A 72,089-nucleotide genomic window follows, 5' to 3' on the forward strand; every position below is an offset into this window, starting at 1 on the left:
CATCGGCCCTCCATATTTGTCGGCTAGCAGTGCAATATGGGGGCAACAACTCTAGGACATCGCTGTAGGGCTCCCAGACAACCTGCAAAAATGGTCAACAAAAAAACAAGTGAAATACGAACTTATTTGTGTCAATCCTCAATGTGAGCACACATGTATAAGACCATTGAAGAACCACTTCACTAAAAATCGTAAGACATTCTTGACCTATTTCCCCCTCTTATTCTATTTCCCCCTCTTATTGGATTTGACATGGTAAGATGCACCCGGATACTACTGGTTGCACTAGCTAAAACCGAGGAAGAAAATTTAAGCGTACACAGCTAAATATATGCGGAATCAAATTAGTGTAAAATTACTAATGAAGGTACTTTATAGTGATTGCCCACCTTTTTCCGGAATTCGTAACTAATGCCTTGTATATCTATGGTCTAATCGACCAAAGTTACATTATTAACTATACACATGCAGTAGTTGACAACCCTAGAAAGTCAAAACCAAAATAAAATAGAGAATTATGTCCTTGTGACATGAAGCGGTAGAATACCTGGTGTGCCCGTATACTCGACAGTGACGCACGATACGCAGCTAGCACATGTGTCGCATGCTCTGTCGTGCTCTTCGGCCCCTTCCATCTAGTAAACATATAATTTCAGACAATGCTCATTAGTTATCATGCAAATAATAGAATCCAAATAATTATCATGCAAATTTTCATGCCACTGTAGTACATTTTCAGTGTACTTGGGTTGGCTATTCTTTAATAAAAAGTTCTAACGTTATATATCAAAAAAAATATATATATATCATACTAAATTTGGAACTTTTCTTCTCTAGAATGAAAGATAGAAAAAGAGTGGCTCCTCTATTAGTACAAGCATTCTTAATATCTTTTTTTTTTTTTCAATCTTGGATTCCCATTGGGTGCACCTATAACTTACCAATTTAAAAAAAAAAAAAAATCAAAATCAATGAGGGACTTATTGTTTTGTAAGAAAGACTTATTGAAAGTCCTAGATTGAAATGAAAGGGGATACTATACTTCCTCCTCAATAAATACCTCTCAATCAAGAATTTCAAACATGAATACATTGTTTAATTTTTGCAAGGGCCTGACATTCTTTAGTTTTTAATGTTGGGCTAGCTTATGTGTAAACCTAACATATAAGGGTTATTTATATATATATATATATATATATATATTAGATTGTTACTTATCAAAAAAATAATATACAAGGTTTTCTTTTGTAAGAGAAGAAAAAAATTTAGTAATTAAAAAAGGGGCCAAAACTGATCAAACTGCTCAAAACCAGGAAGCGATTTGACTGGTTTTGAGCCCTTCCAATTTTTTCCTGGTTTTTTAATGTGGACCATACCAGTCTAGGTCCCAGTTCACTGTTCAACTCGTCAGACTGGCCGCTCTGGTCTGCTTTAAAAATTTAAGCTCCTTCAACTTTGCATTGTTGGATAAGTGAATATGGTGCTTTACTTAGGGAAATGACCAATTGTGGAGATGCCTTCTGAGAATTAAATATGAGCAAGATTCCCAGTGGACTACATATGGAGTAGAATTTCCACATGGAGTGGGGCTGTGGAAAGGAATAAGAGCAGGTTTTGGGAGTCCTATAAATTTATTAGATTTAAAATTGGGGATGGCATGAGGGTGAGGGTATATGGCTTGATGCATGGTGTGGGAACAAGTCTTTTAATTGGTTAGTTTACGTTAGTTTATGATCCTTTCCAAATTGCAGCTAACAAACATGCTAGGGTTAGTGATTATTTGGATGTTAGGGGTAAAGTAGTGCATTAGTACCCTATCTATGTTAGGCAATTGCAGGATTGGGAATTATTGTCTCCCTGCCCTGTTTGATTTACTGTATTCTCAATGGGTTCAGCTTTGGACAGAAGACAGCATATTGGAAACTAGATAGAAATGGTGACTAACTCCATGTGTATGCTTGCTAGCCTGCTGTGAGGATACAGAAGGAAACCAAGTCCCTTTAGAAGTCTTCAAAAACAAACATCTTCAATATTAATATTATACTTAAATACGATCAGATTATATACTATTTACCAATATTTTGTACAACCTATTTTTAGAAATTGTCGCCGAGTACATATTAAGTACTAAATGATGTGTGTGACTGTGATTCCCATTGCACTAATAGATGCAACTAGTGTTATGTATTAGCATTATCTATTAAAAAAAAGTATATTGTATTTGTAATTTTCTTCTGCACTCATAACAGTGTATATTGGCATGCTATATCTTGTTAAGTAATCCATTAAATTAATGTCAATTGGACTTTTGGTTTGAAACAAGGTTTACTTCTCGACAGCAGTGTCCTTAGTGAATGTATTACAAGTGGGATAAACTATAGACACATGCACGGTGAATGACAAATGGCATGACAATTGTATCAAACTAATCAAATAACATACCGATTGGCAAGGGGACCTACCTCCACTGGCGGTAGTGGCAACCTCATAACAGGGCATATCAGTGGGAACCTCGAATACGCCCACAGCTGCACCAACATCACTGCTCCTCCAATCTGCATCGCCTTCAACTCCGATGCCTTGCATAAGTGCCTGTATAGCAAGGCTAATGCCCCACTACCCCAACTGTACCTCTTCGCGTTGCTGATTGGGTTTAGGAACTGTAGAGGCAGCACCGACACCCGGTCTGCCGACTTATCCATAAACAAAATCGTCCCCAACCGATCGAGTATGTGATAGCGCGCATGTTACTGCACTACCTCATCAGTAGCATCCGCAGCTAGGGGACCACTAAATTGTGCATCCAGCCAGGTGAATCTGAGCCTCGCCCCAGCAAGGATAGAGGTGTTCTCATGGGGATGCGGTATCGGGTCTGGTGGACGATGGCCCAATAACTGAAGACACAACGTAGGCCAATCCATCTTCACAACCCCAGTAATTGGCAACCCATCAACACGAACCCCTAGCATCACCTCAATATCTTGTAAGGTGATGCTCATCTCTCTATGCGGTAGGTGGAATGTGTGCGTCTCTGGACGCCAACGCTCAACTAGTGCTGTGATCAACGCATGATCCACTTCCAAGTTTGGAACCTTGAATAACCCTTCAAAACCCACCTCAGTTATGTACCGAGCAATCCGTGGGTCAAGCCTATGTTCGGGTAACTTGCAACTTTGGCGTCTGCACTTTAGCACGCCTGGCACTACCTACACACGAAAGAACATTGTCTTAGGATAGTGCACACAAAATAACTATAAGAATGCTACATAATAATAATATGCAAGAAACAGTAGGCTAACTAGTTAGTTTCGAACATTATGCAAAACGTTAGTTACAATGTTAATTGCTTATTCGCTCTACCTCAATAACAGATAGGATCAATTCAACATCAATGACATTGTTTAAAATTAGCACTAAGGTGGTGGGCATCATGTTTTGAAATGAATGAACAAAGTGCCTCACTATGTCAAATGGAGCAGGGAATTAGGAATCAAGGTCGTTAGTTGTCTTATGTGTAGCCACGCGTAATTGTGTGCGCATGTTTGGAAAAAAGAATAGTAGCGGATTCAATTTTTTATTGATTACTATAGCTTCTAAATGAGATCTACTGACTTTGAACATTTCTGCTCCATACAATGTTCTTGATTATATATGCTTCATGCCATTTTCTCTTTGGATTAAATACAATTCTGCCTTGAAAGTTCAAAAACGTGTATAAACACCCTTGAACGTTTAGACCCCCAAATTACAACTTAACCAATTCAAGCAATATGTCAAACAACAAGTGTGCGGAAACTTAACATAAGCTATAATATGGAATTGGTTAAAAACTATCTAAGCCAAAACAGAATACAATCCACAGCAGATAATAAAAAGGCAAAGATAGAGAGGAAGGAAGATGCAAACACAAAGACAACACGCGATGTGTTATCGAAGAGGAAACCGAAGCCCTCGGCGTAAAACCTCTCCGCCGCCCTCCAAGCGGTAATCAATCCACTAGAAAATACAGTTGGGATACATGGACAGCAATAGACCCTCCAAGCCATCTACCCAGTGGCACCTAAGCCCTCCAAGCTTCTTGCTCCAACGAGGTTCGCGCCGAACCCTTTTTCTTTTCTAGCTTCCCGGATTCCGCTACTAGAGCTGTAGCAATCAAAACCAATGAAAGATTGGTTCCTTCCTAACTGCTTCCCAGAAATCCAAACAGTTGTCCTCACAGTGATGATTGGTGGTGAGAACCAGGTTTTGGTATAATGCCTCTCAAGGGATTTAACAAATGGAGAGGAAGAAGAGTTGAGAATTTGAAGAGACTCTATGTATAGATTGTAGGTGAATCAATCTTGTTTTCTCTAGGGTTTCTCTCCTTCAAAATTCTCTTCTGGAAGCTCTCTCACAATCGTGGGTAACAAGGGGTATTTAATACTGGAGTGGGAGAGGAATGTGAAACGTCAGGTTTTACAAAACAGGGATGGCTCGCGGCTTGACCAAGTCGCGAGATCCAGTCGCGAGATAACCGTATGGCCAGTTGTCCTGTTTTGTCCTGTAGTGCTCCAGCTAGCATGACTGTTCATCTTCCAGCATGCTTGGCACGTGTGCTGTGTCTGGCGGCTTGCAGTCGCGAGTCACCCGCGAGTCCCAGCCGCGAGTCTCTGTTTTCTTGCACACTCTTGAGCAATCTTCACTCTCTCTCACTCACTACCCTTACATCAAACCCACCTAAATACAGGGTTACTAAAGCTGAATTACAAGCAAATTTGGCACGGAATAAAGCCAATTAGATGGTTGAATAAATTCAACCTTACAATCTCCCCCTTTGGCTATTCCGTGACAAAACCCTAAAACAGACTCTAGACTTAACTTGTGAGTTGGGAACAGTTGAACAAACTCACTCACACCTAACTCTAGAAGCTGTGAAGCACTTGAATCATATGTACATAATACTCCTCAAACACAACAATACACCATGATCATTGTAAGCAGAAAATCATAAAATGCATATGAAACAGGTAATATGTGATCAAGCAAAGATGGAGTTTAGAAACAAACAATGGCTTGATCAACCAAGTGAACACCACAAGGTAGTGATCACAGTGTTCATTCACACTTGGAATGAACACAAGGACATACAAGTTAACAAGCACAAGGCAAGACACTTGTATGTTCAACACTCAACCAATGCATAGTACACAAGGTATATGCATCTAGGAACAATCCTACAAGGGCACAAGAGTGACAGTACATAAATCAAAATGCAAGACATTTAGATTAAAGTACTGATTTCAACATAGCATAAAGGCTGCATTAAGCAAGGTACATACCATAAAGCCTACAAACTATGCATAAAACATTAACCCTAAAAGCTTACAAAAGCACATGGGTACAAACACAAAACTTCCTGAATAACATCATCAAAATATATTAAAGTTTAAACCAAGAGTATAGGTTAAGAGTTAAAAACAACTATACACCAAAAACACAGTGTATCAAACCCAAAAATACATTAAATACCCAAAACATAAGCATATATAAACAAAGTCTCTGATTTTGACAACTTTGACAACTCCCCCTCAACACATTACTCCCCCTTAAGAGTTGCTTTTCTGCTTCTCATCATCAATGTCATCTCCCCCTTTTTGACCGGAATGGCCAAAGGGTCACTGTTCATGCTGAGTGGTGAAGCTGTCAAGTTTTGCAGACAAAACATCAATCTGGTCCTGCATGGCTCTCATCCTCTCAGAGTGCTCAGTCTGGACTTCTCTGATCCCATCAAGTCGTTCCAGAATGATTTGGAAAGCATCTGGAGGTGTATCTGAAGAAGTTGATGCTCTAGACCTTTTGCCACTCCTCCTGGGTGTTGAGGTTGATGCATGCCCTGCTGCCTCTGCTTCAGTCTCCATTGGGACACCCTCTCCTTCATCACCTTCATCTTCTTCTCCTGGAAGCCTAACACTTATCCTTTTGCAGGTAAGCTTGTTAATTGCAGAGGGTGTGGACATGGGACTGATGTCTTGAGGGATTGGAACACCCTTCCTTCTAAAAATCCTCATTAGCAAACTAGGAAAGATCAATTTTGGCCTAGAGGTTGTTCTTGTCTCATCCACAATGGTGTCATATATGTGGGAACTTATGTCTATGAAATTCTTTTCTTTGAGATCCATCAGAAAAATTGCTCTAGCACAGTTGATTGTAGTCAACTTCTTAATGGGATAGAGGTTAAACATCATGATTATTGTTAGACACCTCATGTCCACTGGAAAGGCAGTGGTATTCAAACATTTTCCTTCTCTCTGCCCACCTATCCTTTGTTGAACTGTTTCAATAGAAACACTCCTATCCTTGTAATTGATAAATTCCTGATCTTCTAATCCTTCAAGCCTAACACATCATCAATGACATGTGCATCCAAAATGAATTCTTTACCTCTAACCCAGCAACTTAACTCATTCTCTTTTATCACAGCATTTGAATAAAATTCCCTAATCAGGGGTTCACACACTACAGGGAAATCACTCAGAAGCTTTTCCCATCCTCTTCCTTCAAAACAGCTAGGGATAAAGGTTTGTCTTAAGTCCTCCAAATCTACAAATCTTTCTTGAATAATTCCTGCTTTCAAGAAGTTATCCTTGTATCTCTCAAAGTGTTGAACTGACCGAAACAGTTTAGAATCCATTTTCAATCTTTTGTTAGCCTTCTTTGCAGGAGTTTTCTTCTTCGGAGGTGAGGGAGCCATCTGTGAACAATCAAAAGAGGCCACAACAGCAAAGAACAATATATGTGTAGACCTAGTCAGTACCATGTAATTAACAAAGAGATTACAGCCACACAGATGAACTTAAACACTTAAACAATAAGCTACTTAGATCAACCACATGGACAAACAAGCCTAAAATAGGAAACACAATAACAACATGGAGAATGCAGGGGAGAACAAAATCAGTAGATATAGAAACTATCCTAAAGGCAGATATATGTCATTGAGACATATAATGGAAAAATGACATGACTCACAATCAGCAATTTGAAACTAACAGATGCTCCCAACAGATTAACACAATAGAAAATGCACATTCAGCACATTAAAACACACATCATCAAACGGAATATTTTGAAACAACTCAAGAGCTCAAGATCAGATAAAATAAAAGACACACTTAGCTAAGCATAGGATGAAGACCAAAAAGGAAACAACCAAGATCAACACAAACTTTAGCAACAGCATCCACAAGATAAGCAAGAACAAAGAGCAATAGCCGAAACACAAACCCATTTCTAAATCATAAACATATGCAAAAGATCAAGGGGAAAAACACAAAATCAAGTAGAAATGAGTTCAAAACTAAAAACCCATACCTGTGACTTGAAGAATTTGAGCAGAAAGTATGCAACAATGGAGATTGGAAATGGGAGCACGGAGTGTTTGGGAGGGAGATAGTTCAGAGAGAAGATGAACAGTCACAAATGTTCGAGGGAAAACTGAAAAAGATTTAAAAACTGCTCCTATTTCTGCCAAACACGCGTTTTTCGCAACTTGATTAAGTCGCCACAAAGTCGCCAGTTCAAGCCGCCAAAACACTCAAGGACAAAAATTTGAAAAATTTTTCTAAGTGTTTTTCGCGACTGGAAGGTCTACCCGCGAGTGAGTCGTGAGCTTAGCCGCGAAAATCTCTGAGTAACCCTCGCGACTGGACCTTCCACTCGCGAACAAGTCGCCAAAAATGACCCGCGAAGACGCGACTGAGGTTCGCTACTTGACATACCCGCGACTGAGTCGCCAAAACAGGGCAAAATTGGATTTTTGAAATTTTCAGATTTTTCAAACAAAATACTTTCCAAAAACACCTAAAACACTCAAAAATATTTTTGTGCTTGAATTAACAAAGATTGAGCATGTGAAAACACATTTCATCAAGTACAATCACACAAATGAATATGGCATTTATTGAACATAAACTTGTGTGTTGTGTGTGGATATCAACAATGAGATAGTCCTTAGTCTAATGTGAAGCTTCAATGATCAATTCAACCAAGACATACACAATTAGCACTAGATCATGTGACCCATCTCAATTATAGAAATATGTATATATGACCTCCCACACAACTTGGAGCTTAACATTTGACTCCACTTTCAATCATAACATTTGATCTTTTTGATCTTTTGAAGCAATCATCTCTCATTGTGAGAGTGATATATGACATTTCACTTTAAAAAAAAACAAGCCTTTGGCTTTTTGAATAAACATTCACTTTAATATAAGGTCGCTTACCCTTTTTCCTAGTCGAATACTAGAATGTGTGACAGGCTTTTGCAGCTCAATATCTCTTTTCATTTGGAGATTTACATTTGGTGAGCTCTTTTTAGCAAAACAAAAAATAAAGAGTGGGAAGATATATAGACACAAGTCTATGCATGTCTCAAGATCAACAAAACCATTCACTAATCATTCATGACAAGTTTGAAGATCTATTTACAACAATCACAAAGATTTCAAAATTTCTCCCACGGAGATATGAGTGCAAAGAAACAAACAATGCTCGAAAATGCACAAAGGTACAAGGCAAAACAAGTTTTGAGACAAAAACTCAACAACGTCAATCAAGCTTTTTGATTTTCTATTTTTTATGTGATTTTTGGATTTTTGACACTAAAAGCAAAAAGATTGATAAAACAAAATTAAAAAAATATGCACAAGAAGACAAGCAAACAACCAACAGCAAAAACAACAAGCAAACAAACAAACATCGTCACAAAGCATAATTACTACCATCAAAATATGGAGGTGCATTTAGGGATTGAGACCGATCCATCTCAAAAGGGAGTCAAGGATCACACAATGGTAATGAAACCAATATCAGTGTACCTGCTCTGATACCAAATGAAAGTTCAAAAACGTGTATAAACACCCTTGAACGTTTAGACCCCCAAATTACAACTTAACCAATTCAAGCAATATGTCAAACAACAAGTGTGCGGAAACTTAACATAAGCTATAATATGGAATTGGTTAAAAACTATCTAAGCCAAAACAGAATACAATCCACAGCAGATAATAAAAAGGTAAAGATAGAGAGGAAGGAAGATGCAAACACAAAGACAACATGCGATGTGTTATCGAAGAGGAAACTGAAGCCCTCGGCGTAAAACCTCTCCGCCGCCCTCCAAGCGGTAATCAATCCACTAGAAAATACAGTTGGGATACATGGACAGCAATAGACCCTCCAAGCCTAATCTACCCAGTGCACCTAAGCCCTCCAAGCTTCTTGCTCCAACGAGGTTGCGCCAAACCTTTTTCTTTTCTAGCTTCCCGGATTCCGCTACTAGACTGTAGCATCAACCAATGAAGATTGGTTCCTTCCTAACTGCTTCCCAGAAATCCAAACAGCTGTCTCACAGTGATGATGGTGGTGAGAACCAGGTTTGGTATAATGCCTCTCAAGGATTTGACAATGGAGAGGAAGAGAGTTGAGGAATTTGAAGAGACTCTAATGTATAGATTGTGGGTGAATCAATCTTGTTTTTCTCTAGGGTTTCTCTCTCAAAATTCTTTCTGGAAGCTCTCTCACAATCGTGGGTAAAAGGGGTATTTATACTGGAGTGGTAGAGGAATGTGAAACGTCAGGTTTTACAAAACAGGGGTGGCTCGCGGCTTGACTAAGTCGCGAGATCCAGTCGCGAGATAACCGTATGGCCAGTTGTCCTGTTTTGTCCTGTAGTGCTCCAGCTTGCATGACTGTTCACCTTCCAGCATGCTTGGCACGTGTGCTGCGTCTGGCGGCTTGCAGCCGCGAGTCACCCGCGAGGCCCAGCCGTGAGTCTCTGTTTTCTTGCACACTCTTGAGCAATCTTCACTCTCTCTCACTCACTACCCTTACATCAAACCCACCTAAATACAGGGTTACTAAATGCTGAATTACAAGCAAATTTGGCACGGAATAAAGACAATTAGATGGTTGAATAAATTCAACCTTACATGCCTAAACCAAAACATTCTACCATGTCTAACGTCTATTTGCAAAGAATCAAAGAACCCTACAGAAATAAAATTAAATGATTTCGACATGTCCAAAGTTCAGTACAACTACACACCTGACCGGCTGGCGTCTCCCAAAGCAGTGTGGATTGATGAACCGGCTGCCACGTCAACTGTGTACCAACCGTCGGTCCAGGATCCACATTTCCCACTTGCTGCATATTTGACACGCATGCAATCATGTTAGACACGTAGCTCTATGTTTAATAGTGAAGAAAAGCTTGGTTTTTGCAAGTAAACACAGGCAAGTAATTGAATGTTCTACAACAAACTCACAGAAACAAATACAGAGAGACAGAGTGAAAGAGAGATTTGACAGAAAATTGAAAACATATAATTGCTAAACTGAATTATACATCATGCATCTATATACACTGATTTTCAATCGATTTAATCATATCAAGGAAGAGTTAAAGTAAAACACTAAAATATAAACAACCTAACGTTCATAGCTGCAAGGCATAAACATAAAAGACACATAGTTGCAAATTGTATAAGCAACCTAACCAACCAACCAAGGTGAGATTCAATGTCTAAATCAAACAAAGTAAACCAACAAATGAACACAGCATAATGCAAACCAAACAATCAATTAAGCACCACAAAAAACACCATTCTAAAACACTAAAACATAGCTCTAAAATTAAAAGGTACCCAATTACCAATTACCCCTAAACAAGCCCTGTCACCCATCAATACTAGAATTTCCCTTCTTTAATCAAAGTGTAAAGTTCTTTCCTTTTGCTTTTGCTTGTTCCCGTACTTGACATCACACTCTAAAAGAAATTTTATTTAATAAAGCAAGAACTGAAAAGGGTTCATTGTAACTTAGTGGCTACTGAGGTGTGTTTTCAACAAAAAAAAGGGGGAGACAAACATGGAAATAGGTAAAGGTTCCATTAGAGACTCTACTGCAATGGACATCTCACTCACAAGCACAGCTTTGGAGGCAACTAATAATAGTCAAATTAGTATTTAGCTTTATTAAATGGATTAAACAGCTGTGAGACCTATACCATCAAATGATGGTGTGTGCATAGTTATGTGTCAAATGAACACTGAATTGGTGACCATAACAGTCCAAGACCTTTGCTTTCTTCTCTTTTGGGTTTTTTTCCTTCATTTTTTTTTTTATGAAGTCGATTATTTTTTCTCTTAGAAGTCAATTATATTTTTATTGGTCAAGTCTTGGTCGTAAATTAGGTTATTAGTAATTCATTTCTTTTCTTCAAATCAAGCAGATTTTTTAAAATCAATAGTTGGCTTTCCTAAGTCAACTAGAAATAGGGTCAAGGTAGTTAAAGGTGAAAGGCAACCTTAAGGTGCCAAGGCCTTATATGGCCCGACGCCCTAAGGTGTGAGGCGACAAGGCCTTTGGTGCAGCCAAGGCCAGCCCATTCTAGAAGACCTAGAATTTACCAAATTGTCTTCATTCTGGGAGAACTTAATTAAAAGCAATCCAACAGTGAAAAACAAAAACAAACAATCAAATAAGTGTCAAGCCAATTCAACTTTAGATCGACCAACGAAGGTCCCAAGATAACTCTTTATTATCTAAAATTCCCAAATTAAAAGGTCTTTAAAGAAAATTGCAATCAAATAACAGTACATTCAAGTTTAGACTAAGGAAGGTCCCAATAGAACTCTTCATCATCTGAAACATCCCAATAGACTAAGCCAATTACATTCCCATCACTGACTCGTACGTTTTTAATTTTTTATCATTTTTCATCTTTGTTTCTTTATTGCAATTTTCCATTTGCATCAAAAGCCTAGTGGCAATTCATATTCCATTCTTTTCCATTAATTAAATTACATATCAAACCCCATTCAAAAGCCTACACTTTATAGAGTCAAAAATTAATTTCGACACACAGAAATCAATACCTCCACCAATACCCTTGGGAAATAAGTATAGTAGGCCAAACCACCAAAAAAAATAAATAAATAAACAAAGCCCTAGGTCCGTCAGAAGCACCCTAGAGGATGTACTATTTCCATTCCCAAAAGCCACCACAAATCTCAATGCTCCCTAACCTAACCCAACCTATTATGAAAGGATTGGGTGACCCTAAAAGGCCACTAAGGCCACTAAGTTGCCTTTTCAACCCCAAATGTAATAGATGATAATAATAATAATTCGATGTACTTAGTCAACAAACATAACCCACAGAAGCTGCTAATCTGACACAAGACAGGAGCTTGAACGGGCTTTAATACCAAATTTGATGTAGCCTTTTTAGGAATTTCAACACTAAAATAGATTCTTGATAACATATTGATTGTGTTGATGGCTGTTTGGTATTTAAACAATAAAAAGAACATCAAATAAACAAAGATAAAACATTGGGCAATCACACCTAGGCTTTCCTAAGCACTCACATTTAGGTATGAGATAGCAATTGCGATTGAAAAAAGTTGGAATGTTCATTATATAGGCTACTTCTAAATCCTTTCTTAGAAAGGCTAGGAATACTAATAACCAAAAAAAAAAAAAAGTACTTTAAGAACTTCTAAGACAATTCTAGTCTCTTAAGACAATCAATTATGCATCTGTACACAAAATGTAAGTGACTTTCAACTGATGTGGTAAGTAAGTTTATATGTTCCCATATGATATTACAAGGATAATGACATGAAAAAAAAAAAAATACAAACCAAAACTTAGATGTTGAATAAAAACAATATGGCACAGTTAGAGCCCTAAGCAGAGTAAATGGCAGCAAAGGTTTTAGGATGTCCATGGTCTGTGTGTAGATATATGCATGCATATCCATTATACACACATTATATCTATTATAATAATAACTAAACAGAGTGGAAGCTTGTAAAAGCCAGTAACTTTGAAGCTTGTAAAACCAATAGCTTCTCAATTCAACATCATTCAGCATTGAATTAAAAAGAAATTTTCCCTAATTCAAAATCATGACATAACTTGTGACATAATTTCTGGAAAAAATAGAGATTGATTTGATACACTTTCAAACTATATGAATTACAAAGCAATTTCCCCTAACAATGAACACCGTTGTCATGCTAACTGTATTTTACACGAATTTCTGCCCTAGATGTGCGTCAAAAGACACTTCAAAACCAAACCCACTTCAAAACCAAACCCAACAAAGCTAAAACAGCAACAATAATTATGAATACAAATAGAGAAAAATCTAACAGCGAAAAACTTAAGAAGCCACACTCAAATCAGATTACATGCAAAGGGAAAAAATTAAAATTTGAACTCAGCATTTACAAATTACCTTAATACGTTTCTAATCCTTTAACTCCGAAGACAGATTGGGTTGAGCTTCGGCTGTGGTGAGATTGAAAAAGTGTGGGTATGGGTATGGGTTTCGATTCAACTTCGGAAAGGGTCTACTGAATGGTTTGGTTTGGGTGCGGGTAGAAATAGGAAAACTTGACGGTGGCTACTAACGGTGGCTACTGAACAGACTGGCGGTGGCTACTGATCGGACTGAGGAAGGGAGAGAGACTGTAAACTGTAGAGGAAGGAAGACAAACAGTTTTAGAGACGTTACATTTAAAAACTGGTTCTTATTCTGCATATAACTCGTTTTCCCCATTGACGAGTTACAAACAGTAACGCGGGAATATTTTATTGCCCAAAAGCCAAGCTGGAACACCAGCGTGGCAAGCACCTGCCCACAACTCGGTTTCTTCATAGTCGAGATATTTATGTAACTCGCCTTTACGGTGATCGAGTATTTAAACAGGGGCACGCCCCTATATAGTTTCGAAACAGGGGCATTATGCCAAATATTTTTCCCAGAAAGGGCAAAAGGCCAGAATCCTCCAGGATAACCTATATATATATATATATATATATATGAAAACATTCAATTTATCGGATAAGATTTTATTTCTTATATTTAACTGTGTATATAAGGTTTAGATATATCTTATATTTATAATATTTAATATAAATCTTGATCATTAGGATCCTTAATTCAAAAAGTATTCTCCTGATGAGTACAAGTGACAGTAGAAGTACATGCTTCAAACACATATGATGATATGAAAAGTGAAATTCACTCACTAAAGAAAAAGGAGCAGTCGCAATTATAAAAGCTGCTAAAATAACAATTTTTTAGGCCAAAATTGGCTTTTACCCATTTGTCACAAATATTTTAGCAAAATGCCCCATGTTTGATACTAATTAGGGAAATGCCCCTGTTTTAAAACTCGATTTTCTAAAAATTGAGTTTTAAATGTAAAATTCGATTTTTGGAACATCGAGTTATAGCCAACGTGGACTTAGAAAAAAAAAAAAATTTTGGAACTCGAGTTCCAGAATTTTTTTTTTTTTTTAGATTTTCAATTCGCTATAACTCGATTGTCCAAAAATCGAGTATTAAATTGAAACTCGATTTTTAGAAAATCGAATTTTAAAACAAGGGGATTTCCTTAAATAGTTTCAGATATGGGGGCATTTTGCTAAAAAGTTTTAGCAAAAGGGGCAAATACCCATTTTCTCCCAATTTTTTATCTCACCAAATTATGGAATATTGTGGAAGATTTTATAGCCATATATAGTTGAATGGAAAAGTTAAATATATAGTGAGAAGCAAAACTAATGACCACCAAACCAAATAACTGACCAAGAATTCCAGTGTAATAGGAAAGTGGTACATCTGTATGGTGAATTTTGGTAAGGTTAGGTTCCTCGACTAGGCTGTACTCTTCCCATACAGCTGGTCCCCAAACAAAGTCACCTTCTTTGTAGTCTAGATGCCTGGAGTCCAAAACCTTAGCCACTCCGTGCCATGATAATGCCTGCATGTTTGCACCAATTCACAATCGCTAGCTCAAAACTCAACTTATTACCAATCAATTTGCATTAATAGTCATATCTACATCCTAATACAAAATCATCAAAATATATATAACCTAGAGAGTCACAAATCATTTCACAAAAAATAATTCACAACTGTCGATGAGTCAAATTGTGATAGGCCCTAGTAAGAACGAATAAAAATTTACTAATTCAACTGTTATAAAAATTGTTGTGTATTACTGTATATGTGTACACGAAGTTAGAGACTTACCGAGCTAGGGTTATAGGAAGTGAAGATCAAATCTTCAGCTCTATTCATGCGAATTCGCATAACAGGATCGCATGATAAGTAGAGGTTCTTCAACAAAAACTGCTTTTGATCCATTTGGGATCTCCAATTTGATAGTACTAGTTTAGTAGTTTTCACGTACATGTCTGATTCTTTGGGAGAACTAGTGACATAGTCCCTCAATATCAGCTGCTTGTAGCTCACTTCCTTTCCAACACTAGCCATTGCCTCTATCTCTATGTGTGTGTTTTGATATGTTTTTTTCTCTGAAATGGTTGTGTAATGGTGGTGAAAGACTGCAATTTGTGAACAGAGTTCCTATTTGTAGTAGACATATTCTTAATGTTTTATATTCTGTAAGTACATTTTTTAATTAACACTAAATGTTTATGTTATTGTGTCACATAATTACAAGTCATTGTCTCATTGGTGGTTTGAAAGAAAAAAAAAATGAAAAACGCCATTGATGATGGTTGGCGCTATACTTTTTGTGATATTTTAGTGTTTAGACGACATTGTTTAACAAGTCTACAAAGAGTGCTATAATTCGCGGGTTTTTTTAATCTTTTATTATTATTATTATTATTATTTTTTTATGTGATGTGTTGTGTCTATCTTGATATTGAAGTCATTGAATTTCTTTTTTGAAGCGGAAAATGTCATTGTATTTGGTTGACCACTCACATTTCTTTATATAACATGACTAAGTAAAGAAATAAATTATTATAATATATTAAATGTGATGTGTTCCAAGTTCCAATAATAGTAATATTATTATGTTAGTAGGATTGAGTTATATAAAATACTGATATCCTTAAGATATTTGTTATTTTAAAAAAGTTTTGAATCATGATTTGGACAAATGGCGCAAAATTAGATTTAATTATTAGAATTTATTGTGAATTCTAATTACGTTTTGATTTTAATATATATATATATATATATAATTACACAATTAACACGAATTTTGCCATATATATTAAGAATTTAGATAACATGCAATCCAATATAGATACTCAAAATATTAATTTAACAAAAGTTATTGTATATTATAACAATAGTTACAGTTATGTGAGATATAACATGATGATGACTCAATTTAAAAAAAAAAAAAAAAAAATCCAAATGACTACCTTTTTTAATTGTCTCTTTTCTCTCTCAAAGTTGGGCATGGAAGCTATTCCTTCCATTGCTGGTGCGGAGTTTGAGAAGAATAGAGACATTCTAATAGTCTTGTAGTTCAACTAGTTCATACCTCTAAGTATTTCTAATAGAGACATTCATCGTTCTTTGCTCAAAAAATAGAGACATTCATGGGCTAAAATGGCCAAATATCTTTGTTTTTGAAAATATTTTGCAATCTACCACTGTTTCTGAAATATGTAGGACCATTAATTGAAAATTTGAGTTTGGAGATATAACTCGAGTTCCATAAAAAATAGTATGGCAAATTTGGAAGCTATTTTTTCAAAGAGCTTAAGTTTCTGGAACTTAAGTTTGTAACTCGAGTTTTACAAACTAGAGTATTAAAAATGTGGTAAATTGCTAAATATTTCACAAACAGTGATAAATCCATCCATATTTTCTTCATCAATGATATATAGCCATTTTGGCCGACACTCATGTTTTTAATCCTCAAAGCTTTGGCCTTAATTATGGAATCATAAAAATAAAAACGCACATATGAATGAGTCTCACATTTATTGGTGGGAGGAGTATTAAACATTGATGACTTTGATCCTCTAGATATGCTCAATAATTGCCTGATGATAACATATATGTAGGGCTGTAAACGAACCAAGCTGTTTATGAACAACTTAGGCTCAGCTCGATAAAAAGCTCGTTCATGTTCGTTTGTTTATAAATAAGCCAAGCTTGAGCCTTAGTTTTAAGCTTATTTGATAAAAAAGCCGAGCTCAAGCAAAAAAAAAAAAAAAAATGTTCGTGAATAAGCTCGTGAACAATAGGGCTCAATACAAAACATGCCGAGTTTAGGCTTGTTTATAGCTTGATATATGTTTACTAAATAAACTCATTATTATGACATTGCACATATGTTTTGGAATGTTAATTTATAGCTTGTTTATTCATATATGTTTTGGACTTTTAATTTATTTAGAATTGTGAATATTATAGTTGCAAAGATGACAAATGTGGATGTGAAAATTGTATTTTGAACAAATGTGGATGTGAATGGATGGATTTAATTAGGTATATTATTTTTTTTTTTTTTTGTTTACTTGATTAGAAGTATGATAAAATGAGTATATTGTTAGTATTATTTTTGTTTACTTGACTTTTAGTGATATAAGCATTTGATGATGCAATTTTTTTGGATCCCAAGCTAAAAAACTTGACTTAAGCTCGAGTTTGAAATTGATATTAAGCTCGAGCTTGGCTTGACTAATTAATCCAGCCAAGCCAAGCCAAACTCAAGCATTTTGGCATTCTCACAAGCTCAAGTTCAAACATTGTTTTTAGGCTTGTCTCAAGCTCAAACCAAGCTTGAACATTTGATTTTTATTGACGAGCCAAGCTCAAACACGTACTATTCGGCAAAACTTGACTCGTTTACCGCCCTACATATATGATGATTGATGAGCTAAGATCTGACGGGTTTGAACAAATTATTAGTGGCACTGGCAGCTGTGCCAATCGCTTTTTGTCAAAGTTGGTTGAAATAATCAATATTCAATAGGATGTTATCATTTCCTGGTATTGGTCTTCAAAAAGATAATGAGCTAATGGCGTTTTCGTAAATGTCTTGTTATTGAAAATATTATTTGATCATTGTTGAACTATCGATAAGAGAAGGGTCTTCCATAAAAAATAAAAAATAATTAAAGGAAGGGTCTCCTTAACAAATGTCCTTAGTCCTTAAATTAAAATCATAATTTACACAATTTTATAAAAGAAGAAATTCAGATATTGACAACAACAACAACAATAAAAAAAACACGCAAATACATAAAGTTTTAAGCTTGTTTGATAAACAAGCTGAGCTCAAGCAAAAAAAAAATGTTCGTGAATAAGCTCGTGAACAATAGGGCTCAATACAAAACATGCCGAGTTTAGGCTCGTTGATAGCTTGATATATGTTTACTAAATAAACTCATTATTATGACATTGCACATATGTTTTGGAATGTTAATTTATAGCCTGTTTATTTATATATGTTTTGGAATTTTAATTTATTTAGATTTGTGAAGATTATAGTTGCACAGATGACAAATGTGGATGTGAAAATTGTATTTTGAACAAATGTGAATGTGAATGGATGGATTTAATTAGGTATATCATTATTATTTTTTTTGTTTACTTGATTAGAAGTATGATAAAATGAGAATATTTTTATTTTTTTTTTTGTTTACAAGACTTTTAGTGATATAAGCATTTGATGATGCAACTTTTTTGGATCCCAAAGCTAAAAAACTTGACTTGAGCTCAAGTTTGAAATTGATATTAAGCTCGAGCTTGGCTTGACTAATTAATCAAGCCAAGCCAAGCTCAAGTGTTTTGTTATTCTCACGAGCTCAAGTTCAAACATTGTTTTTAGGCTTATCTCAAGCTCAATCCAAGCTTGAGCATTTGATTTTTATTGATGAGCCAAGCTCAAACACGTACTATTCGACAAAACTTGACTCGTTTACCGCCCTACATATATGATGATTGATGAGCTAAGATCTGACGGGTTTGAACAAATTATTAGTGGCACTGGCTGCTGTGCCAATCGCTTTTTGCCAAAGTTGGTTGAAATAATCAATATTCAATAGGATGTTATCATTTCCTGGTATTGGTCTTCAAAAAGATAATGAGCTAATGGCATTTTCGTAAATGTCTTGTTATTGAAAATATTATTTGATCATTGTTGAACTATCGATAAGAGAAGGGTCTTCCATAAAAAATAAAAACAAATAAAAAATAATTAAAGGAAGGGTCTCCTTAACAAATGTCCTTAGTTCTTAAAAATCATAATTTACACAATTTAATAAAATAAGAAATTTAGATATTGACAACAACAACAACAATAAAAAAAAAAATGCAAATACATAAAGTTTTACAATTTTCTTCTAAGCTAATTCGTGTTGACTTTAACTTAGAAAATCTTCGTTCAAATCATGGTCTATGAGAAAAGATATCATCTTATCATCCTAATAAACATGATGAAATAAGAAGATTTTATTTGCTTGTGAAGTTAGTTTTGACCCTTCTTGTCGCTAGTATAACAGCAGAAAGGAGTTTTTCAGCAATGAAACATATAAAGAATGAATTATGCAATCGAATAGGAGATCAGTGGATGAATGATTGCTTGATTGTGTACATTGAAAGAAATGGAGCTTGCAGCATTGATAATGAGACTATCATGCAACGTTTTCAAAATATAAAGATGAATCTTGTACAGAAAATGAATCTTGCATAGAAGATGAATCTTAGATACATGGTTTTCTTATCAAATATTTGTCCATAATTCAAGCAAAAGAATAAACTATAAATTTATTCAAAATATTAATAAAATTATTAATTATTGTTGTTTAGTTATTTCATTATTTTTCTTTACTAACAGTTTAGTATACACCCCACTATTTAGTTTGGTTTGCACCATATAAAGACAAAAAATACACTGCATCATCCACCTGGCCCAACCCATTGCCAAAGAAAATTTACTTTTTTTTTGTCTTTTATAATATCATGTTCACTTACTTTTAATGCCTCCGCTGCCCCAATCCAAATATCCAATGCCATTATGCCATGACCCCATCCACCAGTAATGCATAGTGCCACAAGAGAGAGCAGGATTTGGATAACAACATGACAATTTTCAAAGTTTCATCAATTGTTATGGTACACTAGAGAATCATAAAAGTATGATCCTTCGACGGTTTGACTACCCCCCACTCCCGCTTAAGAGACAAGAGCCATCAGCCATGAGCCAATCACACAGTTACATACACTAGGGATTCTAGCCTTTTACCCCTATTTTTTTAAAATATTTGGCAATATGCTCCTGTTTTGAAACTATATAGGTTTGTGCCCCTGTTTTGAAACTCGATTTTATTAAAAAATCAAGTATGGTGCGATTAAACTTAAAAAAAAAAAATTTGCATGGAACTCGAGTTCATGAAACTCGAGTTCCATACCTATAGCGGTGTTCAGAAAGCCCTATAGTGGCATTTTAAAGCCCTATAATGGCGTGTTTTCATGCAATTTTTTGTTTTTATAAGTTTGATTGCCCCATACCAGGTTCAGTGAGCCCTATAGTGGCATTTTAAAGCCCTATAGCGGCGCTTTCATGCAATTTTTTGTTTCTATAAGTTTCATGCAATTTAAATGGAACTCAAGCTCCATGAACTCAAGTTCCATGCAATTAATTATTTTTTTTTTTTTTTAAGTTTGATCGGGCATAACTCGATTTTAAACCAATCAAGTTTCAAAACAGGGGCTCGAACCTATATAGTTTCAAAACAAGAGCATATTGCCAAATATTTTTAAAAATATGGATAAAAGGCTAGAATCCCCTACATACACTTACACAAAACATTAAAGAAATATAACACATTCACAATACACAAAACGAAAAACTCACAAAACCGATAAAGTCAAATAAAGGCAATTAGGTTTAGGCAAAGCTATTCAATTCCAAAGAGACTCCCAGTTTTCAGTTCCAAAAAGAAAGAGAGAGAGTGCCGCTCTCAAAGCAGAAGCAGAGATGATATAGAGAAAAAGAGTGAGAGAACTAAAATACCTTGAGGGGCGATAGCACGTTAAGACCAAGTCTAGGCCAAGGCAATCTCCGATCTCCTCATGCTGTCATCGATGTGCTCTGGGACTAGGGTTGGCAGCACGTTGAGGCCACGGTCTTGCTGGTGCAGCTTTGCTGAGTCGCTACTCGCTGACTACTGAGGACTAAGATTCTTATTTCCCTTTAGGTTAGGAACTATTTTGGTTTAAAATTTGATCAATCGGCAAATAGGATTGATTGGGTATTTAGTTTATGAAAATTTAATTATTATTATTTTTGTTGATTTAAAAATTTGTCTGAGTAGTAAGTGAGGATTGATCTTGGGCTTTTTTCCCTAAGGTCTTTATTGGGCATTTGGACTTGCTATTATTATCATTTTTTTTTTTCAGTTTTTAGTTCAAAATTTTTTGTTTGGGCATTTTCTTTTTGTTTGAAAGGTGATAATATATTATTAAGTGGACTAAATTATGGATCAAAGTTTAATTTTATTGGTATAAAAAAAATTGAGAGTGGTCACAAATTTTTTTTAAGAGTAGACAACTATAAAATTTTAAATATTATATATATATATATATATATAAATATTCAGGTCAGGGTGGTCCTATGACCACCCTGGCCTTAACATGCTGCCACCCTTGCTAAAGATATTAATTAATTAACTATTTTAAGAAAATTTTAATACCACTTTATGAGAAATATAAAAAATTATCAAACAAGTCAATTATTTTTTCCTTTTTCATAAAATGTTTCTTAATATGGTTAATTAGCAAATGTCTTTAGAACATCCGCTAACATTACTTGAAAAATCTAAGTTATTGACTTAATTTTCCACTAACCCACACTGTCAAATAAATTGCATTCTCTTTTACCAATAAATATATATAAATATATATATATATATATATATATATATGTTTTTAATGTTATATGTCCAATAATATTTTTAAGGATAAGACTAATTATTATTACAAAGTAAAAAAGAAAACAAGATTAAAAAAAATCGAAAACTAAAATATAATAGAATAATATCCATATGAGAAAGTCTATTTAGTAAGCCTAACGCCATAGTGCTCAATGCATAGACACAAATCACAAACCTAACCAAAAAAATAAAAAAGTAGTGGATCACTCAATGAAATAGATAAGAAAAAGTAGATGAAAAGAATTCAAGTTTTAAGCTATTTCTTAAATAAAAAAGACAATAAAAATAAATGGGGTCTTTTATATTTAAATATCAAGTAAAAAAATTTAATTAATACTAATTAAATGAAGGTTAATTTGATGAATTAACACTAACTAAATTAAAGTTAATTTCATATAAAGAATTAAAAAATAATGGTTTAAGCATTAAATTTAATTTAAAAAATTATTATTCTTTTAGAAATGAAGTTTACTTGATCTTAGATTAGGCGATATTATATATTGATTTTCGTGTCAAGAAAGAGATAGAGACTGGTTGGTATCTACCCAAGTGGGGAATCAGGTGATTAATATTCACAATCTACTGGGTAAGATGTTGCTTTACTAAATTAAAGTCTCGAAACAATCCTCCCCTCCCAAAAAAAAAAAAAAAAATTAAGGTCTAAAATTGGGTTGAGCTTCTATTAGTTTAAAATTTTGTAGACCTTTTTAGGGGTGAGAAAAAATAACACAACCCATTTTTATTTTCTAAACCACTTATTATTGTACAATTTCAAAAAATGCTAAAGGTAACTTGGTGACTCATTAATTTGTGAGCCTTAGATACATAAATTTGTGATATTTTTAGCATAATTCTAAAATTTTGTGCCTTTATATAAAGGAGTAAAGCCATTAAAAATTTCATTAAAAAAAAAAAAACCATTAAAAGATGTGGGCTTTGGGTCAAGGCCTTGAACTGGCGCCTCCCTTCTCTTATTGTGTTCCTAGAATCTCTATACACTACGTACAATTCTATCATCCCGCTTTGACACAAAAGCAATTGGAAAATTTTGTTTTACAATCAAGCCGTCAATTTTGAACAATTTAATGCTATTTTTTACAAAAGAGCATGATGTGTAGAGGTTTGAACTTCACATCAAAGAGCATTAAACTATGTATGATTGTCACATCTATGTTTCTTTCTTGACGAATAGTAGTCAAATTTGTAGCTCATTACAAACCTGATAACGATCACTATCTTGCCTATAAAAAAGAGTCTCTCTCTTTTATTATTTGCAGTACAACAGGCTACAGAAAAAGAGAGAGAAAGGTTTTAGCAATGGTAGGTGATGGTGAAGAAGTGAGAAACAAACAGGTGCTAGCTAGAGATTACATAGATGGTAATCCCAAAGAAACAGACATGTACTTTAACACAAGTAGCATAAGCTTGAAGGTGCCAGAGGGTTCAAAAGAAGTGTTGGTGAAGAACCTTTACTTGTCCTGTGATCCTTACATGTGAGGCAGCAAGGACAAAATCCCAGATAACCCTTTTTATTCCTTTGCTCCCCATTCAGTAAGCTCATGCTCATAGCTCACTGACTCACTCTCTTTCTCTTGCATATATGTTGTATAACTATCTTGCTTGACATGGCAATGGATACACCTTTAAATTTGCTGTATTTAATCTAAACCATGAAATGGTTCAGTTTGAAATAAAGAGAATTGTTATCATAGTTTTTGCTTTCACAAATGAACCTATTTTTTTGGTGAAACATGTAGCCAATAGTTGGGTATGGAGTGGCTAAAGTTTTGGAATCCGGGCACCCAGACTTCAAGAAAGGAGACTTCATTTGGGGGGTAACCAAATGGGAAGAATACAACCTCATCACAATGACTGAAAGCCTCTTTAAAATCCAACACACTGATGTGCCCTTTTCCTACTATACTGGACTTCTTGGTAAGTAATTTGCTCATCAATTGGGAAAAAAGTTTATAAGATGGATTTGATTTTCAAGAAAATTAAAGAAACAAAATAAAAAGGATTTTACTTCATAATCTTTTATATGATTGGAATATACAATTCATGGAACTCTGATTAAAGATGAATTTGATACTTTGCAGTGTAATTATTTATTTATACTACATAATCTATCTTGTTCGTGTCACTCTTTTCTGTCCTCTACACCATCTCCTCCTCTGCATACCAGCAACTATAGATATCTTCTTTTAAAAAAACACATTGACATGGTATATGTGTCTTTCCTATGTCACTTTATTTTGTTACAATGTGTTAAATGCTCCTTATAATTGGATTTACTTTTGCACATAGGTATGCCTGGTATGACTGCTTATATCGGTTTCTCTGAACTTTGCTCACCAAAGAAAGGAGAATATGTTTTTGTCTCATCAGCATTTGGTGCAGTTGGCCAAGTAGTTGGGCAAGTGGCCAAATTGATGGGTTGTTATGTTGTTGGAAGTGCTGGAAGCAAAGAAAAGGTACATCAACCTTAATTGGAATCTTCTGTAAAATATTTGAAAAAGAAAAGTACTAGGTATGCATTGTTCTGATAGGTGCTACCAACAATATTGTTTTTATTCAATAATTCAATTAGATATTTGTGACAACAATAAAGTACACATAACTTGATCTTCTGATTATATCATCACCTTTTACTAACATCCATTTTAAATGAATTTGAAGCAATAGTATATATTTTGTACTTAATTCGAACTGATTTTGCAGGTTTGATCTTTTTATTTTCCTCCTTGAACAAGTTGTTATTTTTGCCTCTGGTTAGACATTTAAAGTATTTTAACACAAATTTGCATTATATTCTGAAACATTAAATTTCAAATTCTCCTAGTCCTCACCCTGTTGTATGATTTTACTTATTTGGACCCAAATTTTAAGCTGCAATGCATGCTTGAATCTTTGTTTTAAAGTAGGGAATATAGAAACAAGCTCTTTTTTTTAAAATGAAATTTCAGCACTTGTCCTGCTTTTATCTGAACAAGGTTGATATACTAAAGAGCCAGTTTGGATTCGATGAGGCTTTCAATTATAAGGAAGAGCATGACTTGGATGCAGCTCTAAAAAGGTCAGTGGAAAATTTGCATATAAATAATCTAAACGAAATTAATGAGGCAAAATTTCTCATTATTAGCTGTGAGGCAAAATTGCACTGCATTCACTAATTTATTCATGGTGACTGCAAATTGCATAACATTAAAGAATAAACGTTGGCAGAAACTAACGTTAGATAAATATCTCAACAGCAATATCAAGGCTTAATTGTTACTTACAACTGCAAGAGTAACTTTTATAAAAAACTGAGAGGCACTGACTTTTTTTTGGTAATGATGTTCGGTGTTTTCCTGAAGGCATTGACATTTACTTTGATAATGTCGGAGGCAAAATGCTTGATGCAGTTCTCCTTAACATGAGATTCCACAGTCGCACTGCAGTAGCTGGAATGATCTCACAATACAATCTTGATCAACCTGAAGGCATAAGAAATTTATTATCTTTGGTATATAAGAGGATTCGTATGGAAGGATTTACAGTGTATGATTACTATCACCTCTTTCCCAACTTCTTAGACCTTGTGCTGCCTTACATTAGAGAAGGAAGGATGGCAAATGTTGAAGACACAGCCGAAGGCCTCGAAAATGGCCCTGCAGCTCTTGTGGGAATTTTTAGCGGCCAAAATGTAGGAAAGCAAGTAGTTGTAGTTGCTCGGGAGTGATCATTTTACCTCCTTTAGCATATGTATTTTACACTTTTTTTCTTCTTTTTTCTGTGTAATACTTATACAGCACTTTATAAAGTGCTTCTCCCCATTACCATGGTGAAAGCCATTGCTGCTTGACAGCCATGGTAACTTGGTAAGTAAATTCTCAGGGTTCAATATATTATGGGCTGTTTCAATAAGGAATGCTTGTCCATATATGTAAACATTAAGAAGATAATAGTCTAATTGGCAAATAAACAAAAAAATTTGTGACTGCTAAAATAATTATTCCAGTGTTTTGGCAAGGAATTGGGTCTTGATTTGAGCCACATGCTTATAGTATGAATGTTTCTATGCATAGTGACTAACATCAAGGGTGGTATTTGTCTATTTGTTACTATTACTCAAATTTAGGTGTTTACATTAATTAACAAGGGCGTTATAAACCTTTGTTTCAAGGGTCATATTGAGTACGACAACCACTTCTTTTCCCAAACAACTATGAAACATCGACATTTCTGCCGAGTCAACATAACCCAAGTAAAACTTTCTTTTGCTTTTGAGAAATAATAATGAAAAGCATTTTCGTCCTCTTTACCTTGACTGCCATAAGCTTGGTGACATTGAACATAATAAAAAATATTTCCTCTATTGCATATGGTTAAAAATTGTTTAGGGAATCAAACAGTTCTTCTTAAGGGATATTATTTAATACATTAGTTTTAAAATAGAAGGCTATAAATTTTCTAAACTATTCCTATTAATTTAAACTTTAATAAAACATATGAAACAGGTATTGACCTTGAAATAGAGGTAAAGAAAAGCCTAAGTAATTAAAGAAATTTTTTTTTAAAAAAATGGTATTTATTAACTTCTTAAAAAAGACAATATTTTGAGGTATGTGATTGTGATGTGGTGCATTGAAGAAGTCTAATATGCATCCATCCTACACATAGATACATGAGTATGTTATTAAATCAAGCTTAGCACAAAGATTAGAGTTGTCACTTGATTTATTTCTAAGAATGGCTTGACCTCTATGAAGAGATCTAATTTGTATATAAAATAATAATAATAATTAAAAAAAAAAAAAAAAAAAACGGTTTAGCGTTAGACACCAAACATTGCCTACTTTGAAGGTCAGCCTTTGTTGGGAAAAACAGTCAATTAATGTAACAAACAACAAATTTATTTCCTTTTCCCCACTTTGTGCAAATTAAATGGGTATTTACATTAAAAGCCCTTAAATGAAAAGGGAAAAACCCTAGTAGTCTAGTAAAATCTTCCACTATAGAAAATGGGTTTACAACAATATTGTCAAAAGCAAATGCTAGAGATTACCAAGAAAAAAAAAAAATCAATCTTGAATTACAAAAAATTATTCATAACGCTATGCATTGAGGTGTATACTAACAGTAACAACAAGAAAAGATCTCACCCAATGGCCAGCATTTGAGGAAACGTAGAGGAACTTCAAGCAACAACACCAGTCAACATAAGACTCCGTTCGTTAGGAAAAATGTACTGAAACTTCATCGAAATCGGGAATTAAAATGACCTTCCAATTTCAGCTTGAAAGTAGTTGGTTTTGTAGAAAAAATTTCTGAACTCTTCTTCTCTCTCATACACAGCAACTTTAGTTTTGCAATTTTTTCAAAGAAGATAGCACAACTGTAAAGAGTAGATAAGTGTAGAATATTATTAGAAAATATGAAAAAATAAGAAGTGATAATTCAAAAGAAATCCTTAAAATAAAAAAACAAGAGACTTTCTGAATTTTCTGAGAAATATTTGATGTGCTAATAGAAATTCAACCATCATGGAAGAACCACGATAAAATAGAGCTAAAAGTAGAAGATACACAGAAACTATGCAGTAAAATATGTTAAATTTGAATTAATGGTTTGTCACAAAACTTTTAGGATATCATTAACCAAAGAATATGGTAATATATATACAGCAAAAAAAAAAAAAAAAAAAAAAAAAAAAGCAGCAGAGAGGAGAACAAATCATGAACAATTAGTCAACTTCAAAGCAAAACACTAAACAGAAGGAAATAGAGAGAACATACCATTTTTAAATGATTTTGACCTATTTAATACATTGGATCAAAGGCTTATCCCAATAACTAGAATATGGGCAATCTTAGACCCTTTTGGGCTAAACTGCATGACCTCTGATTGGGACAATCAAAGATCACTGGTATTTGTAATTTAGTGACGCAATGAGCCACTTCACCCTAAGCAGATATTGCGACTTCTTGCAAATGTATAGCTCATTAATGAATGATAGGTCCTCAAGTTACTATACAAGATATTCTCACTATTTGGTTCTATGGAATGGTTATATATTTCTTATGTTTTAAAGAATTAAGTAAAGTTGAATGTGCCTTTATTTTATTTTTTTACCATCCCAGCCAAAAGAAATTAGGGGAAAAAAAATACTAGAATCAGTAGCTTTTAACCCTTGTTTAAACCATTTTAGAGATCCCACCAACCAATGTTAATTTGAAATTGTAAATTTTATATTGGCATTCTGCTAGAGGAATGTTGTTTACTGACAATAGTCCAATATTATTACAAGTCCCTATTTAAGAGAGCTCTCCTAATTGATACATTTAGTTGGGTTAAGAATGCCTCTTTCGATGCTTCTCAGTTTTAGTTGTGTGGATAATTAGTCACTGATATCTTTATAGAAATTGCAGGTGGAAAAGATTGATGGCTCCCTTGAGTTTCTTATCCTATCTAAAGACGAATTGTGGGATGGTCAGAAATGAGGTTTTCCATGCATTTTGATTCTGTAATTTTTTTAAAAAGTTTTCCTTTCTCTGTTGAGATTCTTGTGTATTGCAAAAAGCCAAAAGTGGATATTGTGTCTTAATTGAAAAACTGTTCATTGCACTCTACCTCTTTACTAATGTAATGGATATTAATCTAGCCTTTTTATCATTTATAGAAAGAAAATAGGTTATTTCTTGTTTCATCAATTTTTGAATGGGTGTCAAGTGTTTGCTTGACTTCTGAATTAATCAAACGTGTGGGTACTCCTAACCTTTCAACTCTCTGATTCTTCCCATTTTCTTTGAGGTTGTTGCTAAGATTAAAACAATTCAGGAGCTGGAACAGGTAGAAAAGAGGTTGATGCAACAAGCATATCAAAGAGGTAGTGTAGAATCAAGGAGGTTCCTCTCGCAGCAGAGGTGTAAGCACCCTTCTGTGGCTTGGTGCCAAGGTTTAGTTTTCTACAAGAGTTGAAGATGATGATGTGCATTAAAATCAAGTGGTTCATAATGATAGGAAATCTTAAGAGTTGTTTAGTTGAAGTTTTTATCCATAAACAAACTCATTAGGCTGCTGATGTGACTATCAACTATTAGCATAGCGCTTTTAAGAGCTCCTTGAACCATGGATGCGTCTAACTATATTTGGTAGCTGTACTTTGTCAAGGTGTTGTATATTTCACAAATTATTGGCTAGAGTCTTGTTTTCTTATCATATGGGGTCTTTGGGTTTACAACATAGATTATTATGGGTTTTCCAGGACTTGTTTTTACTCCATATATTGCTAATTTAAAGGGATTTAAATGCTATTTTGGAGTGTTTTGTTTCCCACTAAACTGTTAATTTTTACACTAACATAGACTATAAGATAAAAATTGAAAGTTAACACCAAATCAAGGTGTTCATTTCAAAATTTTAAAGTTAAGGATATATTTACAAATACCCAATACATTGGCAAGCACATTGCATGTCCAAAATGCTAAACTCTTCTTAACATTAATACAGATTTAACAATCTGAAATTATGAATTTTATTAGCCATGTTCCAAACATTCTATAGGTAAAAGTTCATCAATTTTATAGAGACAAAACAGAAAAACTATAATGCTTATTACATAAGATCTAAATTGCTAGAACATGGCTAGTGTTAGCTTTAATGAGTCCTTCCTCCAGCTAACTCATATCTATACCTTAATCATGCCAGAATAATCTGAAATATATATATGATAGTAAACCTTGAGAAGGTCAATAACACCATATGCACAAAATGACTTTCATATCAAAAAGAGTCAAAACACAATTCAGTGATTTGGCTGTACTCAATCTAACTATATAAGTTGTTTTGGCAATATATGAACATATGTGTGGAGTTGACATGCACACCTTTACATAGACTAAAAGTTTTGTTTATGTAGATATGTACATTGGCTACAAAACAGCGACTCTGCAAATGCATAAACTGAATAGGGTCTTGTAATGCACAAATTAAAGTAAATTATATATACATATCCCAAATGGTAAAGAGAAAGCAAACTTGAAGTGTCTTGGTATCAGTTGTCATCAAGTTCGCTATTTTCTGAGACGCAATCTTCTTGTTAGCTTCAAAAGGTGAAAACCATATATTAATATATTGTTTTATATAATTCACAAATTTCCAGTAATCAGTGTGGTTGGTGAGATCACTTTCTATTAATTAATTCAGAAGCATTAATCTATCCATGGGTGGGGAGATGTTTGGTCAGTCAGCATATTTGGTTTGAGGTTGGTGTAGGGAACCTTATTCCTTTTGGCATGATTGTTGGTATGGCAACTAACCACTAAAATAAGCTTTTCCGCTTTCATAGTGAATTGGTCTCAAATGTTGGAAAATGAGCAGAAGATTTCATGAAGGCTTTCCTCAATTGACTGAAAAGCTACTACACCAACACAAATCAGGCAAAAATAATTTCATAAAAGGCTTTCCTCAGTTGTCTAAAAGCGCTACTACCAAAACCAATCATGCAAAAATAATTTCCTGAAAATATAACGGATTATCAATTTTTTTTTCATTTTCTAAGTAACAGTTCAGAAAATGCTGTTGGAACAATGGGAGGAAGGAGGGGACAATTGGCATGAATAATACACTTATTGGATTGAATCAATACTTTATATACTAGAAGGGATTAGAAAATTGAGAAAAAAAACCAGCTAAAACTTCTGTTGGCTTGGGAGTGGATGAAAACTTCATAATGTAATTTTTCATCCAGCTGAACACAACAGATATGTTGTCCCTCGTGCCTGCATATCAAGGCAAAATTCTTAACTGATAGAATAATCTTTTAGGTCTATTAATAATGTGGATCCAGGTTTTATTAATTCTGCTAAATAAGGATGAGAACCTGAGAAGAATTGAGGTTTATTTTGCATAAAGTATTGAAGTAGAGCAAGTACATAATCTTGGAAGGCTAATCTCCCCTTCTCTACTCAGAAATACAAAACTTTTGCTTTTTCTTTTATTTTTTATAAATTTTATGAGGGTTAATGGACTTAAGGAGGTTTCATAGTCATTTATTCAAGGGGTCAAAGTGTGGCAAATATGTATTCACTATCTCATTTCTCTCTTCTTTCATTTTTTATTTATTTTTATTTTTAAAGTTTGTTGTTATCTTTAGTTATTTGCTTATGGATTCTGAATAATTTACAGAGAAACCTTGCAGGTGATCTACAAGGAGTGAAGCTACAGTGACTGGAGCTAAAATTGATAGCAAAAGGCCAGGAAAATCATAGAAAAGCCAGCATGCAATTTCAACCACTTCAGCTGATGCTAATTGTGTGTCATCTTCACCCACCACACAAAAAAAAAGTAGAGATAAATGTTACAATTTTGAGCACCAAGATCTGATTAAGAGTACTGGCCCTAATTATGAAAACACATTCAGTTTGACAATCTGTTTGAACTTTGAATCTAAGTTTTTAAATGCCAAAGACTAGGAAAGATTTTTTTTTTTTTTTTTTGGTTTTTGATAGGTAATTGCAATATATTAGAAATCAAAATGGTATACAAAATAAAGAAAAAAAGAAAGCAAAACAAGACTAGAAAATAAAATACATGAAACCAGCCATATAATTAACGGCACAAAGGTAGAGTATCTAGGAAATCCATCAAAGAAAACATGGAGAGAGTGGAAGACTTCAATCCCCATTCATAAAGAGTCTTCAAAAATAAAAACTTGAAGTTTGGTGCAGTGGACTCTCTGTCCTTGAAAATGCAGCAATTCCTTTCACCCCAAATGCACAAAGGCTGGGAAAGCTAAGGTATAAACTCGCAATTTTCTTTTGTTGCCATGAAAATTTTACATTTATTACTTTATCACTCTTAGATTTAAGATTACTGTAGTAAAGATGTTAAAAGTTATGCTATAGAAAGAACACTTTTGAGTTGTTAACAGAAGCCCATTTGTGATCATTTATAATTCATTAACCTCAGTTTCCACTATAAATTAAAAAGAAGAAAAACAGTAAATTACAAATCAAACTATCCATATGATTGACAGAACTTGCTGTATATATAAACTAAATTTGGTTTTGTAAATCACCATTTATGAAGTACATTATGTATAAATATCCAAAATGGTAGGAGAAAGCAAACCTGAAGTGCCTTGGCAACAGATGTCATCAACTCAATTATTTTCCCAAATGCAAACTTCTTGCCAGCTTCCTGAGTTAGTCTCGTCTTCGAAATCAGACCAATCTGGCCGCCTTCAAAAGGTAAAAACCATATATAGATATATTAGAACCATCAACACCTTCAGTGCTGTCTGAAATTTTAATTTACTAGTAGGACTGGGGATCGCATAATTTCATGGCCCCCCAAGTAAAACTGACCCCCAACCCAAACATGAAATGAAAAATCAGCAAGAACTTCACCTACCCAATTTATCATTATTGTGCAACTAAACTCCATTTTTCCACAATAGTTCACCCTCATAAACAGAGCAATTATGACCCAGTCCAAATCAAAAAAATCTGCTATTAAGTTTTAGACAGCCCTAAGCAAAAGAACTAATCCATATGTAAATTCTTACCGTATAATAACGTGAAGGTTACAAGAAATACAGAGAGAGAATTGAGTATGTGGACATAAAGCAGGTTCTAATAATGCTAAATCCAATATTCCAAATTTCCCAATGTCGAGAAAATTTCAATTTTGAAAAAATTAAAGAAAGAAAATAGCTTGGCAAACAGAAATTGACATATTGGTAACAGAGTCAGCTATTTCAACCACCGGAATGTGGTCAACCTAAATTGTACTAGTAAACTATTCTTTTAGCAACTTTTGAAGTCTTGTGATGATTTGCAGAAATTTTTTTTTGAATAAACATAACCACTTACCCACTATCCTGTATGTCAACAAATGGAATATGGTCAATCTTGGACCGCTCATTGTCTTCCAAATTGGGGCAATCATAAATCTCCAGCGTTTCCAATTGGGTGAGACGTCGCATGGCTTCCTCGGTGGGCAGATGCACCAAGTGATTGCAATCCACAATATACAGCTTTTGAAGAGAGGAAAGATTGCCCAGCCACTCTGGCAAAGCTACCATCTCATAAAATCCTTGTATCCACAGAATTTTAAGGGCAATGAAGTACTGAATTTGGTCCAGGAGCAGGAGAGACCCATACAATTTGAGCTTTTGAATGGAGGAAGAATAAGGCAGACAATCCCCATTGTCCATATATCCAACAGAGGACGTATAACACTCTAGACGAGCTTCCATTTCAATGAAGTGTTGAATTCCGTCCACGACCAGAGAGTCGCACAAGCAGAGCTTTTGGAAGGAGGGGTGAATGGAGGAAGTAGAAGAAGAAGGCAATGACCTCAGCTTAGGACAATCCTGTACTACCAACTTCCGAAGGGAAACGCAGGTGTGCAGTGACTCTGGCAAATATCTCAGTTCATCACACCATCCAATAATCAACTCCTCAAGGCAAGGAAACACAAACAACACCTCATCTGCGGTTGTCAACTCCTTTGCATCCTTCCACTCTTCTAGGGTTTCCATCTCCTCCAATTTGAGTATTCTCAATGCCGGAAATAATGCAGTATTTCTGTAACTCCCATCACTGTAAATGTAAAACTCACTTCCTATACATCTTACCTTCCCCATTCCTATTATTTCAAGAACCCTAAGACAGGGTAATTGCCCCAGAGTGGGAACTTCTTCACATTCCCAACAATAGCTCAAATTGATCTCAATCAAATTGTGATATAGCGAAGACAAACCAACCCATGATGGGAATTTCTTTCCTCCATAACATGAGACTGTTAAGCTTTTCAAATTTGGGTGAGGTTGGAGGCCTTCCAACACCTTTTCATCATTATTAGAATTATAATCATTCCAGTATAATCCCAAGTTTAATATTTCCTTCTCTTTTAATTTCGCACTTTGGCTTCTTCCTCATCTTCCACGTTCTCTAGATTGCATATGTTTATTTCTCCTCTGAGATTCTTTAAAGGTCCCAATTCTTTGATTTGATAACCTTCATCTCGTCCCACACAAAAATCTGGCAACGTTTGAAGGCAAGTCAACCGCCCCACATTTTTAGGTGCTGCAATTTCACAATCAATAATGCAAATATGCCTCAAGTTAATCAAATTGCTTAGGTCTTCTGGAAGGTCCACGAAATTAGGGCATTCTTTGATTCTTAAAGTTTGCAAATTGAAAAGCATAGTGATTGAATTCGGTAAATATTTAATTTCAGAGTCCGAGATGTGAAGAAACCTAAGATGTATTAACACACCAATTGTTTCTGGCAGCTCTATCCGCTTATATCTATATAACTTTAAAACATGTAAGCTTTTAAATTCTGATAATATGTTCCCAAAGTCAGCATTCTCTAAAATTAATGTGCACAATTTTGTGAAACCATCACCTTTAAATGAAATTCCTGGTGTTGTTTGGCCATCAAATCCAACAAATAAACTGCGTACCTGGCTGAAATTATCTGAACTTGAAGATTTTGATTTTGAAATTGAGAGCACAAAATCATGTACCAAATCATTCATTCTGCAGCTGATAATATTACCATACTCATCCTTTTTTGCATTTTGTAAAAAGAATTTGTCTAACAAAGTATTAAAATACTTGTTACCAATATCCTCCATCACCATACTTTCTTCAGATGGTTTAAGAAGCTCTTGAGCCATCCAATGCTGAATTAGTTCATCCTTTGTAATGTCATAATCTTTGGGAAAGTTTGCACAATATAGAAAACATCGTTTTAAAGATGGTATTGTAAGACGATCAAGTGTTGACTTTAATTTCAGAAAGAGATCATCACCGTGTTCTCTTCCTATAAATTCTGAATCATTGAGGGAGTCTATATTGTGTAGGCTAATCTTGGGCTTTGAATCCACAATTTTAAGGCCCAAGCCATCTACATCATTCACAAATTTATCCAACATATGTTTGGTGGTCTTAACCTCATCAAAATTACTAAATGAAATGCTAGGTACCTGATTCATCATTTGGTTTTGAATATGTACCTTTTGCCCAACAATCTTATACTTGAACTTATCTAGCACATTATCAACATCATAAACTACATCTTTAAGCTCTGTTAACCAGATCTTGACAGACTCATCACTTACTTGCCTTTCCTGAGCATCAGGTAACATGACATGAATCTTACATAATGTACCAAGAAGATTTTTCAACTCCTCCTTGTCCTTGAAATCCCAATCAAAATTGGTATGCTCAGTGACAAGTGAAATTACATTGGTGACTAGTCCATCCACAATATCATCGAGGATAATTTCAAATTCTTCCTCACTCAAAAGAGAAATTAGTATGCAAGGTTTGCAAAGTGTTAAAAGGTATGGTTTTGTTAGAAATAAACTACTATGTATAAAATTGGGACTAAATAAACACCTCTGTGACAATTTTGTCCTTAATTTTTGATGTTGAAGCTGAGGTGATTTTTCTCTTCCCAGCACTGCTTGTGCTGGATGCACTTTTAAGCTTTTTGTTAGACTTTTGAGTTTCCTGAGCTTCTTTTTGAATATCTTGATTCACGTCTACACATGCCACAATGTCATAGCCTGAAACTCCAGCTAAGTGTGCTTTAATCCTTGTTGCACCTCCAAAAAAATCACGATTACAAAATTTACATTTGAAATAATTCCCTTGTTCCTCAGCATAATTCCAAAATCGATCTCTTTTTCAACCCATGTTTCCCTTTTTCCTGACAATAAATCCATAAAGAATAAAATTTTAAAACCATATATAAATTAATATAATTAAAATACATTTATAAGAGATAAGAGTAAGTTTATTCTATTTCTTTAAAAATATCAGAGAGAGAGAGAGGCTTCACTTAATGATATAATATAGTAATCGTATTTGCCAACTAAGATCTATATCAGTATCAGTTCTCAACAATTGTTACTATTCCCTTTCTTCATGTTATAGTGACTATTGAGCATTATGACTTTTTGGTTGTGTTAATTAAACTATTTATTCAGCCAGAAAAAGCAGTACAGCATAAGAGACATGTTATAAGAGTGCACTTACTCCAGTATTAATTTGCAAGCAAATAGATGCAGTGCAGTCAATGATTGTTAGGAAGAGCGAGAGAGAGAGAGAGAGAGAGCAAAAACTTTGTGAAAAGAGCAAAACAGAGAGAGAGAGAGAGAGAGAGAGAGAGAGAACGTAATAGCCTGTGAAAGAGATTTTTTTTCCAAAATAATCAAATCCCTCAAACTATTTTAGATACCAAAATAATTTCAAAACCTTGACTAACTAATATAATAGTTTGACTTTTATAGTATTATGGGAAAAAAAACCTGTGAAGGAATAAGAGAGAGAAGAGTGGTCTAGCAATTTACAAAGCCCTTTTACTCTTAAATTTTAATCTCATATTTTCAAAAATAGTTTCTCTAACGGCTATATTTAAAAAATTCATCTCTTTGTTAAGTATTTCTTTTCAAAGGTCAAATCTTCATGTAAAAAGGGAAATTTCGAGTGCCGATCCAAGTCTTTTATTTTCTTTTTTCTTTTTTTGGAAGGTGATCCAAATCTTTTAAATGGTCAAATATTTTAGGCTAAAGAGTTGAAAGCATGTGAACTATGATTAGAGAAGTGATTTGTTCACAACATTTCATAACAAACAATAATTTACTACTTATTTGTTTTAATTTGAATTTACAACTTAAATTATTTTTTTCCCACTTATAATACCCAATAACAACCTAGTACTTAGATTTATTGTGAATATAATTTTTATTTTTATTTTTGCAGTAAAAATTCAAATTTTCAATTTTCAAATTTCAAATTTTGAACTGATAACAACTAACTATTATGATTTGTTGTGAAAATGTTGTAGACATAGCAAATTTTTTTTTTTTAAATGTCAAATATTTTAGGCTAAAGAGTTGAAAGTGTGTAAATTGTTACTTCCTTCACAACATTTCCACAATATTTTCACAACAAATTATAAATTGTAGTTATTAATTGTTTTAATTTTTTTTTATAGGAGTTTTAATTTGAATGTACAACTTAAATCATTTTTTGCCCTCCTATAACAACTAATAATAACTTATTATATAATATTTGTTGTAAAAGTGTTGTTACATTGTGGTGTACATATAATATTTCATTTCTCTTGTGGTAAAATTTCATCCCACCACCACTGGCCGAAAGATAGACACAGCTAATTAGAACAAGAAGTAGGACCATCACTCGCTGAAAGAAGATGGATTTTGGATTCAACGTGTCCGTATACAGCTCAATTAGTTTGAACAAGAAGGACTGGTTTCTAGAAACTATTTTCTGAATTTGTTTTGTGCTTTGGTTCTCATTTAGCTTTTAATTTTTATATCATATTAATTCACAATTGTTTCCTCCAAATTTAAATTTGTTAACAGTTTCATCTTTATTGTTTAAATTAAAACATTTTTGACCTTGTTGTTTTAGAGTTGTTCAATTTTAGCCTCGTAGTACTGTTAAACAACATCGCAAATGTTTAAGAGAATGTGTTATGTGTAGTATAACTTGCCCCACCCTCTCTTAAAAGTTACCGTGGCTTTTGAGTTAAGTTGTAGTATGTCTTTGTGTTAAAACCCCTTTCCCTCTCTCCTATGTATGCGTGTGTTTGTTTCTCCAAAAAAAAAAAAAAAAAAAAAAAAAAACATAGCAAATGTTTAAAGCCAAAATCAATTTCAAACTTAGAGCAAGTGGTACTCAATACTCAGTGCCAAAACTGACTTTTTATTTTGTTCCAGTTTAAGAAAAAATAGAAACATTAAAGCATCTCATTTTTTTTAATGTTCTTTTTATTCCAAGAAAACTGTTTTTGTTTTTTTGGTTGTTTGCAAACATAACAAAATTAAGTCCTTGATTTTATTCTTAGTTTGGCAACTTGTAGTTATTTTTATTTATTTTTAAAATTTTATTTCTTGTTAACGCATATTTGGATTATAATAAATAAATAAATAATCCATAATTCGGCTCCTCAAAATTTAGATTCTTTATTAATTTTGCATTGATTGCTTAAATTTAAAATTTTCTACCTTATAGTTTGGATTTGTTCAATATAATCCATTTATCTACAATGGTTAATAGTGTCAATGTTAAATGTCAAAACATAGTTGCAATTGTTTTCGGTGCGTATCCACCAAACCTGAACAAAGCACTACCGAGGATCACAACAAATATCCAGCTACAAATAACAAATTTGTATTAAGAAAATTAGATCAGATTATTGCTAAGGTTTTTTTTTTTTTTTTTTTTTTTGAAGACAGATTATCGCTAAGGTTACAACCATATCCAAAAAAAAAATCATTTAACATCATTTCCTTCGTTCATTTGTTATATATTTTCCTTAAAAACACAACTAAAATTAAAGAAAAATACATATTAAATTTAATAAATTCATAATTAGTTGAATTTTTATAACATCTTATAAAATTATATTAAGATAATATAAGTATACTACTAAATTAAAATATAATAAGAGAAATAATTTAACATATATAACTGTAGCGACTCAATTAGTAACGATCCCCAAACTCGTATTGGGTTCGAACGCTTAAGGCCCAAACAATCAATTGGTAGAACGTGGATATGAAAGAACTAGATTAATTTCAAAAGAAAAACGATTAAACGTAACATTTCTTAGATGGATTAACACAAGTATTACAATCAATTCCTTCTTTAAGCAAGCTAAGTTCTTATTTCATAAGGCTTTCCTCTAAGCGTCACTTGTTTAGAAGTTCTGATCTCCCCCTTTTCCTCAATGCATTCTTCTACGTTATATACTACCCTATTGGTGTTATCTTTACCACACACGTGGAGGTCGGATTCGGGGAATCCCCTCCTGTCTCATCCAACACTTCCTGGATCCTTTAACCAACAGCTGTAAGGCTGCTTCATCACTATTCAGGTATCACCTCCACATTAATACGGCCAGAGAGTTGGTTAAGAGGCAATTAATGCGGAGGCAGCAGTTGTTCAAGATATTTGTTTACCTTTTCTTTCTCACCCTTGGTCCCATGTCCCACCTTTAGTGGTAATGTAGCTCTGAAGTGTGTTTGTACCAATATGGCGTTCAGGTCGTCCTCAGACACGTATTGCCGAGAAGGATTTTGTCCTCGGATGAATACTGAACTCACCTCACGTGATATCTACTCTTCTTTTCATTTGGTTACCCTTATAACCTGATATGGGCCTCCTCGGACAGTTTTACGTCTTCAGATGGGCCACAAGCCCAGTTAACATGGTTTTAATAATTATTGATTTACCGGCCCCCACAATAGCCTCTCAAAATCTTGCTTTTCAACTCCTCGGGAGAAAAGACTGATTTTGATGTCATAAGCCCATATCCTTTTACGTTTTGAGCACGCTCCTGACGCTTCAGCATCCTAAGCGCGGCACCATTAAATTTTGGCGACACCTCTATCTCTCACGTTCAACGGTAAGATGTAAATCGTATGGTGGGGGGCCTGTTTCGTTTTGCGAGCGGGAACCTTCCCGCTCATAACTTCTGCACGACTATAAATGAATTTTCAAATCAATTCTCTCTCTTACCTTCAGCAATCACACAATTCTAGAGCTCATACACTGAACTTGTCTTTCTTCTTTTTCGTAATTCCTAGGCATCTACAAATACTAAAATCTTGTCCGAGGACCCTCTTTCAAACCTGTAAGTCTTCTCAAAACCTTTATAGCTTTCATCTTAAACTTGTTAATTTCTCTACTAAACCCTTTAGGAAAATGGGGAAGAAGGAGGGTAAGTTTCGATGTTTGGTTGAGTCCGAGGAGGGTATGAGGAGTTTTTGCGCTAAGTATAGGATCCCCTCAACAGTGGGTATGAGGTACGCAACCCAAGGGGAATGGGCTGGCACTAGAAGAACAGGGGAAGTGGTTATTCTCATGATTGCCTTTATAGAAGGCGGGATGACTATCTCCATGGATACCATTACTAGGAACTACCTTAGGTTCTTTAGGCTATCCCCCACACAATGTGCCCCAAATATGTTTAGGGTCCTGGGAAGTATAGAAGCATTGAATGAGAGAATGGACCTAAACCTGACCCATCATGACGTGAATTGGGTGTATAACCTCAACCATTTGAAGGGGCAGGGGTATTATCTCAAGTCGAGGTATCCCGCGGTGAGGCTAATTCAGTGCCTTCCCACTTCAAACAAGAACCTAAAGGAGGATTTCCTTATCTTCTCTAGGGAATGGCATGATGGTCTGTCATGTCCTGTGGAGGAAGGAGAACCAGGTGGGGTGCAGTCATAGACTCATTACGTTTGGTTCATACACACATATTTTTCCTTTTTTTTTTTTTTTTTTTAGTCTCAGTGCTCTTATCCCTACTGATGTTTCATTTCAATTTAATGATTTTGCAGATAAACGTTTTACCAAGCCCAAACTTAGTTTAGTTAACAAAGCTAGTTTGGACAGGGTATTGAAAGCCGAGATATATGTGAACGAAGCCGACGGCCAACTCCAAGCAACCCATTTAATCCTCGGCTACACCCCCCTCTCGTTCGCTTTACAAGCACCGAAGTGCGTGATCAAAGCCCATGATCCTCGGCTTCACCGTATTAACGTTGCCTACCAGGGGTTCCTTATTCCAGAAGGTGTTCCACTTCCTAAGGACACCTCCAACAATAGGCCCATTTTTGTTGCTGCTATCTCAACAGAAGCCTCTTCATCCCAGTTTGCCCTCAGGGAAGAAGAAGTAAAAGAGAAAGAGGAAGAAAAAGAAAAAGAGGAACAAGAAGAAGAAGTGGTAGAACTCTTAGACTTCTCGGATGACTTTGGGATTTTTTATCAACCTATACGCTCCGAGGACGATCCTAACAAGATGGGGATACAAAGGAAGCCCCAAAGAAGTTTGATGAAGTTGATTGAGAATCAGCCCGGGAAGAATGCGCCGGCAAAATCAACACAATCCCAGATTCCTTCTCTTCCTTCCAGGTCTCCTCCTCCTGCTCCCCACCAACCTTCTCATCATCCTCCCCAGCCAGTCAGAGCTGATGCTGCCGAGTTAAAAAGGCGTAGGGAGCAGAAGGGGAAGGATGTGGTGGATGCTAGCAAGTCTCGTTTGACCCGCGAGGAGGATGCCTAGCGAGCTGCAAAGCAGTAAAAAACTAGCCATCTTCCTCAGCAAGGCCAGGAAAGGTCTAACACTCAACCTCCTGAGCCTCAAGCCTGGCTGCCAGCACCCATGCATGCCGAGGAGCCCCTACGAGATGATGCATCTATTAAGGACTTCAACGGTGGCATTGGGTGTCACATAGCCTCGACTATAGAGGAGGCCTTGTTGCTCCCAAGAGATATGGCCGAAATAAAGAACAAGAGGAAGAATGAACTCGTCCTCAATAATAAAAGATACTTGGGCATGGTAAAGTGCTAACTCTTTTTTTTTCTTTTTCTTTTTATGATTTTTACTCACTGATGTGTACTTTTTATTGACTATAGTGTTAATTTCTTCCTTTTAGGTCATCCAAAACACTTTTAAGTTGGATGAGATGCTTAATCGCTGCTACAGTCAGCTAGACGACGAAAGGAAGCAACGGGCGTCGGCTGTACAGACTTTGACACAATCCGAGCAAGACTTGGCTGCTGCGAAGAAGAAATTACTTGCTGAGGAGCAAGCTCACAAGAGAACTGACTCGGCCTTGGAAGGCTTCCAAAAGCAAGCCGAGGACCAGGGAAAGCGCTTGCGTGAAGCAAATGCAGAACTAAAAGCTGCCCGAGAGCAAGTTACAGTCCTTAAAAAGCACTTGGAGGAAACCCAAAAGCTGAGGGCGCAAGATAAAAAGTCCAGGGAGGAAGCTAAGAGAGCAAAAGCCGAGGCCGAACAGGCAACGAACGAGGCCGAACAGGCAACGAACGAGGCCGAGCAGAAAGGCTATGAAATCGGTGTGGTTGAGACAAAGGAGACACTAAGGGCAGAGGTGCTAATGGTGTGCCGCATCTATTGTGCCCAAACTTGGGATGAAGCCCTTAACCGAGCTGGGGTTAAGGCTTCATCTGAGTTAAGGAGGCCAGAGAGCGTGTTCTACCCTGAAGCAATCCGCACCTCAGCTCCTCCATCCAGTAAGGCTGAAGACACTCCCTCAACCATTAACCCTAATGAGGAGGTTTTGCCTCCAAGTCTTCCTCCTCCTGGCCAACAAGAGCCAGCTAAAGAGAATAATGCCCCTCCAGAAGCCTTCTTGGACAAGACTACAACTGCTTCCGAGGCAGAGGTGGCCTCTCAGGGCTTTCAACAGGATTTGGCTTCCACAGTCATGCCAACTGTGGGAGCTATTAAGGATAAAGAGGGAGTCACCACCCCGGAGGCAGATAAATCAGCCAGCCAAGCTCCAAAGCTCCAAATCAAGTTGAAAAAATAGGACTTATTTTGTAATTTGATTAGGGCTTTTGTAAGGATATTTATGTTTATTGGCTTATTGTTGTTGCCGTTTTATCTTATTTTTGCACTTGTTCACTGTGTTATCTTAATTTGAATGGATTTATTTTGACTATCTTTCGTTTGCAAGAGAAAACATAACTTATAAACATTAACAATTGGCGATTAAAAATGGGTGATAAATATTAATACTATGAGGTCTCCGGGAAACATTTTGGATATATACGTATTCTTTCTAATCAATTGAAACTTTAGGGAATGTTCAAAAGTTGGATAAAGTTGGGTCTACATTACTTCAATTGTACATTAGATGATGTTCAGAGGCTTCCGTTCAATACTTTGGTAGATATCATAGGGTATTAATTTCCACTAAGTTTGTGGTCCAAGGACCTGACATAACTTATTTTCTGTTTAATACTTCAGTAAATATCGTAGGGTATTAATTTCCATTAAATTTGTGGTCCGAGTACCTGACATAACTTAGTTTCTGTTTAATACTTCAGTAAATATCATAGAGTATTAATTTCCACTAAGTTTGTGGTCCGAGGACCTGACATAACTTAGTTTCTGTTTAATACTTCAGTAGATATCATAGGGTATTAATTTTCACTAAGTTTGTGATCCGAGGACCTGACATAACTTAGTTTCTGTTTAATACTTCAGTAAATATCATAGGGTATTAATTTTCACTAAGTTTGTGGTCCGAGGACCTGACATAACTTAGTTTCTGTTTAATACTTCATAAGATGCCATTAGATGTGGAAACACAAGATGCATGATCAACATAAATTAAAAGAAAACCCAAACTCGATTACTTTCATTAATAATAATACCTCTTGAGATTATTTACATTCCAAGGATGGAGTACAGCTTTTTCATCCAGGTCTTCTAGATAATAGGCTCCTATTCAGGCTACTGAAGTAATCCGATAAGGCCCCTCCCAATTAGGCCCCAATTTTCCCCAAGCTGGATTCTTGGTGGTTCCCAGAACTTTCCTTAGCACCAGATCTCCTACTGCTAATGGTCTCAGCTTTACATTAGTATCATAGCCTCGCCTAAGTTTATGTTGGTAGTAAGCCAATTGGATCATTGCACTCTCCCTTCGCTCTTCAATCAAGTCTAAACTTTTCCCCAACAGCCCATCGTTACTACCCGAGGAAAATGTACTAGTTCTTAACGTTGGGAATCCAGTTTCCAGAGGGATGACGGCCTCAGCTCCATAGGTCATGGAAAAAGGAGTCTCCCCTGTTAATCGTCGAGGCGTTGTTCGGTAGGTCCAGAGAACATATGGCAATTCCTCTACCCATTTTCCTTTTGTATCATCCAGTCTCTTCTTAAGTCCATTGACTATTACTTTGTTAACAACTTTAGCTTGCCCATTCCTTTGAGGATAAACCGGAGTGGAATATCTATTTTTTATACCTAACTCTGAACAGTATTGCCTGAAGGCCTTACTATCAAATTGAAGGCCATTATCTGAGATAAGAGTGTGCGGAGTTCCAAATTGCGTGACAATATTCTTCCAAATAAACCTCTTAACGTCTACGTCTCTGATGTTAGCCAAAGGTTCAGCCTAGACCCATTTAGTAAAGTAATCCGTACAGACCAGCAGATACTTTTTGTTTCCTAAGGTTTTAGGAAAAGGACCGACAATATCTAGCCCGCATTGAGCAAAAGGCCAAGGGCTGAACAGAGGGTTAAGAATTCCTCCAGGTTGGTGGATGTTTGGGGTGAACCTTTGACACTGGTCGCATTTTCTAACATAATCATGTGCTTCCTTCTGCATATTTGGCCACCAATATCCTTGAGTAATGGCCCGATGTGATAGGGGTCTTCCCCCTATATGACTTCCACAAATGCCTTCATGCAGCTCCTCTAGGAGTGTCTCTGACATCTCGAGATGTACACAAAGTAGGTACGGCCCAGAAAATGACTATTTATATAGCTTTTTGTCCTCGGATAACCAAAACCGAGGAGCTTTCCTCCATATTTTATCAGCTTCTATTTTCTCTTCGGGCAAGATGTCACTTTCGAGGAATTTCAATATGGGATCCATCTAGCTCGACGCTAGATTGACTTGATGAATCTGACATCCTTTTCTAGTGAGGTGGGTGTATACAAATCTTCGACGATTATCACCCGAGGAAAATTCCATGTTGAAGAGGTGGCAAGGGTTGCCAAGGAATCGACATGGGTATTTTCACCTCAGGAGATATGCGACAAGACGAAAGATTCAAATTTCGTTTGCATACGCCTAACTTGACTCAAATACCCCTGCATTCTTGAATCTTGGGCTTCCAGTTCTCCTTTCACTTGGCCGACTACCAATCTTGAATCCGAGAATAATTCTGCTATCTTTCCACCCATTTTCTGGACCATACTCATTCCCATCAATAAAGTTTCGTATTCTGCTTCGTTGTTAGTAGCCAAGAATCCCAACCTCAAGGATTTCTCAATGGTGATCTCTTCAGGGGATATCAAAACTAGCCCCAATCCTGCCCCCCGTTGGTTTGCTGCTCCGTCCACATATACCCTCTAGGAGGAACCGCCTTGTGTGGATATCAGACCAACCGATTTTTCATCCATGTCATTTTGCTTCATGTTAGCTTCTTCTGGACACTCGGCGAACTCAGCTACCAGATCGATAAGGACTTGGCTTTTCACAAAGGTGCGAGGCATATACTTGATGTCAAAAGCACCTAGGATTGTGCCCCACTTAGCAATTCTCCCAGTGTAATCTGCATTTCTAAGTATGGACTTGAGAAGTTACTGAGTCAAGACAACCACTGTATGGGCTTGAAAGTAATGTGGAAGTTTGCGTGTTGCATGGACCACCGCCAAGATGGCCTTTTCCAATGACAAGTATCTCACCTTAGCTTCATGAAGAGACTTAATTACATAATAAACTGGTCTTTGGACACCGCTGTCCTCTCGTATTAAGACAAAACTAACTGCATGAGGGGCAACTGCCAGATAAGCAAACAGCACCTCATCCGCCTCAAGACTAGACATGATAGGCAGCCTGGATAGGTACTCCTTCAACTGCTGAAACGCCACAACACATTCCTCGGTCCATTCAAATCCTTTCCACTTATGCAGTAGAAGAAAAAAGGGATGACACCTCTCGACCGATCTGGAGATAAATCGGTTCAAAGCAGCAGTCATTCTAGTCAGTTTCTGCACCTCTTTTGGATTCCGAGGTGCTTGTAAATCGTTGATGGCCTTAATCTGATCTGGGTTCACTTCAATTCCTCTATGGGTCACCATGTATCCCAAGAATCTTTCGGAGCCTACACCAAAGGAACACTTTGAAGCATTCAGACGTAGCTTATGCTTTCTCAGTATTCCAAAGATGTTCATAAGATCTTCCACATGCTCGGACACCACTTTACTCTTCACTACCATATCATCGATATAGACTTCAATGCTTCTACCCAATTATGGTTCAAACATTTTAGTCATCATCCGTTGGTAGGTAGATCCGGCATTTTTCAAACCAAAGGGCATCACTTTATAATGATAGTTTCCAAAAGGGGTGACAAAAGCAGTCTTCTCTTGATCGTCCAATGCTAGCGGTATTTGGTGATATCCTTGGAAGGCATCCAAGAAACTCATCCCTAGGATGACCAACGGTTGCATCCACCAACTGGTCTATCTTTGGCATGGGAAATGGATCCTTGGGACAAGCCTTATTTAGGTCCGTGAAGTCCACACACACTTGCCACTTTCCTGTCTTCTTCTTTACCACCACCGTATTGGCCAACCATTGAGGATAAAAAACTTCTTTGATAGCCCCAGCCTACTTAAGCTTGGCCACCTTACTTCTGACAGCTTCAGCGTGCTCTTTTAATGGTCGCCGAGGTGGCTGTCTTTTGGGAATAACGGAAGGATTCACGTTGAGTCGATGACAAATGAAATTCGGATTTACACCTTGGGTTTCATATGGGCTCCATGCGAACACATCTACATTTTCTCTGAGGAATTCCAGCAATCGCTCCTTCTCTTGCAAAGGCAGTTTAGCCCCAACCTAGAAAAATCTTTCCGGATCATCAGCAACAATTACCCTCTCCAAATTTTCACACTTTACCTCGTCGACTGGTCCATCTAAGGGCAACGCTGAGGGTTTTAATTGTTATAATTCATTATCGGCGGTAGCCGAGGTCTCCGCCTCTAGCCGATGTTGTATAACCGCTACCAGGCATTGCCGAGCTGCCACCTAGCTTCCTATTATCTCCAATACTTGACCTCCAGATGGGTATTTCACCTTCTGATGTAAAGTAGATGAGACTGCTCCCAGGGTATGAAGCCAAGGTCTGCCCATAATAGCCGTGTATAGAGAGAAAACATCTACAACAATGAAGTCCACTTCCACCACATCCATACCGGTTTGCACAGGTAGTCTGATATGTCCTTTTGGAACGACCATCCTTCCCTCAAAACTCACCAGAGGGGAACTGTAGGCTGACAGGTCTTCAGGCTTCAAACCTAACCCTTTATACAAATTTGGGTACATTATATCAACAGCACTACCTTGATCAATCATCACCCTTTTTACATCGTACCCACCAATTCTTAGTGTGACTACCAGAGCATCATCATAGGGTTGTATGGTTTCAACTTTGTTCTTATCCGAGAAACCCAAAATCAGGAGGATGTCCACCCTAGCTCTTTTTTATGCTCGACAATGCTCCTCGGCCAGAGGTCGGAACACCGACAGTACCCTGGAAGGGCAAGATCCAGTCCTTCCTGGGGCGGCAAAAATAATGTTTATTGTGCCAAGGGGGAGTCTTGAAGAAGCGTCCCCACGCACCTCTGAGCCTACCTGGCCTACCCTACCACTAGAATGTGCAAGAGTTGCTTTAATTTCCCCTCTCAGAGCAGCTGATCCAAATGGTCCCATAAATTCCTACAATCCTCCGTCATGTGCTTATGATCCTGATGGTAGTGGCAATAAAGGTTCGGGTTGCATCTCTTAGGCTCTCCTACCATCTTGTTTGGCCATTTAAAAAATGGCTCATTCTTTATCTTCTCCAATACCTGCTGCACTGGCTCCCGAAACACTGCATTAACCACCTGGGTGCCAGCAGAACCTGATTGCCCAACGAAGTCTTTCTGAGGTCGGTTACTATTGTAACGGTCCGACCTGAAATCCCTCCTCTCCTGAGGGATTACTTTAACTTTTCCTTTTCCCTGAAGTTGGTCTTCTTCTACTTTTCTGTACTTGTCAATCCTATCCATCAATTGGTGTACACTGGTAACAAGTTTACCAGTTAGAGATTTCCTTAAATCATGCTCGGCTGAAAGACCAGCCTTAAAAGTACTTATGGCCACATCATCATGCTCTCCTTCTATTTCATTAAACATTTTCCAGTATCTATCTGAATAAGTTTTGAGAGTCTCACCCTCTTGCATGGACATAGATAGTAAGGATCCCAAAAGCCGAGGAACCCTACTGCAAGTTATGAATCGAGCACCAAAGGCCCGAGTAAGCTTTTTGAAGGATTCAATAGAGTTGACCCTTAAACCGTTAAACCATCTCATCGCCACCGAACCCAAACTTGATGGGAAGACCTTGCACATCAAGGCCTCATCGCTGGAGTAGATAGCCATCTTTTGGCTAAAATGGCTAATGTGTTCTACTGGGTCTGACCGGCCATCGTATAGGGTGAATGTAGGCTTGTGGAATCGCCGAGGAAGAATCGCATCTTCTATATTCCTTGTGAAGGGTGATTTAGAGACTTGGCTTAACGCTTTGTTCATGGCGTTGTTCCCCAAGCCCTTGCTAGGCGGGCTTTTGTACCTATGTTGATGGCTGTGCTCCTCTTCATAGGAGAAAGTCTCACTAGGCGGAGTTCTGGATCTCCGCTTATAACTAGCTCCATCCGTCCCCTCGGATGATGATTCGGAGCAAGGTGGGGAACGTTCCCGCCAGGCATGGCGCAACTCTCTTTTCAACTCGTCAATCTCACACTACAAGTTCCTGTCATTTTTTGCATGGGAAACATGACTTTTCCCACAAGAGTGACTTTTGGTGGTATGAGTTGTGCGCACACTCCCCTCACGGCCTTCTCTCCGTTCGGGACTCCGGTGCGGATTACCATGCTGGGAGCCTCTTGACTCTGCTTGGTGTAGGTTGGCATCTACTTGATGTGGTCCTGCTTCCTCCATCATGAACGTTGAACCAGATTTCTTTTAATCTAAATCAAGCTCTCCCCACAGACGGCACCAATTGTAGGGACTCAATTAGTAACGATCCCCAAACTCGTATTGGGTTCGAACGTTTAAGGCCCAAACAATCAATTTGTAGAGCATGAATATGAAAGAACTAGATTAATTTCAAAAGAAAAACAATTAAACGTAACATTTCTTAGATGGATTAACACAAATATTACAATCAATTCCTTCTTTAAGCAAGCTAAGTTCTTATTTCATAAGGCTTTCCTCTAAGCGCCACTTGTTTAGAAGTTCTGATCTCCCCCTTTTCCTCAATGCATTCTTCTACGTTATATACTACCTTGTTGGTGTTATCTTTACCACACACGTGATGGTTGGATTCGGAATCTCTTCCTGTCTCATCCAACACTTCCTGGATCCTTTAACCAACAGCTGTAAGGCTGCTTCATCACTGTTCAGGTATCACCTCCACATTAATGCGGCCAGAGAGTTGGTTGAGAGGCAATTAATGCGAAGGCAGCAGTTGTTCAAGATATTTGTTTACCTTTTCTTTCTTACCCTTGGTCCCATGTCCCACCTTTAGTGGTAATGTAGCTCGGAAGTGTGTTTGTAACAATATGGCGTTCAGGTCGTCCTCGGACATGTATTGCCGAGAAGGATTTTGTCCTTGGACGAATACTGAACTCACCTCACCTGATATCTACTCTTCTTTTCATTTGGTTACCCTTATAACCTGAAATAGGCCTCCTTGGACAGTTTTACGTCCTCAGATAGGCCACAAGCCCAGTTAACACGGTTTTAATAATTATTGATTAACCGGCCCCCACAATAACTATTATTTTAGTCCAGAATTTTTTGTTCAAATTCGTAATATACCCATACATGAGTTTATTTACAGTTTTTTAATTTCCTTTTTTAATCTTGAGCCGAATTAAAACTTGGAATTAGGGGAGACAGCTCTACTGTTGTCCTCTGGCTCTATTGCTGCATAGTTGCTAAGTGTTTTAAATATATATATATATATATGTGTGTGTGTGTGTGTGTGTGTGTGTGTTTTTTTTATGGGTAAAATTGGTTGATTGGGCTTAATTTTTTTTAACTTTGTTATTGGTAATTTTTGTTAGGCTAATTGTTTTGGGTTTTAATATTTTAATTTGTTTTATATTTTAGATGTATAAATATTTTACAAATGTCAAAGCTACTTTTATTGGTAATTAAAAAGTGATATAGTGAGTATGCCTAGATGTGAACTAGTAATCAACAGTTTGTAAAATTATTGTAAACAAGTTTTTGGTTGTAGCATTACTCTTAAAAAGAATCAATGATATTATTTAGGAGGACAAAGTGAACAAAATTGCTAAAAGTAGTACCTATATATATACTACTAATTAAAAAAAAAAAAATGGGGGGAGGTGGAATCCGAAGTGTGCCTCCTCCGCTGATTACATGTTGTACATATTATGTCTCATGCACTTCTAACTATGCTGGAAACATTAATCGCAAGCCCTTTGTATACATCTTTGTTTCGAAAAAACCCAACCAAAGGGTCGAAGCAATGATAAGTGACAAATCAATCCAGCAAATTCTTGGTTTTTCCCTAACCAACTCATCAACTAGGATGACTTTATCTCATTATAAGGATTTAAGGTTTTTGAGCAGCTCGATCTCTAAGGATCAAGAACCTATAGAGTTCCTATAATCCTTTGCCACATAGAGTTCTTTTAATTTTAACCCTTCATTTTAAAATGAAGGGTCTAAATTATACCATGTCATTACTCTATTAACAAAAACCTTAAAAAACATGTCATATCTGCTTTTAAAAAGTGTAAATTGATTGAAGGTGGGCTTCTTCCATTCTTATATGGGACAAAAAGGGTTTTTTTTTTTTTTTTTTTTTTTTTTTTTTTTTTTTTTTTGAGAAGGAAGAAAAGAAAAAGAAAAAGAATCAAAAGTTTGTGTCGGTCCAAAATTATTTTTCATAAAGACAAATAACATGTCACATTGGTTAGAATTATTTTTCATGTGTAAAAAACCTCTAACACATAAATACATTATTATAATAAATATATAAATTTTTTTTTCGCTTGCACATATCCCTTATTATTCATATATATGATTGGTTTTTGATTATTTAAATTGGTTTCAAGTACTCATATATATCTGTATGTATGTGTGAATTGCTTGTAAATTCTACCCTCCCTAAAATCAAATCATGGCTTGGCCAATAGTCCTACTCTTGATTGAACAAGGTTGACATACTACTTAAAGAGCAAGTTTAGATTCATTGAGATTTCTAATTTCAATTATGAGAAAAAGAATGACTTGAATAAAGCTCTGAAAAGGTCCGCATACCTCATAAAACAAATCATAGCTAGAGGAGGTAAATGTCATAATATGAATCACAAATTCCATACTTCCGCATTTTTAAGAGTATACCATATAGGGTAATATGTGTAATTTATCCAAAAATATAAAGATTATTTGGAGTTCAAACTTCTCGTTTAAATGACTTGAATAAAGTAGAGCTGATTTTTTTCCTATTTAATATATGGATTTGAAATGATTAATAATTAATTAAACTATTTATTCAGCCAATTAAAAAAAAAAAAAAAAAACAGATGAACAGCATGAAAGTCATGTTAGAGTGCACTTACTGTAGTAGCTTGCAAATAGGTAGAGCTGCCGTCAATGGACGTCTGGAAAAGTAAGAGAAAGAGCGAAGGTAAATAGTCTGAGAAGAATAAGAGGAAGAGAAGAGAATAGAGGTAACATATGGTCTAGCAATGTATAGCGCGTTTCTGAAACTTTGCTAATTAACAGTTATTGGAAAAAGCACCATTTGCAGAAAGAAGATGCAAGTGGTGCTTTTTCCAATTCTCAGTAACTGTTTCTAGTCGACCCTCATGAATAAGAATAATCAAAGGAGATTCCAAGAGAGATCCCCTTCGAGTAAAACTAAGGCGAGCGCGGCTTTTATGGTTAGATTAAGCCTAAACGTCAAAGAACTAAATCAGTGAACTACAAGGGAAAATAAAATAAAAAAGAAATAAATAGTGTGAAAGACATTATTAGGGAGCACTTACTATATTATCAGAGAGATAGAAGAGCCCGCAAATAGGAAGATGCAGCCAATGGATGTTTGGAAGCGTGACAATCGCAGCAGTGGATGTCTAAGAAGAAATTGTCCACGATCGGCAGATTAACAATAACAGCAGTGGATGTCAAAGTTGATCTAAAAAATTTTAAACCTAAAAATGAAAAAAATAATAATAATATTAACATTCATATCTAAATCGAAATTGAAAAAAAAAAAAAAGTCATCAAAGGACAAGATCGAGCAAGGAAGTAATAAGCATTCACAATGTTAAATAATATTAGCATTGATATTAGCAACGTGAAGTGTTATACCATATTGTGTATGTTAGAGTAGATGCGGAAGGAGAAGCATAGAATAGGAACTAAGAACACGAGGGTTATGTAGTTCAGCCTTAACGGCCTACATCCACAGAGGAATCCCTTAAGGACTACATCTTTATAATATAAGAGTGTAGTACAATAACCTGTATTACAATGAACCCTAACATGAGTATATATAGGCGACTAAACCCTAGACTAATAGATTTCTAGTACAAGCAGGAGACTTGACTTGCACACAAAGTAGAATTAGGCTTGAGCCTATTATATTGGGTTAATATATGTCTAATATATATCTCTAACACTGTCCCTCAAACTCAAGATGGAAGCTTGATGAAGGCTTGAGGTTGGATAAGTATGAGAAGATCACTTGGAGATGCCTTGAAGAATGCCTTTGAAGAAACCACAATGAAGAATGTGCCAATTGACCAATTTCAGAGTTTCAAATGAAGAAACAGAGGTTGAAATTGGAATCTATGCGAAAAACTAAGCAAGATAGACCCTGTCGGAAAATTTTGACTTTTGGTCAAAGGTCAACGCAAAAAGTCAAAGTCAACATATCTTGGTCAAGTCAACAGTCAGTGCTCATGGGTTAGATCTGGGTGGTCCGGGTCGGGTCTGCCGAGTCAACGGTCAGCTAGGTGACGTGGTGCTGACGAGGCGACACTGTTGACGTGGCTAGATGACGTGGAGTGGTGACGTCAGATGACATCAGCAGCAGTTCTTCAGTGCGTGGAAGGCGCGTTACGGCGTTACCAGCTCGTGGTGGTGAGACAGGTACCCGGGCGGCGTGTGTGGGCGCGTGTGAGTTCGTATGATCACCAGATTCTCAGGCCAAGTAGATCGGGGGACGACAAGGCCGTCTTGGCAGCGTGTGTGGCTGAGATCCAAGCTGGGAGTCAAGAACCTTTGGTGGCGCGTGTGAGAGTTCCAGGAGCCATTGTTCGCCCGTGGTGGTGCGTGCGGCTGCCGTTGGAGGTCGGGTTCCTGGGTTTTGTTGACAATATGCCATGGAGCACTTCTATCTTGTTGGTTTCATCAGGCGAAGGCTTAATGTGCACAGATCTGATATGGAGAGGCACAGATTGCTTGGGCTTGAGAATCTGGACACAGCAGTGAGCCATGGCAGCTGCGAGATGCCGTGGAGTCTAGATCCAGCAGACAAGCATGTGTGACTTCTGATGGTGGTGTGCACGTGAGAATCTTCTTTGTAGTGTAGAGATTTTTGTTTGATGCCAAGAACGAAGTTTGGCTCTGATACCATGTTAAATAAATTTATTATTAGCAACGCAATGTGAAGTGTTATATCATGTTGTGTATGCTAGAGTAGATGCGGAAGGAGAAGCATAGAATAGGAACTGAGAACACGAGGGTTACGTAGTTCAGTCTTGACGGCCTACATCCACAGAGGAATCCCTTAAGGGCTATATCTTTATTGTATAAGAGTGTAGTACAATAACCTATATTACAATGAACCCTAACATGAGTATATATAAGTGACTAAACCCTAGACTAATAGATTTCTAGTACAAGTAGGAGACTTGACTTGCACACAAAGTAGAATTAGGCTTGAGCCTATTATATTGGGTTAATATATGTCTAATATATATCTCTAACACACAAGATGTCAATGAAACTTACCAGCACCGATGAGAAGGTAAGCTCTTTCTCTCTCTCAACAAGGAGACAATAGTTTTGTATTTTCTTTTGTTCTTGGCAGCAAGAAAACTCTTTCATGAGCCATGATAAATAAATTTCAGTTCTTTTATAAGAATAATTAACGATGATGCTATTCCTCAAAAAATATATATATATTTAACGATGATGCTAGGTAAGAACCAATAAGAAAGGTTTGTTAAATTACCTTAATACCCTCTTTTATGCATTGATTTAAAAGAAAAAAAAATTTTCATAATTTTTTTATTTTTTCTATAAAATAGTATCAAAACTTTCTTAAAATGGTTAATTAACAAATACCCTAAGAGTATCCATTAATATGACACAATAATTAATAATAAGCTAAAATGTAAATTACACCCTTTATGTTTCATCAAAATTCATTTAAGTCTTTTAACTTTACTTTTGTTCATTTCAGTTCTTTAACTTTTAAGGTAATTCAATTAAGGTTTTTCTATCAACTTTGGGTTATACGTTGTAATTCATTTTCCAATTTTTTAAAATTTTCTTCAAACATTTTAAATTAAAAAAATTCATTAATTATTGAAAAATGTTTTCCATATTTTTTTTAAAAAAAATTTAACAAAAGTAGATAAAAAGGTTTTAATTGAATAAATCTGAAACTTAAAGGTAATTATTTTAATATGTACCATCGGAAAGTTTGAAGATAAAAATAAGATTTGCACTCCATTTGATCCACCTAACCAAAAATTCCCTTAATTTATCTGTTTTAGTCAGAAATAAAATATCACCTACTTGACAAAATTATAATTAGCATATCTATATACCTCCCTCAGATCTACAATATTTACATTCCCCAAGGTATATACCCATGGGTAAATTGTGTACGCTTTTATGTGTCATGACCAAACTCACAAATATTATTCAAAAGTAATTCTAAAAAAAGGTAAGATTTAGGTAAAGTATTTAAGTGCTCTTCCTTAGGTTCCCTTCTTAAGATTCTGCTATGTGAATTTTTTCTCATGGAATGGAAATGTATTTTTTAATTAAGTAGTCACATAGTTGAATCTTAAAAGGGGAATCTAATGAATAGCACATAAGTTACTGTACCTAAGTTTTGTCTATTCTAAAATATAACTGTTTTTATTCTAAATCTCATTCTAATTCTTTTTATGCCGTGTTGACGCATGTTGGAGAGCTAAAAAAAAAAAATTTGTTTGCCTCATTTAATGGGATTCCTAATGGCTGCTGTTGGGGCATTTTAATATTAAATAATTAAAATGAATAAATGTTACAACATAAATGTAAAATGTGAGAGTGAATATGGAAGATGAGAAGTTGTGAAAATGTTTAATCCCATATTGAAAAGGAGAGAGGCTATTTTATTCTTTTTAATTGTGGTGATTAATGGGCTAACATGAATTGTCTCAGATATTAGGCTAGATACGTGCGCAAGGAAGAGGTGAAGAGTGGAGGTATCAAAAATGGAAATGAATCAGTAGACAATACACACTCAAAAAAATAGAGAGATTATAGGCAAGGAAGGGTGTTCTTTCTGGTGGAGTTTTGGGCTTGAACACTTTGTACAGCAGTTGTTCTAGCCATACGATACTTGTTGGGCTGTTGTATCCTGGGGGAGACAAGTCAGAGAAGGTCTGCACCGGTTATAAAATTTAGCCAACCAAGGGCTTGAATCTCCTTAAAGAGAGCGAATGCCGCGCCTCAGTCCAAATAGTGTTGTGTAATTTTTCTCATTGAATTAATAATATTCAGAAGTACTATTCAATTTCTCTTTGTGTGTTATTTCCATTATTATTGTGTTTGCACCAACAGCTGCTCTTTTCTCTCCAACACCATTTCTTTCAAATCGATCAATATAATTTAAAAAAAAAAAAAAAAGATCAAATAGGATCAAAATCAACTTGATCCTTTGGTGCGGTTTGGATTGCTCGTCTGCGTCTGGTGTTTTGCTTCTCTTTTTTTTTTTTTTTTTTTAAGCCGCTTATATTGACTTTCAGAGACAAAATTTACTATTCATGAACAGTTTATGCACTGTTTACGTATTTAAAAATATTAAAAATAGGTCTCACGGTACTATTCACACATTTAAAAATTATTTTGCTACAGTGTTTTCAGTTTTCAGTTTCAGGAAAAATAAGTTCAATCCAAACAGACCATTTAAAGACTTTGGTTTGAATTTAAAATGACTGAACTTTGATCTCACTCTTTTGTTTGAACAATAATAGGAAGAGACGAGACAAGAAGAGGAGTGGTCCAGCAATTTACGAGTTTTTATATTCTTTAAAATGCTTGTACGTACATTTATGTGTGTAAAAGTTATTTCTCATATTTTCTTTAAAGCTTATAATATCAAAAGGGAAAATTATGTTACATATAGATTAATACACTGTTGCATGCACAAACAAAAAATGAACTGAAATCAATTTGAGTTCAAATTTTTTTTTTTTTTGGTGTGCATTAGTGAGTATGTAATCCTCTACAGTCAAATCTTCGAGCGATAAGGGAAGTTTCGAGGGCCTATACAGTCTTTTAAAAGGTCAAATATTTGGGCTAAAGAGCATGTGAATTGTGCTAAAATTTCAACCCACCCCCACTGGCCGAAAGAAAAAAAAGGCACAATTATTAGGACAAGTAGGACTATCACTACGCCGAAGGATGATGGGTTGTGTCTTTCAAGATGGGGTCTAGCCTTGAACAAGTAGGACCAGCACTCTTAGAAAACACGTGTTTTAGAAACTGTTTTATGAGAACATGGCGAAACGAGCTAGGAACCTGAATACTCTATTTAGAGTGTCGTATTTTTGTTGTATTTATGTTTTATCAGTGTTCTATTGGTTCTGTCTGGAGGTCCAACCCCTATGGCGGGGAAGGGCTTGGCCACTCCGGTAGGTGGTGCGGCATGGAGCATACTTTGATGCTCCACGAAGCACCCTTTCTCTTGTTGCTAGCACATGGGGACATAAAGTAACGGGTATGTTTATAGATTGATTAAACTATTACTTTTACTTTCTACTTTAGTGTATGTCACCGGTCTATCAATTGATTCTAAAGCCTTTAACTTATTATTAATTAATTCTAAAATAGTATTACCCTGTCTATCAGCATGTCGGTTGCTTTTATATTCTGTACTCCAATTATTACGTTGCGTGTTACTATTATAGTCATAATTTGTATAACTATTAGTCGCTAATCCGTGCAATTGCACCGGATAAAATCTTGTGAAAGTATAGTTTATACATATATTAGTTAAAAATCAATAAAAATCAATATTTATTATATGAAATAAAGATACACATATTTTGAAAAAAAAAAAAAAAAAAAAACCAAATTGTATGTGTGTGTGTATATATATATATACATATAAAGATGAAACAAAGGTGCACTATTTCTATTTCTATCATATTTAAAGTTTTATAAAATATGGAACAACAAAATAAAACAACAATATTGACAAAAAGAAATTTCTAAGTTTCACTGAGGCTTTTAGGGAAAAAAACGCAAATTAAGTAATATAAAAATAACATTTTATAACACAAAGTATTCATCCAACAAAACAAAGATGTACATGAGAATAAAAAATCAAGATATTTTAGTGACATCCATTACCTCTTAGCTTCTGTGGGGGCCGGTTAATCAATAAATTATTAAAGTCGTGCAAATTGGGCCTGTGGCCCATCCGAGGACGTAAAACTGTCTAAGGAGGCTCAAATCAGGTTGTAAGGGTAACCAAACGAAAGGAAGAGTAGATATCACGTAAGGTGAGTTCAGTATTCGTCCGAGGACAAAATCCTTCTCAGCAATATGAGTCCGAGGACGACCTGAATGCCACCTTGTTATAAACATACTTCGGAGCTACGTTACCATTAAAAGTGGGATATGGGACCAAGGGAAAGAAAGAAAAGATAAATAAATATCTATGACAACAGCTGCCTCCACATTAATTGCCTCTCAACCAACTCTCTAGTCGCATTAATGTGGAGGTGATGTCTGAACAGTGATGAAGCAGCCTTACAGCTGCTGGTTGGAGGTTCCAGAAGGTGTAAGATGGGACAGAAAGAGATCCCCTGAACTCAATCTACACGTGTGCGGTGAAGATAATATGAAGAAGGCAGTATATAACATGAAAGAAAGCATTGAGAAAAAGAAATCGGAACATAAAAACAAAGAGTACTGAGAAGAAAACCATCTGAAAGGCAGAACTGAACTTGTTCCACAGAGAAATTGATCGTTATATTAAGGCTAATCCATCTATAAACGTTAAAGAAAAATCATTTTTCTTTTGGAGTTAACCCAGTTCTTTAATATCCACGCTCTACAAATTTATTGTTTGGGCCTTCAGCATTCAAACCCAATACGAATTTGGGATCGTTACAAATTGAGTCCTTACAGCTTCCTTTTAGCATTTACTCCATTTGTAAAAACTCTAGTGCCTTGTAAAAACAAAAAGATAGAAATGGTAGAGAAAGTAAACCGCATAGAAGGTTTTAGTGAAGTGCCGTATATATAGTAGTAGGTTAGTTTGGTTTAAAACTCTGCATGTTGAGTAGTAGTTGATTTAAAACTCTTCAGTTTGCTGAGTAGTGGTCAATTTAAAACTCTCATTTTGACATCATTAATTAATAAATTAATAAAAAAATAATGAGTAAAAATGTGGGACAACCAAAGTAGTCAAACTTCTTTAGTTTGGTTTAAAATTTTCCATGTTGTTGAGTAATAGTTGGTTTAAAACTTTCCATGTTACTAAGTAGTAGTCAGTCTAAAACTCTATGTCGTTGGGTAATAGTTGATTTAAAACTCTTTAGTTTGAAGAGTAGTAATCGATTTAATAAATAAATTAATAAAAAAAATGATGTATAACATTGTGGGACTACCAAAACCTATGTTTTCTGAAACCTAAAATAAATTAAATTAATGAAAGCCGTCAAGTGCTCTCTTCGTATGGAGATGTGTTCAATCAATTTATACTATTTATTCTCAATTCTTCAATGTATCTTATGCTCTATTATTATCCTATTTTGTAAAAGAAGATTGGAGATATACTACCTTTTTGCTCTAACTTCAATAGGTTTATGATTACCCTTGTTCCTATGTCATGGCCAGATTGTAACCTCACATAGAGAAGACTAACATCGACATTATCTAAGTGTTTTATCTGTCGTGGGATTTCAATATTAGTCTAGGACTTGGGAAGTCATCTGATATGAGATTGTAAAATTGTATCGGGTACAAATATAAAAAAATATATATAATAATAATAATAATAATAATAACAAAAAAAAAATACCAGAGAAAAATCATTAAGCAAAAACAGAAGTATGAGAAAAACTTAGATGAAAAAAGGGACATACCAAGATTAGGGTTTGTTAGTTGTAGATTTAGATTTGTAAAAACACCACCTTTAGCACCACGATACTTGTCCTAGGCCTCCTGTCAAGTCTGATGGGCAATCGAGAAGCATTGATTTGGGAGCATTGGTTGGAATGCAGGGACTATCATGGAGCAAGGAAGAGAAGGGAATTCTTACGTTTAGGGTTTGAGGAGGGACAATACTTAAAAACCAATTAATTATTAATTAATTACCTCTTCAATATTTTTCTGTCTCCAAAGGTTAAAATTTGGCTCTTTCTTGTTGAACACTACTTATCCAGGCAGTGAGAATTAGATTTGTATGAGTTGAATTGTAGGGTTTGGCTGAGATGAGCAGAGAAAAGGAAGAGAGAGGAGCAAAAAAAAAAACGTTTGACAAAGGGAAGGTTGTAGTGGGTTACGTTTGAGAAAACCTAGAATGCTTGGCTTTTATCCGGTTTTACTACTTATCTAGGCAGTGAGAATCAGATTTGTATGAGTTGAATTGTAGGGTTTGGCTAAGATAAGCAAAGAAAAGGAAGAGAGAGGAGAAAAAAAAAAAAAAATGTTTGACAGAGGGAAGGTTGTAGTGGGTTGCGTTTGAGAAAACCTAGAATGCTTGGCTTTTATCTGGTTTTGTTTTTGAGTGAAATAGAGTTTTTAATTTTAATTTTAATTTTTTAAATATTATGCTAACGTGGAAAATTGTGAGAGCTTCAAAAACTTCAGTTATATATATATATATATAGATTATATAATTTGGTTCCTCAAAATTTAGATTTTTTTATTAATTTTGCATTTATTGCTCAAATTTAAACAATTCTATGTACTTTATAGTTTGGATTTGTTCTATATATATATATATATATATGATCCTTTTATCTAATTTTTTTTTTTTTTTTTTTAAGGATCTACAATGGTTATTTTTAGCAACATAAATGCTAATGCTTAGGAGTTTTTATATTCTTTAAAAATTTATCATTATTGATTTAAACAGTTATATTTTCAGAAATGGGTGTATTTATTACACATGAACACACACCTAGGTTTTAAATTGAAAATATATATATATATATATATATATTTGAACTAAAACTATAATTTTTTTTTTTTTTGAGAATAACTAAAATTATAATTTGAAGTCATAATTTGAGTTTATAATGCACATGTGTGTAAGTTTGTGTGACTAATAGACATTTCCCATTTTTTCTCCAATGGCTATAATATCAAAAGGGAAAATCTAGTTACACATACACTGGTACACGTTATTGCACACAGAAAATAAGACACGACCTGGGTTCAGTGCACTCAAATTTTTTGCGTGTATCAGTAAGTGTGTAATGAAACTACTCGTATAAAAAATTCATCTCTTCTTGACGTATTTCTTTTCAAAGGTCAAATCTTCGTGTGACAATGATAGTTTCGAGGGCTGTCCAAGTCGTTTAAAAGGTCAAATATTTTACGCTAGAGAGCATGCGAATTGTGCTAAAATTTCAACCCACCACCACTGGCCGAAAGAAGATGGGTTGTGTACTTTCAAGATGAGGGGTCCAGGCTTGAACAAGCAGTACCAACACTCATAGAAAGCAATAATTTTAGAAACTATTTTCAGAAAATATGACAAAACAAGTCCTTAGTTTTGTGCTTTGGTTCTCGTTAACTTGTAGTTTTTATTTCTTATTGATTCACAATTGTTTCCTCCAAATTTATATTTGTTATCAATTTGATCTTTATAGTTTAAATTTAAACATTTTTGATCTCGTTGTTTAAGAGTTAGTTAAATTTTGTCCTTTTATCTCCATAAAAAAAATAATAAAAAAATCCTTTTATCTGTGGTTCGCTAGTACTGTCACTATTAAATGTTAAACAACATCGCTAAATGGTTAAAGCCTAAATCAGTCTCAAACCTAGAGCAAATATGATAAAATTGAGTCCTTGATTTTATTCTTTGTTTCCCAAATTGTAATCATTTTAATTTATTTTTAGAATTTTATTTCTTGTTAACGCATATTTGGATTTTTTTTAAATCAATAATTTTGTTCCTCAGAATTTAGATTCTTTATTAATTTTGCACTAATTGCTAAAATTTAAACAATTCTACGTTATGGTTTGGATTTGTTCAATATATGATCCATCAATTTACGATGGTTAATTGTGTCAATGTTAAATGTCAAACAACGTTGCAAATGTTTGAAGTGTGTATCCACCAAACTTGAACCAAGATATAGTTTAGTACCAATGATCACAACAAATACTCAGCTAGAAATAACAAATCATTAAGAAAATTAGATCGGATTATTGCTAATTAAGGTTAAAAACGATGTTACAACTTACAACCTTATATAAAAATAAATTTTAATTTAAAAAAAAAAAAAAAAAAAACAATGTTACAACCATATTTAAAATATAATGAACTATACAAGTATAGTTAAAGTGGTTAGGCCTAGGCCTAAGGCCCCATCAAAAAACAAAAAAAATTCTTAGGAAAAAAAGACCCCACTTTCCATAAAGGCATAAATTTTTATAAAACTATATATATATTTTCTAAAGGTTGTACATTTTTTTTAATTAGTGATGTTAATGATACTATAAATTTTACTATTGGCTTACAAATTGTCAGGTTATTAATCATAAAAAAGTGATATAAACATTCATTAGTTAAATCGATGAAGTTCATCAATGAGAGACAATGTCACATTATATTTTGAACATTTTATAGTGCTTTTAATTAGCGCATTTTTCTTTTTCATTTCTATTAAGACTCTCAAATTACGAGACCAATAGAACCTTAACTCAATTGAAACCCTAAAATATTTCAAAAAGATGTTGCAAATGTGTTAAATCATCAATTATAGATAATCTCCCTTGATAGTTTGAGACTTTGATTTTTGTAAACTAATATCCTACAAAATTACACACCAAATAATATTTATCTCTCTCTCTCTTAAAATCAAAATATAAAATTAAAAATTAGATTACAACTTTATTTAACTATGCATCGTCTTATATCCAAAATAAAGTATCTCTTTCAATTGCAATATATTTTTATTTTTTTATTAATATTCATAATTCAACAATGATATTCAATTTTTTATATGAAATTAAAATTAGTCTAGTTGGTATTATTTATGTATTTAATGTATCAAATTAACCTTAATTTGATTAGTATTAAATAATTTTGTTTAATTAATATTTACATATTAAAGGTCCCGCATAAATTTTTCGCCTTAGGCCTCAATTTATGTTGGGCCGCCCCTGGCTACTTATGCTGGGCCTTTTCCCCTATCATCTAAGTTGATCTCTTTCCTGCTTTCATGCATTATTGGGGGCTGTAAACCACTTCTCTTTTTTTTTTTTTTTTTTTTTTCCGGTGTGGATAAATGTGAATATTTCATTGAATGAGCAAAAAGACGGGATATCTACATTACTTTCCCAAGCCTCCATGACAGCAAGAAGAAGGGATACACATTTACAAAAATATGATATATTTGAGTACAAAACATACCTGCTTAGTTCATGAACTATGTACAAAGTTAACATTCCTTTTGTCTTTAAATCCAACAAAAACAACAACACAAAAGAATTTTTCAAGATTGATGCATCATTCAACAATGGTTGAATCTCCCAACGTGCCTCATCCAAATTCTTATTTAAGGCATCAATGCAGATTTTAGAATCACCCTCAACAATTATACTTTGGAACTTATCATCTCTGACCAATTGTAAATCCCAAACTATGGTAGAAGCTTTAGAAAAACCAGGACTACATGACATTATCTCATCTCCATCTGCCAGTCAACAGGGAATTTCTTGTGCAAACATCACAGTTGTTTTACTTTTACTATGCGTCAAAGCACTGAAAGCATTAACTGCAGACCCTTTAAATACAGCTTTGGTTAAAAAGATATAAAAATTGTGATTTAAAAAGTAATGTAAAAAATACGAATTTAAAGTATTCATAATATAAAAAAAATGTTTAAAACACATTATTGCACATGTTTTTTTTTTTCTAATAACAGTTTTTTAGTGTTTAAATATTGAAAATTGTTGTTAAAAATCTTGTACCAAACAGCTTATATTGTTTTACTTTTACCCCTATTAATTCATCACTCATCACCACAATGCATCTACATACTCACTAATTTCATGACACATTTATAAATTAATTCGAAGGTTAATTTGGTTCTTATCTTGGAAATTTTAGAAGAGTTCCAACTAATTACCATGGCCCTTCTTTGTTTTAAAAAGCCTCATGAGATTCTTTGGTTTTTCGGTTTTTCCCAACCAACTCACCCAGAAAGAGTTTATATTATCACAAATATAAAGTTTATAATAAATTTGTCCCCCACACACCCCACTTTACCCATCTTATAAAGTTTTATTTTTTATTTTTTTAATTTTTCCTTCATTTTTAGGAATTATCTATGCAACTATTATTTTTATTTATATCATAATTAATAGATTATTGTTTCTTTTATGTGTCAAACTTCATTTGAAAAAGAATAAGAAAGTCTTCTAATTTTTTATTTATTTTTTTAATGATTGTTAAAGGTTTGAACCATGCAGAAGGATAACAAATGTTGAAAAAAAGAACTAACAGTTTTTTTTTTTTTGGTAATCAGAACTAACAGTTCTATTTTTCTAGTTCGAATCCATTACTTAAATTATTTTGTTTCATTCATAACAATCAATACTAACCGACTATTATTTATTATAAAAATTTTATACCCACAGCACTAGCATTTCCTTCTAGAAGCAGACAGAACAGTAGAGATTGTTTTAACTCCGATTTGTTAATACAATTAGTTAATTTGCCTTAACCTTTTGATTATCAAAAAATTTGCCTTAACCTTTTGTTGTCTGAAAAGTGAGCTTCGAGATCTGAATGGACTTGTCAAAATCAGCAGCAGATCAGACCAGATCACGTGAAAAAAGTGTAGCTGGGATGTCCCCAAGTTGTTGGTTAGATTTGAACCTTGGAATTTTTGAAGAGATTGCTACATGTCCAGGCTCAACCAACCGAGAAATTATACGCTGAATCAAAAAACTCTTTTTCTTTTTCATTTTTTGCTAGAAATTTAAGTGGATGTTAATAAATGAAATAATAATTGAAAACTTCGTTTTGTTAGGGGTAAATTAGGTGGTCTCTGCCTTAGTTGGAAAAATGACATTGATATATAAATAATGGCCCAAAACTGACATTTCATTAATCATTATTTTGGTCTTCAAGGTTTTTTTTTTTTTTTTTGATGGAGGTCTTCAAGGTTTATGAATTATGATCAGTTAACTCACTCAATTGTCAAAGCACGACATTTCTGCAACGCCATTTCTGCAACAAGCCTTTTAAGCAAGTCAATGTCATAGGAAGATGCAGTCAATAATGGAGGTTAGGAAGAGTGAGAGAGAGATAGAGAGAGAGAGAGAAGGTAATAATAGACTGTGAAGAGACAGAGAGAGAAAAAAAGGTAATAGCCGTGGAAAAAAAAACCGTTTATTACACACCTACAAGCACTAGGTTTTAATCATCTGAAATCATAATTTGAAGTCACTATTTGGGTTTAATATCAAAAGGGAATGGCTATAATATCAAAAGAGAAAATTATACAATTTTTTTTTTTTTTTATCGGTATCAAGTGTCCAGGATTTTGTCCCAATTAATCTTGGGGATGCACAAACGTCAGCAAAGAGTTTCTCACAGGTACTCCTCAGATAATTTAAAGGGCGATTAAATTACCCTAGTACACTTACATTAATACAATGTTGCACACACGAATCAATTTCTGTTTTTTTTTTTTTTTTTTTAGTGAGCGTGTAATAACCCTAATCATCTCAAAAGTTCATCTTTTCTTTTTTTTGATAAGAAAAGTTCATCTTTTCTTAGGTTGCGTTTGGACAAGTTTATACTAGGTAGTTTTTTTTTTTTACTATTTAGCTTCTTTTTTCTATTATTTATGAGTTTTATTATACTTTTTGATACTATTCATAAATCTTATTATATTATTTCAGTTAACTTTTAGTTTTATCTATAATATTTTTAGTAAAAAAATTTTAGTTTCAGTTAAATAAATTGTTTTCAAAATATCCATAATGTATTTATTTTCAACGATAAATTATTTATAGTTTTTAAAAATATATATGAATGAAAAATATATAAAAATACATATAATATTATTTAAAAATTAAAAATTATTACTCAAAATCTCATGTCAAACGGCTCCTAAATCTTCGAGGGCCGATCCAATTCTTTTAAAAGAGGTCAAATATTTAGGCCGAAGAGCATGTGAATTGTGCTAAAATTTCAACCCACCCCCCACTGGCCGAAAGAAAGAATGACACAATTATTAGAACGAGTAGGACCATCAATTAATACGCCAAAAGAAGGTGGGTCGTGTTGTGTCTTTTAAGATGGGGCCCAGGCTTGAACAAGCAAGACCAGCACTGGCATTTTAGAAACTGTTTTCAGAAAACATCGCAGAACAAGTCAGTTTTGTGCTTTGCTTCTCGTTAACTTCTATTTGTTAAAAATCAAATTGATAACAAATATAAATTTGGACAAATATGAATTAATGAGAAATAAAAATTACAAGTTAACGAAAACTAAAGCACTAAATTAAGAACTTGTTTTGCTATATTTAGTGCCCGTTTGGATTCGAATGAATCCAGCGTCTGCGTTTTTTTTTTTTTTTTTTTTTTTTTTTTTTTTTTTGGGCAGCCGCATAATATGACCAATTCAACTGTGAACAGTGCACATATGCACTGTTCACGGACCCACATATTCTACTTTTCAGCAACTTTTTTATTAAAAACGGGTCCCACAATACTATTCACACATTTAAAAATTATTTTGCTACAGTGTTTTCAGTTTCAGTTTTCAGTTTCAGCAAAAATAAGCTCAATCCAAACGGACCCTTAAAGTGCTTATCCTATATTCGACTAGATGTGCTCCTAGTTCGAATCCAAGTATCTACATTTTGGAAAAAAAATTTGGGCCAGTGATTTACCTCACTAGGACTCACTCATTGTAAACAATGATTAATTTCTGATTGAAAGTTTTGAGAATACACAGTAAGAAAACAAAAAAAAAAAAAAAATTGAAACAATTTCGATCTTGTTGTATAAGAATAAGAGTTGTCCTATATATCAATGATCTTTACACGTTATTACTGTTGCTATTAGGGGTCATTTGATACGGTAGATTAAGTAACATTTTTTAGTTTTTAAACAATGTGGGGTCCAATAATTTGAGGCCCTGGCCCATTTTTACATTGGGGCCCAAGGCCCGAGCCGAGGAAAGTTATAGCCGAGGATAGGTAATAAAAGCCCAAATAGTCTTGAGACTCAGCCGAGGATGATTCCGTCCTCGGCATATCCGAGGTCTCACTGGAAGGAAGGACAAAAACGGTATAGGAACAGCTTGAAAAAAATCTAAAATATCTAGGTCAATAAGGAACGGTACGCTGGAAAGTATAACGACCAGGGAAAGCTGCCCTTACTGCCATTCAATACTCTGCACCTGACAGAGCCATACTCTCCAGCTTTTACAACCACCCCCAACCACTCTAGATATGGGCTGATGGAACAAGTATCAGTCTTGGAAAAGTCGATCCTACACATGGACAAAGGATAAGGAACCTAAGCTAGTATAAAAGGAAAAGTAAGCAAATTAGAGCAGGGGCTAGGAAAAATGGCCAAAAACCAGAGCCTCCCAGCCCGCCTCCAGGAGAAAGACTCCCAGGGCGAACACGATTTAAATCATGTATGAACACCACGAAAAACCCACCGTCTGATGACTAAGGCCTAGCCTTTCAAACCCACGCTCTATAAATGATATTATTTGGGCATTTTTACGTGCGAACCCAACACCATTATGGGTCATTACAAATCGTGTCCTTACAAACAATATTATACGTATTTTTATATATTATTTTACCCATACGTATTTCTAAAAAATACAAACAACATTACTAAACGGCAAACAATATCGCAAATGTTTTAAAGCCTAAATCAATCTCAAACTTAGAGAAAGTGGTACTCTCAACTTCAAAACTGATTTTTATTTTGTTCCAGTTTAAGAAAAATAAAAACATTAAAGCATCTGTTTTTTTTTTAATTTTCTTTTTTATTCCAAGATAACAGTTTTTTTTTTTTTTTTTTTGTTGCAAACATAGCAAAATTAAGTCCTTGATTTTATTCTTTGTATCCCAACTTGTAATTACTTTTATTTATTTTTATAATTTTATTTCTTGTTAGCGCATATTTGGATTTTAAAAAAGAAAACTAATTTGGTTCCTCAAAATTTAGATTCTTTATTAATTTTTCTTGATTGCTTAAATTTAAACAATTCTAACTTATAAGCCAAACAATTTTGGCAAGAAAGAAAGAAAGAATATTTATGCCATTTTCTTATGAAAGAAAAAAAGATTAAATGATAAAACAAATTTAACAGACAAGAAAGAAAAAAGAATTAAATGATAAAACATACACATTGAATAATATTTATGCCATTTCATTATGAAATATGCATCCTTGGTCAAGATGTAGGCATTTGGAGGATTTTACATGAATAATCTTGCGGCATTTGCTTTAAACAAAACACCTGCAAAATAATTATTTCTGGCTATTTAATTTCATATTTGCGAGGAATATTAAAAATAAAAGGAAACAAATAAATAAAAGAAAAATATAATCTCAAAGCTTGAGATTTATAGATATTACAATGTAAAAAATTTATTAGAAAAAAAATTGATGTTTCGCCTGAAGTATTTGGAAAGTAGAGAAGAATTGTAACGTTGAGTACTAGCAGCAACTGCCATCTTATCCATCCAAAAAGATGAAAAGCAACTACTATTTTTTTTCTTTCTTTTATTTAGTGGGGAACATCTTTTCCACACGTTTATCAGGTCTGTGTCTCTTTTCTAAAAGCAGCCTTCCGGGATGGGACATTCCCATGTGCTGGGGCTTGATAGATCATCATTAAAGATTTTGTTAGATCTTGATAAAGACTTGCACACACTCGCTTTACTCATTACTTTGAAAAAAGATTTTGCAAACAAAAATTCAATTCAAAATGCGAATCAATAAATTTTAGTTAGAATTGTGTTCACAATTTTAATTAAAATTATATTTTTAAAACACAATTTTAAAAAATTGTGTATTAAATATGTACAAAAGTAAGTATTTGATACAAAATACTTTTTAGACAACATTACCCACTTTTTCATCCATACGTATATCAAAAACACCCAAACAACATTACTCAAACTCCTCTACTAAACGGGTTCCCTTAGTACTCTTAAGGGACATTTGGTTCATTGTAACGTACCTTGACGTGACATGAAGGGCATGTTTGATAATTGATAGATTGTAAATGTAATTATACATTAATAAGAATAGATATTATAGGAATACAAAATGTTGTAATATAATATTTATTACTATTTATTTGTTTAGTGACAACACAATAATAAAAACTATGGAAACTGTAGGGACACGATTTTTACGACCTAATTCTTGTCGGTCAAGTCTTGGCCCAAAAAGTCCCACACAATGAATTTTTTGTAGAGTATGGGTTAAAGAACTTAGTTTCAGTTAGCTTATACGGTTTGTTACATGGGTTAAGTGAATACAGAAATAAGAACGAAAAAATGCCATCGTAAAGAGAGGTCCCTCACAAATGATAAGGCCTAAAACTTGATTAATGGACACAGATTAATGCAGTAAGATTTCTCTACAGTGCTCTCTCCTCCTCTCTCTCCGTCCCCTCTCTTGGGGGACTTCTTACATATTATATAGGCCCTTTCATATCATCTAGGCTTTACACTTGTTGATCATCCAAACCCCTATTTAAGCACATGTCCCATCAGACACCCCTATCAATTCTTTGTGAGTTGCGGTAGCCAACGTAGCACTGTTCAGGGGTCTTCTCTTCATTAATGCGGTCAGGAGAGTAGTTGTAATGCATTTAATGTGGTGGTGGCAGCCTTTACTAAGATATTTCGGGTTTCCTTCCTTCTTACGTGTTTGAAGGATGGACTATGGTGGCTTGGACGCACCTTTGATCTAGATTTTGCAGTGTCCGAGGAGAAATTTCTCCTCGGAAATGTTCTCTTTGCCCTAGTGGGCCTAAATAAGGATCGCTTGGGCCACGATGTCTCCTCGGACGGATTGCGTCCTCGGACGGGCCTAGGGTCCAGCCAACCTATTATTCTGGGCCGGTCCCCACAATAGCCCCTCAAAACTCCGATTTTTTATCTCCTTCCGAGGAGAAAAGCGGGGTTTTGACATTACAAAGGATGGAATTAGTTAGATCCTGGTTCGCGCGTGTGGGGGTAGTTACTTTTGACGTGCTACAATTTACGAGACGCGGTTATTTACTCCAGGTGGCTTTATGTCTCCCTTATCCAACGGCGAGGTGTAGATTTAACGGCTGACGTTCTTCCCTGAATTCTTGAGCGGGAGTGATTTCCCTTTTTCCCCCTAGCTATATAAAGCCCTAGAGAGGCTCGTTCTTCTTTTTTATTTGCATATCAGAAGTCCAGAGAACTCCAGCGCCCAGAGATTTTACGAACACTTTCGACCTTCAACTTTCTGTAGCCGTTTCCGCGAAGCATCCTTCCTTGAAAAGATTTCCAAGCATCTTACAGATCGTTTGTGAAGATACTCGTAAGTTCCGCTCGTTTCGTTGCTTCGAATTTCTCCTCGAATTTCAATTTTTACTTCGGTTTTTCTTCCCGTCCCTCCAGTTCAACTTAGATGGGTAGATTCAAGGATCTAGTAGACAATCCGGCTGCTATGGAGGCCTTTAGGGCGAAATATCACATCCCACAGGGGGTGGTTCTTCAGTACTGTCCCCCGGAAGGAGTATTAACAGATAAAGACGTGGGTCAAGTCGTCATTCCCATGATTGCTTTTATAGAAGAGGGAATAACACTTCCCATGCGTAGGATTACCCTGGACTACTTGTTCCACCATAGGTTGACACCGCACCAGTGCGCTCCAAACATGTTCAGGATATTAGGCTGCGTAGATGTCCTGAACGAGCGAATGGGTCTAGGCCTCACCTGGCATGATGTGGTTCATCTGTACGAGTGCCACTACATCGAGAAGGGGGGATATTATCTTAAACCTCGGTCCGAGGTCGTTAGGCTAATCTCCTGTCTCCCCATATCCAATAAGACTATGAAGGAGGATTTCCTCATTGCCTCAGGAGAGTGGAGCGATGGTATTCATTGTCCAACTCGGGCAGGAATTCCAAGTGCGGCGCCTTTAGGGCCAATCCTTTAGGGAAAGGGCTTAGCTCTTTAGATTCATTCTTCTCCTTTTGTTTTAGAATTAAAAAAAAAAAAAAAAAAATTAACCTAACCATGCTCTCCTTCTCGACTATTTGCAGATAAAGCTCACGTTGCTCCTCGGTTGAGCCACGTAAACGTTCTGGCTTTGAACTACCTTTTGAGGTTAGAAATCTACGTTACCGAGGACGGGCAACTACGTGCGGCTCATCTGGTTTTGGGCTACCAACCTCTATCCCGCGCTTTCCAAGACATTGGTCATGCCATAAGAGCTGGTAGTTCGAGGTTGGCTAGGATTGACGTGTCCAAGCCCAAGTTTTTCGCCAAACAGGATCTCAAGCCAGTCGTGTTACCTGGTGTTCAGAATCCTCCAGTTGCGCAATTGCCTCCACCAGACAACCTTGAAGTTGCTGCGCAAGCTGAGGGAGAGGCCGAATCTTCTCGTCTTTCTCTTGAGGAGGAGATAGACGAGTTTTATTTTGAAGAGAAGATTCCCAAAACTCCTTTGATTGAGCTTTCAGACCCTGAGGGAGAGCAGGATCGAAATTCTGTGGTCGGCGCCCCCATTATAATAGCCTGCTCGGAAGACTCCTCAGAAGAAGAGATAGATAATATGGCCTCCGGCAAAGGAAAAAGCCTACGAGAATTGATGGCCTCCCGAGGCAAGGGCCAATCATCAAAGGCGCCTGCTCAGTCGCAGACCCAGGTCCTTCCTCCAGTTGCTCCTCAGGTCCCTTCTGACCTTGACCTGAAGGTTAACCCGGACCTTAAGAAGAAAAGCCGGTGGAGACCCCTGAGGAAGGCAAGGTGGTTCCCCGCCCGGGCAAGCAGCAAAAAATCACCCGGGGGCAGAAGAATAAAAGGGCTTCTTCCATAGAAAGCCAGGAGGAAGAGAACCAGGCCGAAGTGCGTGTTACTCCGTGCACTTGGAGCCCGAAGCTCGAGGTAGATGGGGTTGCCATTCCCTACACTGCCTCGGTCTGAGAATACAACAGAGGCCGAGCAGGATACATAGCTGAGGCGCTAGAGCAGCCAGTGCTCCTCCCTCGAGACATGGAGGCCTACAGGCGATTCTCTCAGCCTGAGCTCTTTTATCCCCCAAGAGGGACCTTGCAATGGTAAATTAACTCTTCTAACCTTTCATAAAATCATTAGACCTTGTCACATTCTAAGATATTGTTTTGTTGTTTTGTGGGCAGATTACTCAGCAAGTGTTTGTGGCCGAGGAGTACTGCCGCAACAACCGCAATCTGGCTGAAGCTGAGGCTCAATCTCTTGTTGAGGTGGAGAAATCTGTAGGGTCCCTCAAGCAGGAGAATCTTGAACTCTTGGAGAAGTTCAAAGAGTTGGAGAAAGCCCGCAAGAGCGCCCTGGCCGGGCTAAAGAATGCTGAGACCCAAGCTGAGGACCAGCGCCAAAAATTGTTTGTGACCAAGACCAGCCTTGCCACTGAAAAGCAAACAGTGTTGGATCTCAAGGCCGCGCTACAGAAAGCTGAGGAGGAGATTCGGCTGGCTAAAGAAGAGGCTCAGCTAGTTCGGGAAGCGGCCGAGGCTGAAAAGAAGGCCTCTTATCAGCTTGGGGCGAAGGAGACTGAAGCCAGGCTCTCTGAGGAGCTTCCAGAGGTATGCAGGGATTACTGCAACATCTCATGGGCTCATGCTTTTGATGCTGCAGGGGTTCCTGCAGACTCGGCCTTGAGGTTGCCCAAGAAGGTCTTCTTCCCTCCTGAGATCCGAGAGATCCCTGACGGTGCCTCTGAAGCTTCTGAGCAGGCCCTGGTTATTCCTAATGCCATCCCTTTGTTGGATAAGGCCAAGGGTCCTGCCAAGGATTCTGTCTCCGAGGGTCTTGGGGCAGATCCCCAAGCCAAAAAGGTTCCTCCTCCTCAACCAGAGCAGAAAGAGAATCCTCCTGTTGAGGCTTAGCTTGTAGGGTTTTTAATTATTGTATTTCCTTTTTTAGAACGGGAGTTGTCTTATTTTTTGTTTTTTTGTAAAGACCTCTCTTTGTATCGTCCTCGGCTTATTAATATAGA

General features: G+C 35.6%; 2 protein-coding genes, 1 long non-coding RNA gene and 1 pseudogene across 4 annotated transcripts; 2 read left to right on the forward strand and 2 right to left on the reverse strand.

Moving 5' to 3' along the window:
- Positions 1–23,070: 23,070 nt before the first annotated feature.
- LOC115980092 lies at positions 23,071–25,751 on the forward strand (annotated as a pseudogene). The gene is made up of 5 exons (XR_004089329.1): positions 23,071–23,325; positions 23,532–23,709; positions 24,082–24,248; positions 24,768–24,848; positions 25,118–25,751. The product of XR_004089329.1 is annotated as a 2-alkenal reductase (NADP(+)-dependent)-like (transcript).
- Positions 25,752–29,441: 3,690 nt separating this feature from the next.
- LOC115980094 lies at positions 29,442–31,968 on the reverse strand. The gene is made up of 3 exons (XR_004089331.1): positions 31,891–31,968; positions 30,447–30,539; positions 29,442–29,861 (listed from the first exon to the last, which is right to left on the reverse strand). It is a non-coding gene; the product is annotated as an uncharacterized LOC115980094 (long non-coding RNA).
- Positions 31,969–33,125: 1,157 nt separating this feature from the next.
- LOC115980565 (putative disease resistance protein RGA1) lies at positions 33,126–40,429 on the reverse strand. Its single transcript, XM_031102799.1, has 5 exons — positions 40,368–40,429; positions 35,174–35,372; positions 33,688–35,070; positions 33,246–33,610; positions 33,126–33,180 (listed from the first exon to the last, which is right to left on the reverse strand). Exons 1-5 carry the CDS (start codon positions 40,427–40,429, stop codon positions 33,126–33,128), a joined length of 2,064 nt encoding a protein of 687 aa, XP_030958659.1.
- A 550-nt stretch (positions 40,430–40,979) lies between these two features.
- On the forward strand, positions 40,980–42,153 carry LOC115980566 (protein P54-like). Its single transcript, XM_031102800.1, has 2 exons — positions 40,980–41,126; positions 41,254–42,153. The coding sequence occupies exons 1-2, from the start codon at positions 40,980–40,982 to the stop codon at positions 42,151–42,153; spliced, it is 1,047 nt and encodes a 348-aa protein (XP_030958660.1).
- The last annotated feature ends 29,936 nt before the right edge of the window (positions 42,154–72,089 follow it).

Source organism: Quercus lobata, chromosome 3 (assembly GCF_001633185.2).
Source record: "Quercus lobata isolate SW786 chromosome 3, ValleyOak3.0 Primary Assembly, whole genome shotgun sequence".
NCBI classification, from domain to species: domain Eukaryota; kingdom Viridiplantae; phylum Streptophyta; class Magnoliopsida; order Fagales; family Fagaceae; genus Quercus; species Quercus lobata.

Bases quoted from the DNA above. Each gene is read 5' to 3' on its own strand.
- LOC115980565 (XM_031102799.1), bottom strand. From the start codon at position 40,429: ATGGGCCTATTGTTGGAGGTGTCCTTAGGAAGTGGAACACCTTCTGGA. The intron at 35,071-35,173 runs GTGTTTATTTAG...CTTTTGAGTGAG, and splicing joins AGGACAAAATTGTCACAGAG to GAAGAATTTGAAATTATCCT. The intron at 33,611-33,687 runs GTGCGAAATTAA...AATGATGAAAAG, and splicing joins AAGATGAGGAAGAAGCCAAA to GTGTTGGAAGGCCTCCAACC.
- LOC115980566 (XM_031102800.1), top strand. From the start codon at position 40,980: ATGCATGCCGAGGAGCCCCTACGAGATGATGCATCTATTAAGGACTTC. The intron at 41,127-41,253 runs GTCCTCAATAAT...TCTTCCTTTTAG, and splicing joins ACAAGAGGAAGAATGAACTC to GTCATCCAAAACACTTTTAA.